Raw genomic sequence first — 72,089 nt, 5'->3', positions numbered from 1 at the left:
GCCCAAGGAAGGAGATAAGGCTTGAAAAGAGAAAATAAAGGATTTAGATTTAATTGGATTTAATCCCTGGCTGCACTTGTGATTATTGGCTGCCTCCAGAAGCCCCCTAAAAAAAAACCTGCTCCCAAAGAAGATTATATTTTAGAGAAGAGCATTACATTATGACACCCGAAAGTGGGGCAGACATGATTCTGATTTCAGTGGAAAAGTCTCCTCAACCCAGAAATTAAGGTGAGTACAACAAGAAAACTTTGTTAAAGGATTAAAATAATATTTGAGCTAAAATGGGACGGATCTTTAGAAACAGCCTTATTTTCCAATTCAAAGAAAATGTGTAGAGAACATTGTCAGAGTTATGAAAAGCTAAGGTTTGATTATAATTTAGGAGCAGATCACTGAACTTCTAGAAACTGTATAGTACACATCTCCTTGGTTCTCTATGGAAAAAGAATTGGATCTAGAGGAGTGGAAATTAGTAGGAGAGCAATTATGTGAGTTCTACAATGACAATGGACCTGACTACATTTCCAAAGACACACTTAATACATATAATTTAATTCAACTGCCTTTAGGAAATTATATAAGTTTAAAAAAGAAAGAGCAGAAGGGGAGGAGCCAAATAAACTAGGTGAAAAGGATGAAGAATCAGATAATAATGGAGTTAAATACAATTTTATGTGTGGTGCTTCATAGAAGGAGAAATTAGGTCATTTCCCATCCCCTGACCTACTTCCCTCAATTAACCCTTCAAGGGTGAAGGGAGAAGGAGGAGGGGAAGAGACAGTAACACATTCAGCACCCCCTATGAAGCAGCCTATGGTAAGATTATAAAAAGCATTGATTAAGGCTAAGAATGAAGGACAGGATATATCTGATTTAAAAATAAATTAATACCCTGTGATTGAAGAGTAGAGAATTCAGAACACATTAATTATCCCATAATAACTTATGAAAAAATTGCTATTGCTACAACAAAAGCTTGGGGTTCACTCCCAGGGAAATATTGGGGGAAGACTTCACAAAAATACAACAAGGTCCCAATGAACCCTTTGTGGATTTTGTGGGATGTTTGCAAACAGCTGTCACAAAAACTATTGGAGAAAATGCAGCCTGATAATTATAAATAATGATAAAACAACTGGCTAAGGAAAATCCCAATGAGGTTTGTATAAGAACTATATATGATGCTATGCCGCAGTGGGCACAAGTGCTTACTATACCCAGACTATGATGAACATGGAAAGATAGGGTCCCTCTTGGCAAGGGACTTCTAGAGAAACTGATCGATGCTTTCAATGTGGAAAAGTTGGACATCTAAGAGTTCAATGTAGATATGGAGATAGAGTGAGAAGACAGGCTGAGAGAACACCCAAAACCCCATGTCCAAAATGCCACAAGGACTTCCACTGAGTCTTAGAATATAGATTGATCCAAGGAAATGAGAGGCAGGGCATACCTCTTAGATATCATACAAAAAACAGGTGGAGCATGCTAGCAGCTGAGGTTACACCCAGAGAGTCTTTAGAAGGTCTGGCTTCTGATGTGATCAATCAGTGGAAAGCAATCACACGGCAGAAGGGGATTACATGATTCTATCAGCCAAAAAGCAGTCAGATGGGAGAAAGGCATTACAACTGAGGAGAATAAAGGCTTTTTAACCCAACAGAAGCACAGTATCCAGTGAGAGCAGCTCCAATATGATGAGCAGTTCCAATGCAATTGCCAGGTGATGAAAGAGATTTAGAAAGTGGTAAATAGAAGGGACTAGATAGGTTAACTGCTTGGAAGAGGATTTGCTTGTATTTCTACAGCTGGAGAAGGAATCATATGGGTGCCAACAAGCATCTGGAGAGAAATAGAAAAAGAGAAAAAGCTCAAAACAAAGGAGAAGACCTAAGAACAAAATCTGCAGGAATCATTGGATTCCCTGGGATGAAAAATTGTTAATAAAGACTGTTGCAGGACTTGAAAACCATCAGGGATCATTGGCTTCCCTAACACAAGATGAGGCTATTCAGGACTTGAGGAATTATTGGATTCCTGGCACATGAACTAATGGACAATAGATTCCTTTTGGACTATTTCTAGAACTTATGGACATGTACAATTCCTCATGTTGATTCATGTTATTTGTTACATCACTTCTAGCCTATGTTATATTGCTATGTGCTAATGTAATTCATGCAATTATGTGCAATACCTCCCATGTTAATAGATTTATGTATACCTGTTTTAAGAGTGACACCCTTCAGAAACCGGCTAATCTGATTTGATTTCCCATTTCCTTTTGTTTTCATCTCCCTTCCTGATACATCAGGGAGGGCGTGATCACCTACTTTTATGGTGTTTTCACCCTTTTTTGAGAAGTCAGGGAAGGCATGATCACCTTTTCTGGGATGTTCTCACTTCCTTGAGAAGTCAGGGAGGTCATGACCACTCTATGTTCTAAATCTAAAGAAAATAGGAGATGTTAGGATTCTTACAAGATGCTGAGTAAGTGGAAATGAGGAGACATGGTTAAATCTAGTTTAGCATTGATTTAATCCTACAACAAATAATGGTTTCCTCGTGATATAATGATTGATGTATACTCATTATGGAGCATATAAGGAGAAGCTGTCAGGGCCAGGAGGAGAAGCCCACTAGAAGCTCTTGGAGGAGGAGACAGATTCATTCCATCTTCTACCTTTGTGCTGGCTGGAAGCTGAAGCTGGGAGAAGCAAAGGGCTAGGGGAAGGAGCTCTAGGAACCAAAGAAAGAGATAGACCTCTAAGAAAACTAACTGGGCCTAAGGAAAGAGACAAGACTTGGAAAAAGAAAATAAAGGATTTTGACTTTAATTTCTGGCTGCACTTATGGTGATTACTGGCTGCCTCCAGAAGTCCCTCAAGAAACCTGCCCCCACAGAACATTATATTTTAGAGAAGAACATTACAAGCCAAGATTAGAAGGGGAGCAGAAAACTGGGGATAAAATTTACATCCAATGATTCTTATAAAGGTCTTATTTCTAAAATATATAGAGCATTGACTCAAATTTATAAGAATACAAATCATTCTCCAGTTGGTAAATGGTTAAAGAATATGATCAGATAATTTTCAGCTGATGAAATTAAAATTATTTCTAATCATATGAAAAAATGTTCTAAATCACTATTGATTTCAGAAATGCAAAATAAGACAACTATAAGGATACCACTATGTATCTCTCAGATTAGTGAAAATGACAGGAAAAGATAATAATGTTGGATTAGCTGTGGGAAAAATGGGACACTAATATATTATTGGTGGAGTTGTGAACTGATCAAACAATTCTGGAGAACAATTTAGAACTATACCCCTATCCTTTAATCCAGCAGTATCACAAATGGATCATAAAAAAGGGAAAAGGACACCCTTTTTTTTTTTTTTTTTTTTTTTTTTTTTTTTGTAGCAGAAAGGTACTTTTAACTGAGTGGATTCCCATCAGTTGGAAAATGGCTGAATAAGTCATAATACATGAATATTATCGAGTATTATTATTCCATAAAAAATGAAGGGGAAACTAATTTCAGAAAGTCTAGGAGAGACTAACATGAATTGATTATAAGTGAAGTGAATAGAAGCAACAGAACATTGTACACAGCAACAAGATTATGTAATGATCACATCTGAGGGAAGTGGCTCTTATCTTCAATTAGATTATCCAAGCCAATTCCAATAGTCTTGTGACGGAAAGAGTCATCTGCATCCAAAAAGAGGATTATAGTGAGTGAATGTGGGTTGCAATATAGTGTTTTCTTCTTTTTTTGTTAATGTGCTTGTTTTTATTTCTCATTTTTTTTTCCTTTTTGATCTGATTTTGTGTGTGTATGTGTGTGTGCAGCATGATAAATATGGAACTGTATATAAGCATTGCCCATTTTTTACATATATTGGATTACTTGCTGTCTAAGGAAGAGGATGGAGGTAAGGGAAGGAGAAAAATTTGGAATATAAGGTTCCTTGCAAAAGCAAGGGTGAATGTTGAGAAATATCTTTGTATACATTTTCAAAATAAAAAACTATTATTTTTAAAAGAATTATTTTAAATGTAAACTAAGAATAATACTGCTATTTTTATATTACTAAGTATAGTGGTAATATATTTGTAATAAAAGCAATAGTATCCATATTTATCACATCATCTTGAATAAAGTGATCTATAATAGATTAATTTTAAATGCCTGTCTTTAGAGGTCAATGATTTTAACATATTTCCAATAATATATTAAAGTCATTTAGAGTCTAAAATATTAAATTCTTCCAATTTTGAGTTTTATTTTTCTATCCTTAAATTGAAAATGATTTTAGTGGAGCCAGAAAAAATCATTTCCAAAATAAAAAGTAAACTTGTTATAATGTCTTTAAGTTTGTCAAGAACTTTATGTTTATTATCTCATTTAAACTTTATAATAGTTTTGTTAAGTAAGTACTGTGGGTAGGAGAATACTAAGTTTAAAAAAGATCAGAGAGATTAAAAGACTCATAGTCATATAGCTAAGTGTCAAAAATAGATTTTTGATGAAAAGTTTTTTTTTAAACTGAATTTGATGTTTTTTTCCAAAACTCTATCCACAATCTTATCATATCCAGCTTATGTATTTTTTATTAACTAACTACTATGTGCTAGCACTCAGTTTATGAAGGAAATAATGATGTTAAGGAGCTTATATTTGTATATTTGTGTATGACAGAAAAAAAGTAGTGTGGGAGGGAAAAAAGGAGAGGGAGAAAGGAGAGATCTCTTCCTCAGATATATGATAAATTTCTTAAAGTAACTATGCAAAAATCTACTAGAACAACCTAAGAAAAATATTGAGTTGCAAATAAATGGAGTAAAATGCATTATTAATAATGTTTCTGTGCAGAAAAAGAAGTATCATGTCCCCAAAACATGAATATGAATATCTTGACTTTTATAGTGATACCAAAAAGACACAAAATTAACCACAAAAAATATTCCCTGTGCGTGCTGGCTAGGATCTCTAAGAAGACTATACTTAAAAATATGGAGTATCAAAGGATTAAATGAAGGAGTTAAATTGGGAAAGGAGATGTTGCTACTAGTGCAAGACTGAATTAATGAAGGTCATATCCATTCACAATCATGGAATCATGAAACATGAAATTACCAAAGTGTAATAACTTTGAAGTCATGCAATATTAAAAACTAAATAATTGTAATATAGTGTTACCACAGTTATACACATACAACTATGCAATGTGTATAAATATGTATTTTCTATTGAATAATTTCCTCTTTTTTGTCTTCCTTTCTATTATCTGTCTTTCTGTACTATATAAAATTATTTTTTTGTTTTGGGTTTTTTTGAGATAACATGGTATAACCAGTAAATATTGGATTCAAGTTTAATTTCTGACAGCTCTGGCTGGGCTTGTGTGAGAATACAAATTAGCTTTATATCCCTGGAAACTCTAAGATTTAAAGTACAGATATATTGATGATCTGTATCAGTGACAAGAGTTCCTACATGGAGAGTTCCCCATATCAATGAAACAGGACTTTAGGACAAAAATAAACAAAAGAAACAATAAATTATAATTCCATTGCCTAGGACTTTGGTCCTATTCTTTGTGTAATTTTCCTGTAGGCATCAAGTTTGGTTTAAAGGAAAAGTTAAAAAAAAAAAAAAAAAAAAAAAATATATATATATATATATATATATATATATATATATATATATACATATATATATGTATATATATATATATATATATATAATATGTATATATATACACATATATATACATACATACACACATAATATATATATATATACACATACACACATGTATACACACACATATACACATATAGACATATATGTATGTGTATATGTTTCCAGTGTGAAATGAAGCTATAATTGTACTTCTCATGGGACAGGTAGAACAGATTGAAAAAGGAAAGTGTTTTATCACCAAAAAAACTACAGTGGCAGAGGTAACAAAAATAGAATACATAATTCTTCCAACATATTCTTTGTACCACTCTAATTTTAAAATGTTAGTACCATTTTCATACAGAAATTTGGAAGTGACATCAATAGCTACATTTCCCCCACACTTTTGCAGCAAAGTCAATCAGAATTCATATCACTGCTTTAAGTAATCCTACCTATCACTCCTTGACTTTCTTTTTTAATCTGGAGAGAACAAGATGTGCTGGATGCCATGGTGACCTGTCTTTTTGATTATTTTTTTTAAAACTGTCCACTTACTATCTCCATTCACTTTCAATGGAAGAGCAATAGAGCCCATCACAGACAGCTGGCTGGGAATTTTAATGTTCTCAGGCACCTTTAATCAGAAAAAAGAAGCAACTGACTGGAAAATAGAACACAGCATCTTCTTCATTTTGAGTTAGCAAAGAGAATTCTCAGGTCTGCTATGATTTTTACATTGAACTTCAGGGAAAAAATGGTGGGGGAGAGAGAATAGAAACAGTCTATAAATATATTTTGTGTTTTCTTTTATTGATCCCCTTACCCTCAATTCTTGCCAGTGGGAGCTAACTAGGACAAGATTTATATAATTGAACTTTGAAATAATCTCACAATCAGATTTACTTAAAAATTAATAATGAATTAGGTCAACTTAAAGCATATCTAGATTGTGGCATTTCAAAAACTTTGCCCAAAACAAATTGAAAACTCCTATCTATTAAAGTTCCAAATGAGACAACAAAACTATCCTTGGAGTACATTTTGACAATATTTTCACTATACACACATGATTTTCCTGAATGATAAAGAAGTTTTAATGCTTAATAATTTAATAAGTGCTCCTCTTTTTATTCCCTTCAAATAGGTCAAAATACCATTAAAATGCTTTGTTTTGATCATTTTTCATAGCCTAGGGTGAGGGGAAAGGATAAGCAACTTTTAGGGTAAGTAGTATTTTTAAATTTTAAAAAAATATAACATAGTAGATTAAGATTTTGATATCCTTCATACTTCTATTACCTTCTTCAAGCATTACAATCATTCTGTATTGAAGAGTGATTAAGAGTTCCTTTGAAGGATTGTATTAACACTAGTTATAGTTATACTAATATAATTCAATAAATATCCAGTCATTTTTATATTTTTCTATTAAATGAGTTTCCAGTTTTTCAATTATTATTATATAAACAAAAATTTTCTTATTGTAATACCTTTTGTTAAGCTCATCCTTTCTATTAGACTCAAGTGTCTTTAGCACAAAATCCAGGATATTATGGTACTATGCATATAGTTTGGAATAAGTTTAGCTCTGGAAGACCTGGTAATCATAAAAGGATTACTAGGCAAAATTGTTTCTATTATAAAATTCACTTGAAACAAGGATGCTTACAAGATATTAACTAAATGGAATTGATGAGACAATGTCAAGTTCAGAGTTCTGTCCCATAACAAATAGTAACATAACTTCAGTTGCTAAATTCTCATTTAATTTGTTCTATCAGTACACACTATCTTTTCTGCTTGTTAATAATTCTTGGAGTGTGTGTGTGTGTGTGTGTGTGTGTGTGTGTGTGTGTGTGTGTGTGTGTTCTTCTATGTGTATGTGTGTCTCTATGTGTGTATAGAAGGAATAAATATCTGTTCCAAAACGATTAGTATTGCATACTGAAATACTGAAAAGCATTCTACTACCCTAAAAATGAGTCACATCATAGACATTGCATAAATTTCCCTGGTGTTCCAAGATGGAAATTTAATGAATTAATCATATTGAGCTTAGAGAACTATTAAGCACCATGCTAAACTAAGTTCAGTATGATTGATTTAATCTTACAACCAATAATGGTTTCCTAGAGATATAATAATTGCTTTATACTCAGTATAGAGCATATAATAAACTGGGAGCTTCAGCCAGGTTCATTTGGAGCTAGGGAAGACAAGCAGACTGGAGGCTGAAGCACAAGCCCTTGGACTCAGACTCATTCATCCCATCTCACAGCACCTTCGTGACAGGCTCTCCTCCTGCATTTCTCCACTGAGACCAAGGCCTGTGTGAAAGGCTCTCCAGAAAGCTGCCCAGCATCAGGCAAGGAGATAATAAAAGGATTTGGACTTTAACACCTGGCTGCACTTATGGTGATTATTGAATTGAAACTAAGGCTATTCTCAAACACCTCCAGAAAACCAAAACAAGAACATTACAACTTTTTTTTTTTTATATTATGTTACTAATTATGTTACTATACTCTTGAGAAGCTTTTTTTCTGAGGCAATTGGGGTTAAATAACTTGCCCAGGGTCACACACCTAGGAAATGTTAAATGTCTGAGGCTAGATTCAAACTCAGGTCCTACTGACTTCAGAGCTGGTACTTTATCCATTGTGCCAGCTAGGTGCCCTGGGAAACTGCTTTTTAAATGTCTTTAGAACACAGAGAAGTTTGAAGACTTAGTCATTTTTTTTCCGGTTCTGTATTATAAGAATAAATCCCAATTCTATTTTCTGGCAAAATGGACCGTGCCTTAGCCAAAGCCACATGGTTATTTGTAATTTTTTTTGCAAGAGGATTCTAATCACCACCAAGGAATTTCCCACTCACTACCATTGAGTTTTAACATGATGTGTCCCAAGAAATCAAAATATTCTTTACTTTTTTATTTTATAATTGTAACTTTTTTGACAGTACATATACATGGGCAATTTTTTACAACACTATCTCTTGAACTCACTTCTATTCTGATTTTTCCCTTCCTTCCCTCTATCCTTTCCCCTAAATGGCAGGCATTCCCATACATATTAAATATGTTATACTATATTATAGATACAATACATGTGTGCAGAACCGAATTTCTTGTTGCACAGGAAGAATTGGAAGGAAATAAAAATATTTTGGATATAAAATGTAACCCCCAAATTTGGGCACATTCATCTAAGGATAAACACCCATTTGCTTAAAATAAAAAGAAAAACAAGCAAACAGAAAGGAAATAGTTTATATTAAGGTTTAGATTTCATTAAATAGCCATGTGCTTGAGATGTCTGGGGCTCACAGTTACAAGGTTTATAAGTAGAAATAGTCCTTATATAATTTGAAACCATAAAAATTAAGTTGTGATTAGCTTTAGCAGCTCTTTGCTCAGAGACACTAGAGAGGGTCAACAAGAAGATGGCAGAGGATCTATTTTGGCTAATGATTGTGACTTTAGAGAAGCAAATGCCCTTCTTTACGAAAGAACAAAATTTAAACCAGAAGAATGCTGACCATACTTTTCCTTGGTTTATACTATCCTGGAAGCATCAAAAATTTACAGATAATTGGAAATACTTCTGAAAATAGAAGCATGAAAAAGCATAAAGTTTGAAAAAAATGCCTTTTGACAACCTGCTGAGGAAAGACCAACTTTAAGATAAGCTTCACAGTCACAAGATACTTAGAAAAATAAGCAAGAGAAAAAAAATCTCAGCCATAAAAAAGTTACTATGGTGACAGACAAAACCAAGACACAAATTCGGAAAATGATAATAAAAAAACAGCTACAAGAAAAACCTCAAAGAAAAGTTCTAATTAGAACCAAATCCAACAAAACTTTCTGGGAAAATTAAAGACAGAGATGAGTGGTAGAAGAAAAATTGGGAAAGGGAAATGAGAGAGCAAGAAAATCATGAAAAGTGTTTTTCATAAGCATAAAAATATACTGAAATAAACAACGCCTTAAAAAAAGAATAGACCAAACAGTAAAAGCGGCACAAAAATCCAGTAAAAAGAAAAGCTTAAAAATAAGAATTGGATACATGGCGGGAAATGTGCAAAAAAAAAATCATTGAGGAAAAGAACTTGTTAAAAAGTAGAATTGATGGGAGAGATGAGGCACATGAAGAACTCCTGGTTTGTCTGTGGTCCCAAGAAGTCACGGACGCATACAAAGTTGCGGGACCTGACGATTCAGGCTGTCCCCCCTGTCTCTTGCTTCTAGACCAATTGATTCCTCTGGATTTTTCAATGATTGGTTCATGCTAGAAATGCACTTTATAAAACTCTTACTTGTTGCAGGAGAAGTATGCTCAGCCTACCTCCTGATCATGTTCCCCAGTGATAGGTAGGAAGCATGATAAAAATCTCTAATTGAAGAGAAAAAAATATCATTTGGAGAAACTTTTTCTCCTCCAATATTTCTTCATTTTAGTTTTGTTTTCATTTTTAAAATGGCCAATATTGAAGAAGCAGATATTGTGGAAACATTTCACTCCTGTCTAGCAATTAACACAAGTGTGGTATCCAGAATCATCACAAAGCAGAGAAAGTTGTGCCGAATTGTTTCTACCCTAAGAAAGTACAAGATAGTAAGTCTACAACACACACACACACACACACACACACACACACACACACACACACACACACACACAGAGTTTTACGTAGATATTTATCTTATCCAATAGGAAAAATGAGGTGAAAGATTAAGAGAAAATAGGGAATGACAAAAGGAAGGGAGGTTTAGTTAAAAGTAAAATGTACTTTTGAGGAAGGGTAGGATAAAAAGGGAGAAGAAGAAATGGAAGAAAATGGGAAGGAGTGAAAAACAGTCATCATAACTTTAAATGTGAATGGAATGAGTTCATCCATAAAATAGAAGCAGAAAGACTGGATTTGAAGAAAAGTAAAATAGTATGTTGTTCATAAAATACAGTATTGAAATAAAAGACACAGAACTTCTGTTGTAGTTCAGTTGAAGAAAAAAAAAGTCATGATCTCAGACAAAAAAAATTCATCTAATTAAAATAGTCAAACTGCATTTTGCTAAGTAAAGTGATGTTAAAAATAGAACAATTTTCTCTAGCTTCTTGAGAAAAATTAATAAAAAATAAGATCATTCCCTAATTTATTAATGGTCAAAGAATAAACTATTTGTTTTCATAAGAAGAAAGCAAAGTTCTCATTACACAAATGCAAATAAAAGAATTATGAAGTATCATTTCACACCTTTCATAAATGGAATATATTGGAGATAAATACGATGGAGTGATTAACCGCTCCAACCATTGTGGAGAACAATTTGAAATGATGTCCAAAAGCTTACAAAACTGTAAGCCTTTGAACTAGAAATATCACTACTGAGGGGTGTGGTTTCAGGAAGAGGAACATAGCAATGTCTACATAAACTAATGCAGAATGAATTGAAGAAGTGGGAAATAACAGTGTTAAAATAATGATCAATTGTGAAAATGTTGGCTACTTTGATAAATAAAATGATTCAAGGGAATGCCTAAGGACTGACAATTTAAAAAAAATTCTACCCACTTCCAAAGAGAGAACTAATGAGCTTTACATACAAATTAAAGTATAATTTTATCATTTAATTTTTTGGCACTGTGGCTAATGTGGAAATATGTTTTTCATAATGTCATGTTTATAATTGAAATCATGTTGCCTGAGTTCTCAGTGAATAAAGGAGAATGGGGGGCAGCTAGGTGGCACAGTGGATAGAACACCAGTCTTTAATTCAGGAGGACAGGAGTTCAAATCTGGTCTCAGACACTTAACACTTCCTAGCTGTGTGACCCTGGGCAAGTCACTTAACCCCAGCCTCAAAAAAAAAAAAAAACTTTAAAAAAAGAATAAAGGGGAATGGGAGTGAGTGAGAGGGAGAAAAATTGGAACATAAAATTTTAAAAGTAAAAAAAGACAAATAACTAATTTGTTTTCTTTTAAAATGCTTTATTATGAATTTGACACAGTACATAGAAAATTTCAATATGCAAACAGATAGTTTTATCTATGAAATCATGGATCTCTATTAGTATAGCTTGTTTTTAATTATATCTATCTATCTATCTATCTATCTATCTATCTATCTATCTATCTATCTATATACATACATATACATATGTATATATATATATCAGATGTAATACAGCAGTACCCCTTCATCCTGCTTGTTTGCTCTTTCATGAAATGTTCTGTTTTGTATATGTTGAAATCTATCACTTAGGCTTTCCCCCAGCATCTTTCACCCTTATCCCTTGGTCACAAATAGTCAAAAAATAAAAAAAATAAAATAAAAAATAAATTAACACATTGTTAGTCTCAAAATGCATCTCATTTTGCACTTATTCCCTTAGAAGTGGTAAGTATGCATCATTAGTCTTCTGGATTGGTGACCCAATACTGCATTAATTAGAGTTCTTCTAAGTCCTTCCAAGTTGCTTTCCTTTAAGATAATGTAGTTGTAGCATAAATTGTTCCTCTGGTCCAGTTTACTTCACCCTTCATCAGTCCACACAGGTCTTCAGGGGCTGTTTTTAATTTTGCCTTTTTATCCTTAGTGGATATGCTTAGTGGAATGCATTGGATGCTTGTCCCATAGAGAGTTGTGGTGAGCACTTAGTTTCTGACTGTCTTTCTTTTCTCCTTGTGAAATGGAGCTGGTACTTGTTACTTCAGGCCTGCTCTTCTCTTACCTTTTCATAAAATAAACTGTGAGACCTTCAGTAATCAGAAGTCCCTGAGGTTCCTGCATGATGACAAGAAGGGAGAAAGGAACTTTTTTGTCCAATTCACTTCTGTTTTTCTTCCCTGATTTTATTCTCTTTTATGGTCATGAGGATAACCTTCAGCTTTGGTATTATAGTTTTAAGCCTCTTTAAATTGAATCTCTTTAGCTGTGGGCAGCAACAGAGTTACTGCCTTGAAATCACCCTGTATTCTGTAACTTCATATGATCCTCTGCCTTTCACAGTCCCTGTAGATTCTATCTTCCCCCTATCAAGTTGTTGTTGTTTTTTATTTTGTTTTGTTTTTCCCTGAGTATGGGGTTAAGTGACTTGCCCAGGGTCACACAGCTAGAAGTGTTAAGTATCTGAGAGCAGATTTGAACTCCTGTCCTCCTGAATTCAAGGCTGGTGCTCTATCCATTGCGCCACCTAGCTGCCCCCTAACAAGTGTTTATTCTTCCCTAGTTATATGCTCTAGCCTGGCCCAAGATCTTATCTGTAATAATGTATGTAAAATGGCTTGCAAACTTTAAATTGCTACATGTCTTCTCTTACTGCTGTTTGCATTAAATAAATAAATAAATAAAAAAACTTTACCATCTTAGTATGCATAAGGAGAGAATAAGTACATCTGTGGGATAGAAACCACCAGGGACAGAAAAAATTGCGAGCTACCCAAGAATTTTCAAGATTCCCTTTTAAATAAATGCATATACTTTTAATGTAATTTTTTATAGTAAGCAAGGATATTGTGACAGGACTATTTTTACCTACATAAAAAGGAGATTTGTATTAGATGACCACTAACATCCCTTTCATCTTGAAGAATCTAAACTTCATCATGTCCAATGATGCATGCAGGTAGAGGTGAAATTTTTAAATCTTGTCTTATGAAACTTCTGAATCTATGTTTCCAGCAATCAATCCACTAGGTTGAAAGGAGAATGAAAACTTTAGGAGTACAGGATTCAAAGCAAGGAGGAACCTTCCTGATAACTTAATACAACTCCTTGATTTTAGAGAGGAAAGCAGTTAACTATCAAAGCCAAACTATCTGCTATTCAGACGGATCCAAGATCATAGAATTGAGTCCCTCCTGTTCTTCCATCTCTAAGGCAGACATGCTACCTACCAGTCTCCCTTTGTTTTCCAGAATTGTCCACTGGAAATTCTTTCTTCTTTTTATTTTTTTCCTCCTTTTTCCCAATTTAATACTTATAGAAAATATGAAAGACTACAGAAACATATTTGAACTTGGAAGAAAAAAAATTCAAGTCTTCATTTTTGTAGGAGAATGATAACTATGAGAGTGGTGAGAGTGAGAAGACTACTGTCTTTTTGTTAGGACTGTGCCTTTTCTCTTAGGGACCATTTGGATTGAATATGTTTTCTGCAAATGAGGGTAACAGCTACAAACAGTTACCATAATTCTAAGGCTCCCTCCAACAGCAAATAATGCTTTAGTTTCTGGTACCAACACCAACACAGACACAATCATGAGGAACACTATGGCCATTGGTAAGTTTATAACATAGAACAAAGACCAAAATAAAATTTCAACACTAGGTCAAGATAAGTATATACAATACTATGAAAAAACAAACAGACCAAAAAATCCAAAACACACTGATGGCTTTCAAAGTTGTGATTGCTACATATGTGTCAAGGGCTTGAGCAACAGTATATAAGATCAAGGATACTACAATCAAAATCAGCCATATTATCTTTATTATACCCTTGTTGGAGATCAAAGAGCTCCATAAAGTCCAGCACTGCTGAAGTTCAGGCTTCTTTTGGGAGCCTTGGCATTAGTGAAAGCTTCCTAGACAAATCTGACTACTCTCCCTACTCTGCTTCCTCCTTCCCAACTCTGAAGCATTCTTTCTGACTTCAGTAAATGGCAATAGCCTCATAATCATCCCTAAGTGTCCCCCACCCCAAATAGCCCACTTACATACTCTAAATAACTAATTTTAAAAGGTATAAAAATGAGCAAAAGAACAATAAATATTTTGGAAAATTTAAAAATAAAGAGATTGAAGAGTGGGAAATGATATGATTATAGACAGGTTCTCCTCCATAGTGATCAGTGAGAGACCTTTATTAGTCAACTATGACTGGAAAGAGCCCCCAAAACTCACACATGGCTCTCTGCATATAAGTAGAGCAACTGTAAATACTTCATAAAATGACCCTTTTAAAGGTGAAATATCCATAAAAATGTTAATAGGGAAAGCATTTACTTCTGTGAAATATTATTTAGAAAAATAGAATCTATTTTTGGTAAACATTATTTTTCTAAGTACAAGTAAACATAGTTTTCAACATTAATTTTCTGAGGTTTTGAGTTCCAATTTTTTTTCCCTCCTTTCCCTTCCCCCTCCTCAAGGCAGCAAGAATTCTGATATAGAATATATTTGTGCAATTGTGGAAATATATCTCCACATTAATCATGATTTGAAAGAAGAAACAAAACAAACAAAAGAGAAAAGTCAGAAAAAAGGTGAAAATAATCTGCTTTGAATGTTGGAGGGGATGTGGGAAAACAGAGACACTGATACATTTTTGGTGGACTGCAAATACATCCAGCTATTCTGGAGAGCAATTTGGAACTATGCTCAAAAAGTTATCAAACTGTACATACCCTTTGATCCAGCAGCGTTGCTACTGGGTTTGTATCCCAAAGAGATCTTTGTGATGGCCAGAAACTAGAAACTACATGGGATGCCCATCAATTGAAGATTGTCTGAATAAATTGTGATATATGAATATTTTGGAATATTATTGTTTTGTAAGAAATGACCAACAGGATGATTTCAGAAAGTCCTGGAGAGACTTACATGAACTGATGCTGAGTGAAATGAGCAGGACCAGGAGATCATTATATACTTCAACAACAATACTGTATGATGATCAATCTGATAGACGTGGCCTTCTCCAATAATGAGATGAACCAAATCAGTTCCAATAGAACAGTAATGAACTAAACCAGCTACACCCAGCAGGAGAACTCTAGGATATGACTATGAACCACTACATAGAATTTCTAATCGCTCTAATTTTGTCCTTCACAGGCTAAATGTACACTATTTCAAAGTCCGATACATTTTGTTCAGCAAAACAACTGTTTGGTCATGTATACATATATTGTATTTAATTTATACTCTAACATATTTAACATGTATTGGTCAACCTGCCATCTGGGGTTGGGGGGGAAGGAGGGGAAAAATTGGAACAAATGGTTTGGCAATTGTCAATGTTGTAAAATTACCCATGCAAATATCTGGTAAATAAAAACTATTTTAAAAAAAGTAAATAATCTGCTTTTTCTGCTTTCAGACTACAAAATTCCTTTTCTGAATGTGGATAGAATTTTCTGTCATGACTTTTGAAATTGTCTATAATATTTTTTGTTGTGAGAAGAGCTAAGTTAATCATAGCTGGTCATTGTACAATATTATTGTTACTGTGTATAATGTTCTCCTATTTCTGCTCACTTTCCTCCATATTGATTTATAAAAACATTTCCATGTTTTTCTTAAGTCCACCTGATCATCAAAAAAAAATTCTTATAATTAGAACTGGAAAGGACTTCAGAGGGAATCTATTCATCTATTTTATTAGCAAGCAATATTTAACCCAAGAGGTTACCCAAGAGATTATTGTCATCTTGCCAAGGTGACAGATAAAATAAATGGCATAGTTAAGATCTGAATCCAACAAATAGTTAAAAATCATGTTTTCATTAACATAAGTTATTTTCAATAGCTTTACATGTGATTTTAATATTGAAATGTCCATGAAGAATGTACTTACTATTACTCATCAAATTTATCCATTATTCTTCTCTCCTCTATCTGTCTCTGTCTCTGTCAGTCTGTCTGTCTGTCTGTCTCACTTTAATTAGATTTAACCCATAATAAAATGTTGAAAGAAGATCCATAACAAAAGAGTTGTTAGGATATAAGTCAACTTGAATTCCAAATCATTCTTGAGAAATTCTAATTTAATGAATGAATTTTTAGAACTTTTTCGAATTCCAGTTGATTTTATTTTTGAAATACTTCTTAGATTCATTTTTTCCCATTACAATTGTCATTACCCTAGTTCAGAATAACTTCTAAATAATTTCCCTTACTAAAACTCTTTCTTCTTTATTAAACTGTTTCCAGAAAATGTTTCCATTGTCTCCAGAATGATTTTTTCAAATTAATTTTTTTTCTTCCTTTAAAGTACATTATTTTTTTTCCCCCAGAGTAATCTTGAAACAGAAAAACACAGTGGAAAAGGTAACTCAGGAACATCATAGACCTGGAGCAACTCTGCTCTACCAGAGAGATATCTCACTCACTTTACCCTTTCATTCTCCCTCCAGATGAATATTGCTCTGAATTGTAGAATGAAGAGTCACCCTGAGAAACACCAGCCAAAAGCATAGGTTATATTGCTTTTCAATGCTATTTAAGTCAGCCTAAGTGTGGGAGGAAGGCTGGTGCACTCATTAGAACTCTTGGTAATAGCTTTTTATTTCCTGTTGCACAAATGATTCTCCCTGCCTCTCTGATTATAGTAGCATTCTGCTCTCTCCTTATTCAAAGTTTTGTGTGTGCCATTACCTATGCTCAGAACAGAGAAACTTTTCATCTCCACCTGTAGATAGATTTTCATATTTCTTGCCATACCCACATTGCCTTTCATTTTGAGCATTTTTTATAACCTTAACATTAAATTCAATTAATACAAAATAATGTTACATGACTTCACATCTTTATAAAACCTTCCTGTTACCTATAGCTAGGAATTATGTCTTCCTTCTTATACCTCTCAAATCAGCCTGTTTTATCCTATGCAATTAATAATGGACCACCTTATATTTACTTCTGCATCTTATTCAATCTTCTTGAAGATAGGGTCTATAATTTTTTCTCTTTGTATACCCTTGCCCACCATGGTAATTAATGTGGGCTTAGATGACTGGACCTGAAAATAATTTGTTTAATCAAATTGAAAAGTAACCATAAAAGACAGTGGTTTCACTTTTATTTCTTTGTGTTTTATTGAAAATAATTTAAAATAATTATATTTACATAAAAAACTATAAAATATTGTAACAAAATATTAATTGATAGTATTTTATTTTATTAATTTCATAATTTAATTAGATGATGGTGACGATGAAAACAGGTGATGATGAAAATAGCAATGTTGATATGACTGATGGATTGAATTATTGGTAGGCAAATAAATTCTCAAATTGTAGTGTTTATGATTAAGTTTGTACATGTAATTCTTTTGCTTAACACAAATAATGATTAATAGTTGTCTTTTAATAGTTGGAGCAGAAAATCCACTTAATAAAATGAATATGGAATATCAAAGGAAATAAAGGGAAAACATTAAAGGAAGAAGGTGAGGCAATTCTTAAAGTATATTATAAGGCAATAATTATCAAAATTATCTGGTATCAGATAATAAATTGAAAGACAGATCAGTGGAATAGAGTAGACATACAATTTACAGTAGCCTAAATCTTGACAAGTATGAAGAAAAAAAATTGAAAAAAATAATAATTATTGTGTAAAAACTGTTGAGCAGTATGGAAGAAGCAGAGAATAACCCAATATCTTATAGTATTACCAAGATAAAGTCAAAATGGATATATTATCTAGATGCAAAAAGAGATATTACAAGAAAATTAGAATATATCACATAACTTATCACACTTATGGATATGTAAACAATTTATTTAGTTCTTCCAAAGCCCTATGATCTAAAGAGAGATGTCTTTATTACTCTCTTGGCTTGTACTCTGGTCAATGAGAAATCATGAGCACTCTTTTGTATTCTGGAACTATGACTAGGGACCTCAGTTGCCTGATGCTATGAAATCCAGTATTCTAGTACTCTTCCTTGCCGTGGGACTGCAACCAGAAATTGTGATCCAGATTCCTGTCTGAAGAATACAACATAGTTCTGCATCAAATAACAGTAATGTGTCCCCTCTAATCTCCTTTTGATCAATTTTTCAGCCTCCATATTTTCCATGGACTAAGAGCTCCAGAAATGGCTCCTACCAATTCAGCTTAAGGCCTGTCCAGTCTTGTATGGATGGTTGAGAAGCATCTACCCTGGACTGTACTCCACTCTTATTCCAGTGACACATATCTTTCCTGTTCATCTTCTAAGCTGTTTTCTGCTGGAAAATTATAAAACCATGTCCTTTTATTATGGTCTTATATTGTTAAAGATGTGTTTTGAATTGCATATTCTCTATCTGAATAGAAGAAAATGTATGAGAAGACAATTAATTTATGCCATGATCATACTCTAAATGCTCATGGCAATAGCAGAATATATGTGGGTTGAGATTCAGCACTCATACGTTCAAACTGACCTTTTCAAAAATAATTTTGCTATATTCACTGTTCAATGAGCCAAATCTGTCATATTAGTCTTATTTTTCTTGGCTTTGATTTCAACTTTCTCTTTATTAAATAAGTGAATATATTTATGCAGGTTTCATACTCAAAAGTAAATATGTCAAACACAGTTCTGTTGTAGGTATGTGGTCCACAACAGTTCCACCAGAACCAGATTAAAATATAATTGAGAAAATATTTAACATAAAATAAAAGAAGCACAATTAAATAATTATCGTGTTTTAAAACTAATTCATTTTGCAAGCCGAGATCCTTATTCATTGGTTAACTGCCACCAGTACTATTTGAGTTTCATACTAGTGATTAAGTATATACGATAATGTTGGACATTGTTTTGTGCCTCTAGAAGAAAATGGGCACAGTTTATAAAACTATGCTTAAACAAGTTTATAATTGAGTCAGGGAAACCCATACACACATATGTACATATTACACATGTACATCTTATACACATGCATGGTTTTTGTATATGTATGTATATGTGTATATGTATTTTGGCTAGAAAAATAATAAATGCCATTTACCTTTCCTGGAAAAATAAAATTGTTCAAAAAGATGATCTCCATACATTTTTTTAGTGAATTGCCTAAAGCACTAAAATTTAAGTTATTTGCCTATGATTAGAATATGTATATGGGAAAAAGGAAAGTTTTAAATCTTTCTAACTCCAATTCCAGCAATCTATACACTATACCAGGTACAAATTACAAAAGAATATAAGTGTTATTAAAAGTTGGATTACATTTGACGAAGTCAAGAATGGTTTTATTGAAAAAAATATTTTGAAGATGAAACACTGTACAAAGCAAAAAGTAGAAGACATAACTGGAAACTAAGCATGGACAAAATGTTTAGAGAAGGTAGCTTCATTTATATGCATTTCTTTATTAAGTTGTTTGTTTTTCATCCTGGAATTTAAATGTTTATAATAAAATATTGAGAGAAAAATCTGAAAAGGTAAATTATGGAAAGATTATTGACAGATCCTAACATTAGGTAACAAATTGTGGATTAAACTATTAATAAATATAAATCATTGTAGGATTTAAGTTTGGCAGCACATCAGAGAATGTGCCTGGACTAGAATTAATAAGAATTATCTTCCTGAGTTCAAATCTGGACTAATGAAATTATTTCTTATATGGCCTGGACATGACAATTAAAAGTGTCTGGTTCAATTTCTTTATCTATAAAATGATCTGAGGGAAAAAATGCAAACCTTTCCAATATCTCTGAACAAAAAAGATTTATTAAGAGTTATACACAATTAAAAAATAATTGAACCACAAATATGATCAGTCATGTTTCCATTGAAATTAATTGGAGATAACTTGAGATCAGTGACATGAATTCAAATAATCTTCCCATATTTGTGTTTCCAAAACATTGTTCTGTTTTTTTTTTCCTATTTCAATTTTAATTTCAGGGGAAAATGCATATAAAAAAAATGAATGTACTTAAATATGCTTAAATATTTGGCAAAAAATTTCTCCTTCTTAAGTTGTGAAGCAGCTTAACTTTAAAAGTCATCAAGAGGCCCCAAAGTCCCATTCACTCAATTTTATATTAACTATTTGAAAAAATAGGGGATGAAGGAGTCCTAACAAACTCCTTTTATGACACAGACATGGTACTGATACATAAACCAGGTAGATTGAAAACTGAGAAAGAAAACTATAGACCAATTTCCTTAATGAATATCGATGGTAAAATCTTAAATAAGATATTAGCAAAAAGACTTCAGAAAATCATCCCCAGCATAATACACTATGATCAAGTAGGATTTATACCAGGAATGCAGGCCTGGTTTAATATTAGGAAAATTATTAGGATAATTGACCATATTAATAATCAAATTAATGAAAACCATATGATCATCTCAATAGATACAGAAAAAGCATTTGACAAAATCTAACATCCATTCCTACTAATAACGTTTGAGAGCATAGGAATAAATGGACTATTCCTTAGAATAATCAGGAGCATATATTTAAGACCGTCAGTAAGCATAATATGTAATGGAAATTAACAGCAACCTTTCCCAGTAAGATCAGGAGTGAAACAAGGTTACCCACTATAACCATTACTATTCAATATTGTATTAGAAAGTGTAGCCTCAGCAATAAGAGTTAAGAAATAGATTAAAGGAATAAGAGTAGGTAATGAGGAAATCAAATTGTCACTCTTTGAAGATGATATGATGGTATACTTAGAAAGCCCCAGAGATTCTAATAAAAAGTTATTAGAAATAATTCTCAACTTTATCAAAATTGCTGGGTACAAAATAAATCCACATAAATCCTCAGCATTTTTATACATCAGGAACAAAATGCAACAGCAAGAGATACAAAGAGAAATTCCATTACAAACAAATATTGACAGTATAAAATATTTGGGAATCCATCTACCAACAAAAAGTCAGAAATTATATGAGCAAAATTACAAAACATTTGCCACAAAAATAAAGTCAGATTTAAATAATTGGAAAGACATCCAGCGCTCATGGATAGGCCGAGCGAATATAATAAAGATGACAATACTCCCCAAACTAATCTATTTATTTAGTGCTATACCAATAAGACTCCCAAGAAACTATTTTAGTGACCTAGAAAAAATAACAACAAAATTCATATGGAAAAATAAAAGGCCAAGAATTTCAAGGGAATTAATGAAAAAAAAAGTCAGATGAAAGTGGTCTAGGTATACCTGATCTAAAATTATATTATATACCAGCTGTCACCAAAACCATTTGGTATTGGTTCAGAAATAGACTGGTCGATCAGTGGTACAGATTTAGGTACAAAGGAAAAAAAAGGGTACAACTATAGCAATCTAGTGTTTGATAAACCTAAAGATACCAACATTAGCGATAAAAATTCATTATTTGAAAATAACTGTTAAGAAAACAGGAAATTTGTATGCCAGAAATTAGATATGGACCCACACTTAACAACATATACCAAGATAAGACCAAAATGGATCCATGATTTAGACATAAAGAATGAGATCATAAATAGAAGAACAGAGGATAGTCTACCTCTCAGACCTGTAAAGAAGGAAGGAATTTATAACTAGAGAAGAACTAGAGATAATTATTGATCACAAAATAGAAGATTTTGATCACATCAAACTAAAAAGTTTCTATACAAACAATACTAATTCAAACAAGATTAGAAGGGAAGTAACAAATTGGGAAAATATTTTTAAAAGCAAAGGTTCTGACAAAGGTCTCATTTCCAAAATATATAGAGAACTGACCCTAATTTATAAGAAACCAAACCATTCTCCAATTGATAAATGGTCAAAGGATATGAACAGACAATTCTCAGAGGAAGAAATTGAAACTATATCCACTCACATGAAAGAGTGTTCCAAATCACTACTGATCAGAGAAATGCAAATTAAGACCACTCTGAGATACCACTACACACCTGTCAGATTGGCTAAGATGACAGGAACAAATAATGATGAATGTTGGAGGGGATGTGGGGAAACTGGGACACTAATACATTGCTGGTGGAGTTGCGAAAAAATCCAGCCATTCTGGAGAGCAATCTGGAATTATGCCCAAAAAGTTATCAAACTGTGCATACCCTTTGACCCAGCAGTGCTACTACTGGGCTTATATCCCAAAGAAATACTAAAGAGCAGAAAGAGACATATATGTGCCAAAATGTTTGTGGCAGCTATTTTTGTTGTAGCTAGAAACTGGAAGATGAATGGATGTCCATCAGTTGGAGAATGGTTGGGTAAATTATGGTATATGAAGGTTATGGAATATTATTGCTCTGTAAGAAATGACCAGCAGGAGGAATACATAGAGTCTTGGAGAGACTAACATCAACTGATGCTGAGTGAAATGAGCAGAACCAGAAGATCACTGTACACTTCAACAACAATACTGTATGAGGATGTATTCTGATGGAAGTGGAAATCTTCTACATAAAGAAGAGCCAACTCACTTCCAGTTGATCAATGATGGACAGAGGTAGCTACACCCAGAGAAGAAACACTGGGAAGTGAATGTAAATTGTTAGCACTAATATCTGTTTGCCCAGATTACATGTACCTTCGGAATCTAATGCTTATTGTGCAACAAGAAAATGGTATTTACACACATGTATTGTATCTAGGTTATATTGTAATACATGTAAAATGTATGGGATTGCCTGTCATCGGGGGGAGGGAGCCGAGGGAGGGGGGGATAATTTGGAAAAATGAATACAAGGGATAATATTATAAAAATATATAATAAAATTATTTTAAAAAATAAAATAAAAATAGAATGAAATTATAAATAAATTAGATGAACATAGGATAGTTTACCTCTCAGACTTGTGGAAGAGGAAGGAATTTGTGTCCAAAGGAGAATTAGAGACCATTATTGATCACAAAATAGAAAATTTTGATTACACCAAATTAATAAATTTCTGCACAAACAAAACTAATTCAAACAAGATTATAAGGAAAATAACAAATTGGGAAAACATTTTTACAGGTAAAGGTTCTGATAAAGGTCTCATCTCCAAATTATACAGAGAATTGACTTTGATTTATAAGAAATCAAGCCATTCTCCAATTGATAAATGGTCAAAGGATATGAACAGACAATTTTCAGATAATGAAATTAAAACTATTTCCACTCACATGAAAGAGTGTTCCAAATCACTACTGTTCAGAGAAATGCAAATTAAGACAACTCTGAGATATCATTACACACCTGTCAGATTGGCTAAGATGACAGGAACAAATAACGATGAATGTTGGAGGGGCTGTGGGAAAACTGGGACACATGCATTGTTGGTCGAGTTGTGAAATAATCCAACCATTCTGGAGAGTAATCTGGAACTATGCCCAAAAAGTTATCAAACTGTGCATACGCTTTGACCCAGCAGTGCTACTACTGTGCTTATATCCCAAGAAAATTCTAAAGAAGGGAAAGGGACCTGTTGCCAAAATGTTTGTGGCAGCCCTTTGTGTAGTGGCTAGAAACTGGAAAATGAATGGATGTCCATCAATTGGAGAATGGTTGGGTAAATTATGGTATATGAATGTTATGGAATATTATTGTTCTGTAAGAAATGACCAACAGGAGGAATACAGAGAGGCTTGGAGAGACTTACATTGACTGATGCTGAGTGAAATGAGCAGAACTAGGGGATCATTATACACTTCAACAATGATACTGTGTGAGGATGTATTCTGATGGAAGTGGATATCTTCAACATAGAGAAGAGCTAATCCAATTCCAATTGATCATTCAGCTACATCCAGAAAAAGAATACTGGGAAATGAGTGTAAACTGTGAGCATTTTTTGTTTGTTTGTTTGTTTGTTTTTCTTCACAGATTATTTCTTGATACAATTCTTCCTTTGCAACAACAACAACAAAATTCAGTTCTGCACATATATATTTTACCTAGGATATACTATAAGATATTTAATATGTATGGGAATGCCTGCCATCTAGGGGAAGGGGTGGAGGGAAGGAGGAAAAAAATTCGGAACAGAAGGGAGTACAAGGGATAATATCGTAAAAAAAAAAAAAAAAAAAAAATTGCCTATGCATATGTACTGTCAAAAAAAGTTATAGTTATAAAAATTAATTTAAAAAAAGAATGTAAACTGTTTTAAGAACAGAGATTCTTTTTTGTCTTTCTTTGTATTCTTAGTACCTTTCAAAGTGCCTGGCACATAATAAGTGCTTAATAAATACTTGGAGACTGACTCACAGATTCACTACACTTAAGAATGAATAGCTCATAATCCTATAACTGCTAATCTGGGACATTTTCTTCTGATCTTATCTCTGTATTATTTCTACTATCATTACTACCACCAAAACAAGAGGGTAATTGTGGGGGAATCTCATAAATAACATTGAGAAACCTGAATGAAATATCCTGAACTAGAATAATTATTCAGAAATCAAAGCCAAAGGCTTTGGATATGTGAAACAAAACAGCTCTTCATTGCCATCTACTTCCAAAGAACTTCTGGATAGAACTACAAAATATTTTAACTTGTGACTGTTCTGGGACTGAGTTGTCCACGTGGCCAATTCCTAAGTAATTAAAATTAGTTTCTATGTATAGTACATTGAACAAGTATACAGGCTATTGTCAATGCTTATCAAGTTTAAAAATACATAAGGGAATAAGCTGGACCTAGAATTGGGTTGTTTGTAAAGTTGTTGGACCTTAGAGATTGTTGAAATTACAACAGCCAGACTGTTCCTTGAATAGCAAGCAACTAATTGAACACATTTACTGTACAAATAAATATTGAACATGGTGAATACTTCTGGTCAAAAGGACAGTGCAATCTTGTAATATTACAAGACACAGCATGGTTTAACTGAGAATTTGATTCTTATCATAATTGAAACTTGTTTCCTATAAAACTTCTTCCCACTTTTATTGAGTTTCATTTTTGCAAAAACAGGATAAAAAAGATAAATTTATTCATAGATATTAAAAATGACAATAGCAAAATTAGTAGACAAATTTATGAAACAAGTACAATTATTGAATTTACACAAATTGAGTTTAAGACTTATAATGTGGTTTTACTTTTGCATTTTGAATCTCTACTTGATTTATATCTAACTTGTTGGTCACTCCTATATACCCCTTTTCTTCTTTATATACTTTGTAAAATCAAATAATTAATTAATGAGGATTCTCAGAAGACAAAGGAGTGTGACAAACATTGGCATGCATTTCACCTTGAAATAAACATTTTAATATTATTATCCTTTCCCCAAACCCAGATTAGTAGCATACTTCCAATACTCTCCTTTCTTTTCCAAAGTCATCACTATCATTTGGAAAGAGAAATTAAACCCAGTTTCTTTAACTGCTCATTCAAAGGTTTAAAGTCATTAAAGAAATCTTCTAGCATTTGTTAGCTTGTTTGGGACTGAATGATTTGTTTCTAGGAGGAGCAATAGAATTGGGTCAAAGTTGATGAGCTAGGTGATTGTTGACAGGTCTGCAGGCAGATTTCTTTTGTATTTTGTATTTCCAAATTACATGTAAAAATAATGCTTTTTTTTTTTTTTAATTTTGAGTTCTCTTTTCCCCTCATACCTTTTACTCCTCCTTAAAAAGGTAAATAATTTGTATTTAATTATACAAGTGACATCATGCAAAGAATATTTCTATGTTAACTAAGTTTTCCTGAATTAATTCTTCCATCTCTAATGATTATTGCAACAATTCCTTAGTTGTCCATTTTCCAAGATGATTGTTAGTTCTTTGTAACTCCTATATCCTTCCTCTATATCATGCTCTACAATTGAGGGATTTTTGTTTTTGTTTTTGTTTTTGTTTTCCTATGCTGGTTTTCCATTACTTAAGATAGCAAATCTTTCCCTCTTAAGATCTCCATAATAAACTACTGAATGTGAACAATTAATGTATTAACATTTTCCAAATAATATAAAAGAGATAGCCTCTATGGCTCACAGATGGAATATGAAGAACTTAGTCTATTTTCTCAGACATCTACTTAATTATGTTTTTTTGTGCTAACTCCAGAATAGAGATGGTATCAATATTCAGCACTATTAAATTTAATGGTTGCTTCTGTGGCCAATTGCCAAATATCTCTGCACTTGAATACTTTGTTAATCTGGTTGTCAGAAATTTAATCAATAATTCAGCAAGCATTTATTAAATCATCATTATGGAGCAAGCACTGTGATAGGTGAGGAGATAAAAAAAATGGCAAAAAAGATCTCTGACCCCAAGTAACATTTTCTAAATAAGGAAGAAAATGTATAAATAAAAAGTTACCTGCAATATGCATATAATGGGAAATGCACCCATTTATCAGCTGTGTTACATTGTGCATTTCTCTGGGATAAGAACTGGACCAAATGTCTGTTGATATCCTTTTAACTCTCATTATCTGTGATTCTGTATCTGTTTGAAAATAACTTAAGGGAAACATCTTCAGCCTCTGTAGGTCCATGGAAAAAAAATGTAGATTTTGAGTTGCTTGAAGGTAGATATGCTAAGAGGCAGAATTAAGGAGGAAGAGTATTCTAGGTTTAGGGAACAGGGTCAGCATGTTTTAGTACACAGACAAATACTGTGCTTTACTAAGCACAACTTCTCATTTCCCCAGTGCCTTTTCCACCTCTCTTTTTTTTTCTTTCCTATAAATTGTTTGTGCTCTAATTCAATTCAGATTGGCATGTTATTATTTTGTTATACTATTTGCCCAAAATGAGGTTGTTTATGGATATCTGCACGGAAACAGATGATGTATTTAGAAGCCACATTTGTCTTTTCATCCTGGAAATTTCAAAGTCAGTTATGAACTGATTCTCATTAGTGGGTATAATAAATACAGGTAAATCTAGGTGAAAATTATTCCTAGAACAGTTTCTAAGACCCCAGTATCCACAGCAAGATGAGAAACAGGGCTGAAGAATCACTGACAAGTCAAAAAAAAAAGACATTTGAAAATGATAACCATGATAATAAGTCACTTTTTGGAGCATATTCCCATTAATTAGTATAATTACTTTAAAAATCATACTTCATAAGGACATTTTAAGTTTTCATTGTAATTATGCTCATACAAATTGAAAACAAGAACTTTGGTATCTAATATTGTCTGAGGAAAAATCCTGCTGTTCTACACTTGACCTTTTCAAAATTTCATGATTTTGTAATTTTAAACAAGGTGATTTAAGCAGGAATATTTTTCTCACATTAGCACAATATGAAAGGAAAAGGCCATATGTACACTATAATCTGAGATCTAAGTTACAATCTTGTTTTTTTTTTTTTAATCTAATGCAATCCCCAATAATTTAAATGAATTTTGACTTAAATCCCTTTGATTTAGCAGCTCTGTAATTTGGCTAAATATTCCTGTGCATTTTCATTTTGGATTCTTTATAGGAAGTAGTTAGTATAGTCTTTTCATTTCTAGTTTACTCTCTGGTTACAGGATGTAAAGAGAGTTTTTAAATCATAGTTTCAGGTAGTTCAAAATTTTTTTTAAAAATCATCTCTCCTGATATTATTGTTCAGTAAGAAATGACCAGCAAGATGATTTCAGAAAGGCCTGGAGAAACTTACATGAACTGATTCTGAATGAGAAGATCCTTATAAACTTCAACAACAATATTATATGATGATCAAATCTGATAGATATGGCCATTTTCAACAATGAGATGATCCAAATCACTTCCAATTGTAAAGTAATGAAGAGAACCAACTATACCCAGCAAAAGAATTATGGGAAATGAGTGTGGACCACAACATAGTATTTCCATTCTATCTGTTATTGGCTACTTGCATTTTTATTTTCCTTCTCTGGTTATTTTTACATTCTAAGTCCGTTTTTCTTGTGCAGCAAGATAACTATATAAATATGTATACATATATTGTATTTAACATATACTTTACCATATTTAACATATATTGAATTGCCTACCATCTAGGGAAGGGGGTGGGAGGATGGAGGGGAAGGTTTCATAAGTGTTAATGATGAAAAATTACCTATGTATATGTATTATAAATAAAAAGCTTTAAAATAAAAAAAATGCTCTCCTGAATCTATTTTCTAGATCATTTGGTTTTCTAGGCTATTTTTCTATTATTTTGGTTTTGTTTTATTGTTTCTTGATTTCTAATATACTGAAAATTATCTTTACATGTGTTATGAAAATAAAAAGTTATTATGAAATAAAACAAATGTAAACTTTTTTTTATTAAATGTAGTTTAGTAAAACTAAAACAACAAACTATTCTATCTGAAAAAAACTAAGGAGAGTTCAGACAACTTTCTGTCTTTTCTCTGTCATCTTTACTCCCCTTCTTTCATATTATTTATATTCATTCTTGATGTTGAGACCTTTTACAAGACTTTAGTAGAAATAGCTTTCTCTTCTTTGCTTTTAGTTGTTAATGCTGAAGAAGAAGAGGCTGTAGATCCTTAAGCAATTTCTAGAGTACATTTTCATGAGTTAGTTCTTTAGGTGATGGTCTTGGAAACTGGACTGGAAGCATCCTTAGAGATTAAAGGAAGAAAAGGGATTTTTGTAGTTATTTTTATCTCATGGTTCTACACATTTTCTATAATATTTTCCCAAGAAATTATAGTGCAGGTAAAACTTGTTCATTATATTCCACCTTGTAGACAATTTTTAATATAGGCTGCTTCTTCAGTCAATATTGGCTTTCCAGCACTTTCAGTGGCAATATCTTGGCAGTTGAAAGACCAATTGATTAGCCTTCTCTTAACACACAGACACTTAAAATATGATTGTGGAAGACTTGTGTAATGTAGAGAGAATCATATGAAAGCCCAGCTATTCCAGTGACTTATGTGCATACATGTCAACCACAGCAGTTTGTTAACCAGTATATTGGTAGTGATAAAAATAGGAAGTTCACCCTCTACCAAATTTTTATGAGTAATGATGGTTATTGGAATTAGGTTGGATGTAGGACCTTTAGTCCATGGAGTATTACCATTCCCAGAGCTATTGGGCTTACAGTCTTAGAATGTATCCCTGATTGTCTGATGGGTAGTGTTGATTGAATTTTAGTGGTATTTTGACTCCTCTATCTCTCCCACAGTATGCATTGTTGCTTCAGCTAAAGTCAACAGCACTGCGTATGAAAAAATATTAACTAAGACACAATGACATGTGAAAATAGGACCAGAAAGACAAAAAATTGAGAATAGAGAGTGGTCCTCTTTAGTTTGGACATAAGTATATGCTGGGAATACTATAAAATCTGCGATAGACATATCATAAAATATAACAGAAAGACTTAAATGAGACAATAGATGACAATGAAGCTAGGAGAAGGGGATGGAGTGGGGGCCTTTGTTTAACAGAAAAAGTGGTGTTAATGATGGCTTTTCAACCAGGGGAGTTATAATCTTTAGAACAAACATGTGAGTAAGAATGTTGAGGAAAAAAAATTGATATTTTGGTACCCATTCCCTTTAATGGGAATAAATCACCTATTTTTTCTGTCACTGAAGGCATCTCATTAGTGAATTTTGCTTATTCATTTCAATTTCTCAGAAGATTCTTTTTTTTATTTTTAATCAAACAGAGTCATCAGGAAAACAGCACAATTTTTTTCTTGTCTAATAGATACTAATCCCAGATAGAGATAATGACACCAGGTGAGAATTGTAGTGTAAAGACATCTGGTTAGTGAAATTTAATATTGTAGTATAAAGCAAAATTTTCCCCTAATGGAAATAATATTCTGAATTCAGCAAGAAAATTTAAAGAGCTTTATTCTCTAGAACAGAAATAAACTTGTGGAAGTGATGATGAGATACCATAGTATCCCAATTGATTGAATACAAGAATAAGGGAGCTATGATCTGGACAGCAATACATGTCCCAAATTCTCAGCTACTCATTGCCTTCAATAGTAACAGTGTCAGACTCCCAGTATGATTGTTTGGAAAGCCTACTCATGGTAAATGGGTCTTATCAGGACAGCTATAGTAGGCTATAAGGATTCTTCTCAATCTGGGTCAGGAAATAGACCCAGGAAAATCCTTAATCATTGTATTTGAATTAGGTACACTAGATTGAAAAGATGATTCTTTATAAATGAGTTGAGCTTTGGGGGCCAAAATATTCAGGGATGGGCTACTGCTAGATTGAGAGTACATGCAGGAGCACACTAATACTCATAGACACACACATACATACATATATTTTGCTTTGCTTTGTTTCTGCTTCCCCAACCAGGAAATTTAAATTAGAAAATTAAAAAAAAATTAGTTTCAAAAATGAGAATAACAAAGTTGACCAAAAATTATACACAAATGTATACTCTGTCTGGAAATGGAAAAGCCTGAAAAAATATTTTAATCTAGGGGTCCAGAGAACCAGAATTCTGCTACTGATAAACTGTATTACAATGATAATGTCCCTGCTCCTCTTTGGATCCCAGATTCCTAATTTATAAAATGAAGTTATTGGACTTGAGGGTCTTTAAAAGCATGTCCAAGTCAAAATGGAATTATTGCAACATTTCTGAATTATTAAAAAGAAACTGATAATATGTTTTAAATTATGAACACTATCAGAATGAAATGTTAGCTTTCTAAATTTGACTTTTAAGTTATTTGAAGAAAAATACCTGAATTGAGATGCTAACAATTGGTCAATTAATCAAAGTCATTTGCACTCATGTCCTTTCTAGCTTCAAGGAAAAAAGAAAAAAAAAAAAGCTTTAAGAAGTTTCCATAGTCATCAACTATGCTGTTCAGGATTGGTAGCTTAAGTCAGATTTTGAATTATTGTAAACCATATCAAATGCATTTTGTAAAATCGTATTCAGGCAAATAGAACAGCTTGGCTGATGTCAGAGAGTGTTTCCTTATGATACCTGTCAGCAGACTCTCACATCAAAAGTACAATTATGGTCAAAGGGATGCAGTGAAGAAATAAGTTTTATTATAAAGTCAACCCCCTGGCTAAGTGCAATTTGACTAAAGCACTGTATCCTATATTCTCCCTTTGCAATTTAATGCATGGGTGAATAAAATCAATAATTAGAATAAACCAATCTAAACCAGAAAAAATTATTAAAGTATGTATCTGTATATGTGTGTATGAAATATGTGAATGTATACTATATATAGTTATATGTGCATAAGTGTGTGCCATACACATAAAGAGATAAAAACATAAAAAATGACAATGACAAAGACTGACACGACATTAATCTATATCCCTACATAGTTTCTAGGGCTCTAAACTTGGAGTCACAAGACATGAGTTCCAATTAGGACTATGACACTTACTCTCTATGTGACTATAATCAAATGACTTCACCTCTCTAGATTTTATTTTCTTCATTTGTAAAATGAATTATATTGTGTGTGTGTGTGTGTCATGCGCCCACCATGTAAAGAAAGAGACAGAAACAGAGGAATGGAGAAACAGGAGAGAAAGAGAGAGAGAGAGAGAGAGAGAGAGAGAGAGAGAGAGAGAGAGAGAGAGAGAGAGAGAGAAGAGAGACAGAGAGACAGATAGAGACAGAGACAGAGAGAGACAGAGAGAGAGAGAGAGAGACAGAGAGAGAGAGAGAGAGAGAGAGAGAGACAGAGACAGAGAGACAGAGAGACAGAGAGACAGAGAGACAGAGACAGAGACAGAGAGAGACAGAGACAGAGAGACAGAGAGACAGAGAGACAGAGACAGAGACAGAGAGACATACAAAGAATAAGAAACTGTCAGACAACTGAAAGGCTGGGTTAGTGTTTAGTCAAATTCCAGTCTTCATCTGACAGTAGTGTCCTTAAACAATATGACATGGCTCTAACTTTATAAGCTTATTGAATACTCTTGTCTTCCACATTCTGTGGAATTTTGTACTTTTCAATATACTTCAAATGACTTGTGCTTTCACACAATGTCCCCTATTCCTCTCACCTTACTTCAACTTCTTCCTTTACAAAACCATTTTTTGAAAGACTCCTTTAGAAAGTTTCCCATGATTTTTCCATTCATTTTTATTCTACATATAAGGTTACACAAAATATATTTGCACATTATCTATATGACAAAAGAAAAGAAATTAACTAACAAAATAAAAAAAAGAACTTTAAAAAGTATGCTTCAAACTACACTTAAGATCCATAAATTCTCTCTTAGCTATGAATAACATTGTTCATCTTAAGTCCTTTGTCATTGTCTTAGGTCATTGTCTTCATAAGAGTAACTAAGTTTTTTTTTTTGTTTTGTTTTTTGTTTTTTGTTTTTTGTTTTTCAAAATTGATCATCCTTGCAATTCTATTGTCACTTTGTATAACCATCTCTTGGTTCTGCTCTCTTCACTTTTCATGAGTTTGTGAAGGGCTTCCTAGGTTTTGATTTTCTTTTTTCTAAAACTATCCTTTCAGTCATTTCTTTAGCCCTATAATATTTCACCAAAATTCTATGCCACAACAAGTTTGGGCATTCATCCATTGATAGGCATCCTCTCAGTCTCCATTTGATTGCTAAGAAAAAATTGCTGTAATTGTTTTGTACAAATAAGCTCTCTCTCCTTTCTTTTCTCTCTTTGGGATACAACCCTACTAGTAGTTATGCCAAATCAAAGGTTATGCACAGTTTTAAAGCCCTTTAGGCAATTTTAAAAATGATTCTCCAGTTTACTAACCCACCAACTGTGTGCATTAATATCCCATTGTTTTTTTCTTTATCACCTCCAACATTTGTTATTTTTCTTTTCTATCATAGTAGCCTATCTGATAGTGTAAACTAGTGTTTTAATTTGCATTTATCTAATCTATAGTGTTTAGAGAATCTTTATGTGATTATTCATAGCTTTGATTTCTTTTGAAAACTGTTGTTTTCTTTTATCAAGAAGAGAATAGCTTCTTTTTAAAAATTTGCTTCAGTTCGCTATACATTTAAAAAAAGGTCTTTATGGGTGTACTTTGCTACAGAAAATGAGCTAGATAGAGTAATATTTTCATCATTTTTGGATAATTTTGTATTTTTTTTGTTTGTTTAACTTTTTTATTTTCAAATATATATGGAGTTTTTGACATTAACCCTTGCAAAATATTCATTCCAAATTATTTTCTCCCTCTCTTCTCCCATCCCCACTCTTAGCATGTTATCCAATATATGTTAAACATGTGCAATTCTTCTATACATACTTTGACAATTATTATGTTGCACAAAATAAAACAGATCAAAAAAGGAACAAAAAGAAGAAAGAAGAAAAAAAAAGCTAGCAAAAAATAAACAAAAAAAAGGTGAAAATACAATATTGTGATTCACATTCAGTCCCCATGGTTCTGGATGCAGGAATTGGCCTGAATCATCTCAATGTTCAAAAGTGTCAAATCCATCAGAAATTATCAATGCATAATGTTGCTGTGTACAATGTTCTCTTGGTTCTACTCACTTCACTTAGAACTAATTCATGTAGGCCTTTCTGAAATCATCCTGATTATCATTTCTTATAGAAAAATAATGTTGAATATCAATTCATATGCCATTGAGAAAATCATAAGATTTTGTTAGTTTGCTTATTGATATAATCCATTATGCTAATGATTTTTCTAATATTGAACCAGCCCTGAATTCCTGGTATAAATTCTACTTGATAATACTGGGGATGACTTTCTGTAATCTTATTGTTAATATCTTTTTTTAATATTTTACATCAAGATTCCTTAAAGAAATTGGTTTATAATTTTCTTTCGCTCCTTTGACTCTATCTATACTGTTTTTAGGAGGTTCCATGTACCACCAAGAAGAAATTCTTTAATGTCTCCATTCAATTTTCTCCAAATGTTTATCATATTTAAATTTTGTAAAATTATATTTACCTTTTAAACTTGTTTCTTATTTGTTTTTGATTTATTTAATTCTTATAGAGCAAGGTTGATATCCCCACACTATAGTTTAGTTATCTATTTCTTCTTGCAGCTTCTTAACTTCTCCTCAAGGAATCTGGATGCTATACTACATGATGCAAATACATTTAGTACTTGTATTTCTTTATTATCTATGGTACCCTTAAGCATAATATAGTTCCCATCCTTACTTCTTTTAATTATCTCTATTTTTTGCTTTTGCTTGATCTGAAATCAGGATGCCCTTGTCAGACTATTTGTTGTTTACAAGAAACACATTTAAAGCAGAATGATACATGCAAAGTAAAGATTAAAGGCTGGAGCAGAATCTGTTATGCTTTAGTTGAAATAGAAAAAGGAAGGGTAAGAATTGTGATTGTACAAACTATCATTCTTTGCAGATGACATGATGGTATACTTAGAGAACCCCAAAGACTCTGCTAAAAAGCTATTAGAAATAATTGAGAATTTTAGCAAAATTGCAGGATACAAAATAAATCCACATAAATCCTCATCATGTTTATACATCAGCAAGAAAATGCAACAGCAAGAGACACAAAGAGAAATTCCATTACAAACAAATGTTGAGAGTATAAAGTATTTGGGAATCCATCAACCAAAGAAAAGTCAGGAATTATATGAGCAAAATTATGAAACGCTTGCCACAAAAATAAAGTCAGATTTAAATAATTGGAAAGACATTCAGTGCTCTTGGATAGGCCGAGCAAATATAATAAAGATGACAATACTCACCAAACTAATCTATTTATTTAGTGCTATACCAATCAGACTCCCAAGAAACTATTTTAGTGATCTAGAAAAAAATAACAACAATGTTTATATGGAAAAATAAAAGGTCCAGAATTGCAAGGGAACTAATGAAAAAAAAGTCAGATGAAGGTGGTCTAAGTGTACCTGATCTAAAGCTATATTATATAGCAGCAGTCACCAAAACCATTTGTTATTGGCTAAGAAATAGACTGGTCAATAAGTGGAACAGATTAGATACAAAGGACAAAAAAGGGTACATCTATATCAATCTAGTCTTTGACAAACCCAAAGATACCAACATTAGGGATAAAAATTCATTATTTGAAAAAAACTGTTGGGAAAACTGGAAATTAGTATGGCAGAAAATAGATATGGATCCACACTTAACACCATATACCAAGATAAGATCAAAATGGGTCCAGACTTAGGCATAAAGAATGAGATAATAAATACATTAGAGGAACAGAGAATAGTCTACCTCTCTGACCTGTGGAGGAGACAGGAATTTATGAGCAGAGGAGAACTAGAGATCATTATTGATCACAAAATAGAAGATTTTGATTACATCAAACTAAAAAGTTTCTGTACAAACAATACTAATGCAAACAAGATTAGAAAGGAAGTAACAAATTGGGAAAATATTTTTAAAGTTAAAGGTTCCGATAAAGGTCTCATTTCCAAAATATATAGAGAATTGACCATAATTTATAAGAAACCAAACCATTCTCCAATTGATAAATGGTCAAAGGATATGAACAGACAATTCTCAGAGGAAGAAATTGAAACTATATCCACTCACATGAAAGAGTGTTCCAAATCACTACTGATCAGAGAAATGCAAATTAAGATACCACTACATACCTGTCAGATTGGCTAAGATGACAGGAACAAATAATGATGAATGTTGGAGGGTATGTGGGAAAACTGGGACACTAATACGTTGCTGGTGGAGTTGTGCAAGAATCCATCCATTCTGGAGAGGAATTTGGAACTTTGCCCAAAAAGTTATCAAACTGTGCATACCCTTTGATCCAGCATTGCTACTATTGGGCTTATATCCCAAAGAAATACTGAAGAGGGGAAAGGGACCTGTATGTGCCAAAATGTTTGTGGCAGCTCTTTTTGTAGTGGCAAGAAACTGGAAGATGAATGGATGTCCATCAATTGGAGAATGGTTGGGTAAATTATGGTATATGAAGGTTATGGAATAATATTGCTCTGTAAGAAACAACCAGCAGGAGAAATACAGAGAGGCTTGGAGAGACTTAACATCAACTGATGCTGAGTGAAATGAATAGAAACAGAAGATTGCTGTACACTTCAATGTTGTATAAACATGTATTCTGATGGAAGTGGATACTTCAACATAAAGAAGATCCAACTCACTTCCAGTTGATCAATGATGGACAGAAATAACTATACCCAGGGAAAGAACACTGGGAAGTGAATGTAAATTGTTAGTACTACTGTCTATCGACCCAGGTTACTGATACCTTTGGAATCTAATACTTAATGTGCAACAAGAAAATGGTATTTACACACATATATTGTATCTAGGCTATATTGTAACACATGTAAAATGTATGGGATTACCTGTCATTGGGGGGAGGGAATAGAGGGAGGGAGGTGATAATTTGGAAAAATGAATAGAAGGGATAATATTATAAAAAAAAAGAAAAAAAGAATTGTGATTGTAGCTCTGCAGTATTTGAATTGTTTCTTTCTGCATTCTTGCAGTGTTTTCTCCTTGATCTGATAATTCTAAAATTTATCTACAATAGTCCTTGGAGTTTTTGTTTTCAGGGATCTTTCAGGAGGTGATCAGTATTTTTACCTCTGCTTCTAGGATATCAGGGCAGTTTTCCTTGATGATTTATTGAATGATGTTATCTAGGCTCATTTTTTTTTCATGATGCTTTTCAGTTAATGCAAAAATTTTTGAATTTTCTCTCCTGTATATATTTTTCAGGTAAGTAATTTTCCAATGAAGTATTTTACATTCTTCTTGAAATCTCTTTGAGTCATTCACTTCCATTTGTTCAATTCCATTTTTTTTATTTTTTATTTTATTAATTGTATAATTATACATTTTTGACAGTATAGAAACATGAGTAATTTTTATACCATTATCCCTTGTATTCATTTTTTCCAGATTTTCCCCTTGCTCCCTCTACTCACTCCCCTAGATGAAAGGTAATCTCCTACATTTTACATGTGTTACAGTATACTTTAGATATAATATATGTGTGTAAATCCAATTTTCTAGTTGCACATTAAGTATTGGATTCCCGAAGGTATAAGTAACCTGGGTAGATAGACAGTAATGCTAATATTTTACATTAAATTCCCAGTATTCCTTCTCTGGTTATAGTTGTTTCTGTCCATCATTGATCACCTGGAAGTGAGTTGGATCTTTTTTATGTTGAAGATATCCACTTCCATCAGAATATATCTTCATACAGTATTGTTGTTGAAGTGTATAGTGATCTTCTGGTTCTGCTCATTTCACTCAGCATCAGTTGATGTTAGTCTCTCCAAGACTCTCTGTATTCCTCCTGCTGGTCATTTCTTACAGAGCAATAATATTTCATAGCCTTCATATACCATAATTAATCCATCCATTCTCCAATTGATGGATATCCATTCATCTTCCAGTTTCTAGCCACAACGAAAAGAACTACTACAAACATTTTGGCACACACAGGTCCCTTTCCCATCTTTAGTATTTCTTAGGGACATAAGACCAGTAGTAGCACTGCTGGATCAAAGGGTATGCACAGTTTGATAACTTTTTGGGCATAGTCCCAGATTGCTCTCCAAAATGGCCGGATTCTTGCACAACTCCACCAACAATGTATTAGTGTCCCAGGTTTTCCACATCCCTTCCAACATTCATCATTATTTGTTCCTGTCATCTTAGCCAATCTGACAGGTGTGTAGTGGTATCTCAGAGTTGTCTTAATTTGCATTTCTCTGATCAGTAGTGATTAGGAACACTCATATGAGTGGATATAGTTTCAATTTCATTATCTGAGAATTGTCTGTTAATATCTTTGACCATTTATCAATTGGAGAATGATTTGATTTCTTATAAATTAGGATCAATTCTCTATATAATTTGGAAATGAGACCTTTATCAGAACCTTTAACTATAAAAAATATTTTCCCAATTTGTTACTTCCCTTCTAATCTTATTTGAATTAGTATTGTATGTACAGAAAATTTTTAATTTGATGTAATCAAAATCTTCTATTTTGTGATCAATAATGATCTCTAGTTCTTCTCTAGTCATAAAATCCTGTCTCCTCCACAGGTCAGAGAGGTAGACTATTCTCTGTTCCTCTAATCTATTTATGATCTCATTCTTTATGCCTAAATCATGGACCCATTTTAATCTTATCTTAGTATATGGTGTTAAGTGTGGATCCATATCTAATTCCTGGCATACTAATTTCCAGTTTTCCCAACAGTTTTTTTTTTCAAATAATGCATTTTTATCCCTAATGTTGGTATCTTTGGGTTTATCAAACACTAAATTGCTATAGTTGTACCCTTTTTTGTCCTTTGTACCAAATCTGTTCCACTGATCAACCGGTCTATTTCTGAGCCAATACCAAATGATTTTGGTGACTGCTGCTATATAATATAGTTTTAGATCAGGCATACCAAGTCCACCTTCATCTGCCTTTTTTTTTTTCATTAATTCCCTTGAAATACTTGACCTTTTATTTTTCCATATGAACGTTGTTGTTATTTTTTCTAGATCACTAAAATAGTTTCTTGGGAATCTGATTGGTATAGCACTAAATAAATAGATTAGTTTGGGGAGTATTGTCATCTTTATTATATTCGCTCGACCTATCCATGAGAACTGGATGTCTTTTCAATTATTTAAATCTAACTTTATTTTTGTGACAAGTGTTTTGTAATTTTGCTCATATAATTCCTGACTTTTCTTTGGTAGATGGATTCCCAAATACTTTATACTTTCCACATTTGTTTGGAATGGAATTTCTCTTTGTGTCTCTTGCTGTTGCATTTTGTTGGTGATGTATAAAAATGCTGAGGATATATGTGGATTTATTTTATATCCAGCAATTTTGCTAAAGTTGTGAATTATTTCTAATAAGTTTTTATTAGAATCTCTGGGGTTTTCTAAGTATAGCATCATATCATCTGCAAAGAGTGATGGTTTGATTTCCTCATTACCTACTCTTATTACTTTAATCTCTTTCTCGACTCTTATTGCCGAGGCTAACATTTCTAATACAATATTGAATAGGAATGGTGATAGTGGGTAACCTTGTTTCACTCCTGATCTTACTGGGAAAGGTTCCACTTTATCTCCATTGCATATGATGCTTACTGATGGTCGTAAATATAAGCTCCTGATTATTCTAAGGAATAGTTCATTCATTCCTATACTCTCAAGCGTTTTTAGTAGGAATGGACGTTGGATTTTGTCAAATGCTTTTTTTGCAGCTATTGAGATGATCATATTTTTTTTATTAATTTGATTATTAATATGGTCAATTATCCTAATAATTTTCCTAATATTAAACCAGCCCTGCATTCCTGGAATAAATCCTACTTGATCATAGTGTATTATCCTGGGATGATTTTCTGAAGTCTTTTTGCTAATACCTTATTTAAGACTTTGGCATCAATATTCATTAAGGAAATTGGTCTACAGTTTTCTTTCTCAGTTTTCAAACTACCTGGTTTAGGTATCAGTACCATGTTTGTGTCATAAAAAGAACTTGGCAGGACTCCTTCATCCCCTATTTTTTTCAAATAGTTTATATAACATTGGGGCTAGTTGTTCTTTAAATGTTTGGTAGAATTCACATGTGAATCCATCTGGTCCTGGGGATTTTTTCCTAGGGAGTTGATTAATAGCTTGTTCTATTTCTTTTTCTGAAATGGGACTATTTAAGCAAATTATCTCTTCCTCTGTTAATGTAGTAAGCCTATATTTTTGGAGGAAGGCATCCATTTCACTTAAGTTATCAAATTTCTTGGCATAAAGTTGGGCAAAGTAACTCCTTATTAATTTCTCTAATTTCCTCTTCATTGGTGGAAAGATTCCCCTTTTCTTTTGTAAGACTTAACAATTTGATTTTCCTCTTTTCTTTTTCTGATCAGACTTACCAAATGTTTATTTTATTGACTTTTTCATAAAACCAACTATTGGCTTTATTTATTAATTCAATAGTTTTTGTTTTTGTTTTTTTACTTTCAATATTATTGTTTTCTCCTTTTAATTTTAGTATTTCAAGTTTGATTTTTGGTTGGGGGTTTTTAATTTGGTCTTTTTTCTAGCTTTTAAAGTTGCAGGCCCAATTCATTAATCTTCGTTTTCTCTATTTTGTTCAAATAAGCCTCTAAAGATATAAAATTTCTCCTTATTATTGCTTTAGCTGCATCCCACAGATTTTGGTATGATGTCTCATCATTGGCATTATCTTGGGTGAAATTATTAATTGTTTCTATAATTTGCTCTTTCACCCAGTCATTCTTTAAGATGAGATTATTCAATTTCCAATTACTTTTTGGTGTATTTACCCCTAACTTCTTATTGAATATAGTTTTTATTGCATTGTGATCTGAGAATAAGGCATTTATTATTTCTGCCTTCCTACATTTAATTCTGAGATCTTTATGTCCTAATATATGGTCTATTTTTGTATAGGTTCCATGAACTACTGAGAAGAAAGTATATTCCTTTCTATCGCCATTCAGTTTTCTCCAAAGGTCTATCATACCTAGTTTTTCTAATGTTCTACTTATTTTTTTAGTTTCTTTCTTATTTGTTTTGCGGTTTGATTTGTCTAAATCTGAGAGTGCAAGGTTGAGATATCACACTATTATAGTTTTACTATCTATTTCTTCTTGCAATTCTCTTTAACTTTTCCTTTAGAAAGTTATATGCTAATTCCACTTGGTGCATATATGTTTAGTATTGATATGGCTTCATTGTTTATGCTATCTTTTAGCAGGATATAGTTTCCTTCCTTATCTCTTTTAATTAGATCAATTTCTGCTTTTGCTTGATCTGAGATAAGGATGGCTACCCCTGCTTTTTTGGCTTTACCTGAAGCATAATAGATTCTGCTCCAGCCTTTTACCTTTACTCTGTATGTATCTCCCTGCTGTAAGTGTGTTTCCTGTAAACAACATATTATGGGGTTCTGACTTTTGATCCAGCCTGCTATTTGTCTCCGTTTGATGGGGGAGTTCATCCCATTCACATTTACAGTTAAAATTCTAATTCTCTATTTCCTGCCATCATATTATCCCTAGATTATATTTTTTTTCCCCTTTACCCCCCTAAACCCCTTCCCCAATATTTAATTTATAGATCCCACTTGTGATGGACGTTCAGCCCTCCATTTTTATTATCCCTCCTCCCTCCTTCCAAGTCCCTTCCCTTATTCCCCTTTTCCTTTTCCCTTTTCCTCCCCCACCCCTTTTAATGAGGTGAGCGAAAATTCTCTGAAAAACAAATATGTCAAATATTTACTCTTTGAGTCTCTTCTGATGAGAGTAAGATTCACACAATGATTCTCCCCTTCTCTAAATTCCCTCACATATGGTATATTTTCTATGCCTCTTCCTGGGATGTAGTTTCCCTGTTTTTATCACTCCTTCCCATTTTTCTGATACTACCCCCTTCCCTTTACTACTCCCCCTTTTTTTAATATCAGTAAAATCAAATTATCCATGCGGACTTTCTATATATCCACAACAGAGATACAGTTCTCAAGAGTTCTTTCTACCTTTTTCTGTTTCTCTTCAGTCTTGTGGATGTAGATCAATTTTTTTGTTTAAGTCTGGTTTTTTTCTTAGAAACAGGGGCGGAGCCAAGATGGCGGAGAAAAAACACACAACTCTGTGAACGTCCCCACTCCCTCACAATCAATTAGATAAATTAAGCCTCAAAATAAGCCCTGGACTGATAGATACCACAAGGACTGGAAGCACGATTTACCAGCTGAAGAGAATCTGGAGTTTCAACAGAAAAGGTCAGTTCCCAGGGGAGGAAGAATAGAGGCCAGCACAGACGGCTGGGTGCTAGCATATAGCGCCGATCGCGCTGGGGAGGGCTCTGGGATCAGAGAAGCCACTGAGATAAAGGAATCTGGCACAGGCTGTTAGCTCTTCTCTGCTAATTATTTAGCAGTTCAGAAGAGAAAGCTAAAATACCTTAAAAATTCAGATAGATTAGATTTTCCCCGGATCCTGCGGATGACTCAGCAGGTCTCATTTTCAAAATATATAGAGAACTGACCCTAATTTATAAGAAACCAAACCATTCTACAATTGATAAATGGTCAAAGGATATGAACAGACAATTCTCAGATGAAGAAATTGAAACTATATCCACTCACATGAAAGAGTGTTCCAAATCACTACTGATCAGAGAAATGCAAATTAAGATACCACTACATACCTGTCAGATTGGCTAAGATGACAGGAACAAATAATGATGAATGTTGGAGGGTATGTGGGGAAACTGGGACACTAATACATTGCTGGTGGAGTTGCGAAAGAATCCAGCCATTCTGGAGAGCAATCTGGAATTATGCCCAAAAAGTTGTCAAACTGTCCATACCCTTTGACCCAGCAGCGCTACTACTGGGCTTATATCCCAAAGAAATACTAAAGAGCTGAAAGAGACCTGTATGTGCCAAAATGTTTGTGGCAGCTCTTTTTGTTGTAGCTAGAAACTGGAAGATGAATGGATGTCCATCAGTTGGAGAATGGTTGGGTAAATTATGGTATATGAAGGTTATGGAATATTATTGCTCTGTAAGAAATGACCAGCAGGAGGAATACAGAGAGGCCTGGAGAGATTTAAATCAACTGATGCTGAGTGAAATGAGCAGAACCAGAAGATCACTGTACACTTCAACAACAATACTGTATGAGGATGTATTCTGATGGAAGTGGAAATCTTCAACATAAAGAAGAGCCAACTCACTTCCAGTTGATCAATGATGGACAGAGGTAGCTACACCCAGAGAAGAAACACTGGGAAGTGAATGTAAATTGTTAGCACTAATATCTGTCTGCCCAGGTTGCATGTACCTTCGGAATCTAATGTTTATTGTGCAACAAGAAAATGATATTCACACACATGTATTGTATCTAGACTATATTGTAACATATGTAAAATGTATGGGATTGCCTGTCATCGGGGGGAGGGAATAGAGGGAGGGGGGGATAATTTGGAAAAATGAATACAAGGGATAATATTATAAAAAAAAAAAAAAGAAACAAATGGAATTCCTCTGTTTCATTAAATGATAATCTTCTTCCATGGAAGAATTCTATTTTTTTAATGATTTTTTTCAGTTAGTTTTTTTACCTTGTTTTTCATTTGGCCAATTGAACTTTTAATTGAGTTGCTTTCTTCATAGGATTTTCTTTCAATTTCACCAATTCTATTTTTTAGGAAGTTGCTCTCTTTTTCTATTTCACCAGTACTGTTTTTCAAGATTTGTATTATTTTTCCCTTTCATTATTTTAGTTGTTTTCTTCAGATAATTTCCATGTTTCCTTTTCCAAACTCTCCTGCAAAACTCACTTGTATTCTGTAGTTGTGTTGGAATTCTCACAGCTAGTCTACTGATGCACTAGTTTCTGAATCAAGACACAGTAGCTCTTGTATTTTGACTAAGAGCCTCTCAGTAGATTCCCCCATTGCCTCTCTGCCTTGGGTCCCTGTATTGAATCTGAGATAGGCTGCTTCCCCCTACCCTACCCCCACCTGATTGAGACAAATCTTTCTTGAAAGTCCTCTAAAATATATTTTGCTGAAAATTTGCTACATTCCAAATATTTATGGGTTCTGTTATTCCATTCAGAGGCTTGATCTGTTGTTGATCTGAGGGCAGCCAGGAAGACCTCAGATAAAAATCTGTCTACTCTCTGCCATCTTGGTTCCATCCCTTTCATCATTACTTTTTAAGTGAGAACAGTATCTATAAGAAAAACTAAATGATGTTTTCGTGGTTATATAATTAATAAATGTGGAAGGACTCAATTTCCAAACCTACATTCTTTCTGCTATAGTACACTATCTCTGAGAAAAAGAAAACATGAAGAATCAGATCATAATTGGAAGTGAAAGATTTCCTTTCCTAGTTTAATTTCGATGGCAGCCAAGTCATCTTCTGGAGATGGTCATTCAACAACAAATGATACTTCACCTTTGCATCACCCAAGCTGTTTTCATTATATTTGAAAGGAAGGAATAGTTTTTAAATGAGTGTATGATTTCTGAATTTTAAAAAGGAATTTATTGCTTCTGTTGGCCATTTACCCTTTGCCATAGTTTATCATTGTTTGCTGGGTAGTTCTAATGAAAATCAGGATTTAATTAAAAATAAATAGGAAGTCTGAGGGGCAAATCAGTACTCTATAAAATAAATCTATTTCAGTGAGTTTCAGATGCATATTCCCAAGCTTTATTTGAAAGCCTAGGCAAGCAGTCATATATGATGACAACAGATTCTTGGGACTTTATCTTAACATTCTTTATTAAAGTTCAATAGCTAAATTGATACTTAATCAAGGGAGTTTAGCTGATAGGGAGAGATCCATTGCTCAGTACTTTGATATTAAACCTGAGTTCATTGATGCCCTTCTGGGCAAATTTTGTTTAAAGAAACTGGTCTTCACAATACAGAAAGCTTGGTAAGTCTTCATAGAGCTGAGGTGTTTGAAATGTGCTGTTATTATCATTTGACCAGCAATTACTTAGAGAATATGAAATGCAAACAACTCAATTAAAAAAAAAAAATCTCTTTGTTAAACTATTAGTATTCTATCCTGAGTTTACTATTTGCATTAAAACTGTTTTGTATACAAATAATGATTAGTTTAAAAATGTGTTCAACATGACAACTTGGAAAAAGTGTTCTTATAGCAGCAATACACTCAATAAAATAAAGGGAAAATATCACAAATAACACAATCCCCAAAGCTATTTCTTTGATTTTATGATTTCCTCATCCTTATTATGATTCTATATTTATTTTCAAATCATAGGAATAAATCAACAATGATATTTGACTAGTTGGAGGAATTTTTTTTTAATAATAGCATTGGGGCAGCTAGGTAGCACAGTGGAGATAGAGCACCAGCCCTGAAGTCAGGAGGACCTGAGTTCAAATTAGGCCTCAGACACTTAGCACTTCCTAGCTGTGTGACCCTGGGCAAGTCACTTAACCACAATTGCTTCTGCAAAAATAATAATAATAATAATAATAATAATAACAACAATAACATTTTATTTTCAAAGTAGGTGCAAAGATATCCTTACAATGTTTAATGTTTATCTTTGCAAAACTTTGTTACAAATTTTCTCCCTCCTTTCCCTGCATCCTCTGCTCTAAAGAGAAAATAATATGTTAAACAGCTGAAATTTTTCTATATACATTTACACAATTATCATGGTGTATAAGAAAAATCAAATCAAAAAAGGAAAAAAAAAAGAAAAAAAAAGCAAATAACATAAAGCTGAAAATCCTATCCTATGCTATGATTCACATTCAGTCCCCATAATTCTCTTTCTTGATGCAAATGACTTTCTATAATAACTCTATTGGAATTAGCCTGCATCACCTCATTGCTGAAAAGAGCCGAGTTAGAGGGAAATTCTAATTTAAAATAAATTATTTTATTTTTTCTCTGTTAATTGCTATATAAAAATGTATACATATATCATTTTTATAATTATTCTCAGTCATGTGGTTACTAAGGTTCTCATTGTCATCCACAGGGGAAAAAATCAATGCCAAATGGCATTACTTGATATTTCTACTTAACATGTTTTATTAAATTAATTAAGGAAATGACTTGCAGGGAAGATAAGTATATGTATATATATATATATATATATATATATTTTTTTTTGCTTGCTAATCTGTTTCCATGTTTTATTTCATTAGTAAAAGATAGGCTCTTTAATGACAAAAAATGGTTTGTTTCAGGGTTTTTTTGTCTCTATGTTCCCATTGTCTAGCATTGTGCCATCCACATAATAGGTGAAACAAATGCTTGTTGGATTTGGAAGTACCTGTACACAATCTTAATGTGGGAAAAGTTAATAATATGAATATCCCCTGGTGGAAATGTTTTCAAACACTGGAAGAAGAAGAGAATATTTGCTTGCTCAAACACTGTGAATATTTTAAAGATTTTATCTTTGCAAATGCTGCAGATTCAATTTAAATTAAAAAAAAAAACATATCTTTTTGTAGTGAGTTAATGGAGAAAGTGTGGCCAGCATGATACTATAATTTTTAAAATTAAGATTAAGTTTTATCTATAACTTTACAAAGGTATGTGTTAAAAAAGAATCATTTCTAACTATAGCTCATTTCTACAGTTTATTTAATGGTACCACAGCTTCTATTTATGATATTATAGAAGATAAGTATTAGATAAGTAAAATTGAGTAATAATAAATATTCTGAGTGCTTTATGTTAATCCATGAAGTATTGGAAATTTGTGGCAATCAATATATTACCTAATTCATCTAAGGATTATTTCAAGACAGATATGGAAAATAACTATGTAGGACAAGAGGGTATGATTGAATACTAATCTGCACAGGAGGCAAGAATATTCCATTTGGTGAAACTACATATTGAAAGAAGGATATTTGAATAAAATGAAATTAGTAATTGTAATCATCTGTGAGAATACATTCCACTACATATACAAATGAACTTAAATACAGAACAAGTCAAATATTGGATAGGTATGTTAGAAATTCTTCTATTCGCAGTATTCTTTTTCAAGTAAGGCCCAAATGAGCCAGAGAAAGAAAATATTCAAAAATCATTTAGCTGAAAAAAAAAATACTATTAAGTTAAAAATGTTAATTAGTTAAGAGGAAAATTATTGTTTTAAAATGGAATATGCAATCAATCAAAAGATTTTTGGTAATTGAGGAAAAAGTTATGAATGAATTTTTAAAATTAAGAAAGAAAAAGCAGAATCCATAAAGATATACATCATGATAACTTGGGGTTGTTGTTGTTGTTGTTGTTGTTGTTGTTCGGTCATTACAGTTATGTCCAACACTTCATGACCCCAGGTGGGATTTTTTGGACAAAGATACTAGAGTAGTTTTTCATTTCCTTCCCCAGGTAATTTTACATATTAAGAAACTGAGTCAAACAGAATTAAATGACTTGACAGGGATTATACAGATAAAAAATATTTGAGGTCAGCTTTTCATTCATGTCTTTCTAATTCCAATCCCAGTGTTCTATCTACTAAACCACCTAGTTGCTCCTTATTCAATGATTATTGCAAAATAAGTAATAAAAATGCCATTAGTAAAGATAGATCATATTAATCATATTAGAAGCAAAGCTCAAATGCCATGGACAAAAGTGAATAAACAATTATGAAAATGTAACCGACCAAGCCACTAATGTTGAAACATTTATTCTTTTTTTGAAAAACTTGCACACTATCAAAAATCATGTGTAATTTCAGTCACAATTACTTTGAGGAAGCAATTTTGTTTACTAATTTGCATAATTTACTTTGTAGGGAAAATTATTTTCTAGTTTTGGTGTAGCTGATTGTGTTTTGTCATTAAGGGACAATCAAGTAGTGAGGTGATGAGTATGCTGCACCTAGAATGAGGAAGAGCTGAATTAAATCCAACCTTCAAACACCACTTATTATTTATGTATCGTTGCATAAGTAATTTAAGCTTTTTCTATTTTAGTTTCTTCATCTAAAAATGCATAGTAGACTTGCTTCTCAAGCGTTTTATGAAAATGAGATAAAGTTTATCTATGAACCTATCATCTATCTTTCCAGGCTTTGTGTCTATATGAATTGTGTTTATATGTGTGTGTGTGTGTTTGCATATTTATACTGCACCCTAAACTTATTTCCTTTCTGTCATTAAGTGCATTACATGTTTCATTAGTCCTAAGAAATTATGCATAGTGGTTATATTTGACATACATTTTTGAGAGCTGGTTTTCTTTAATTGTTCTTATTGTATAAATTAACTGGTTCTGTGTATTCCACTGTTCATTGATTTATAGTCTCCAACATTATTTACTTTTATAATACTTTTATAGGGCATACATTTTTATTCAGATTATTTTTTCTCTTTGCACTATTTTATGTCTTAATTCTTAATGTGTCACTATGATATCTATTTTTCCCCAAAGTATTTTTCTATTACATTCATATGCTACAACTTATTCAACTATTCCCAGGTGTGTGTATGTTTGTGTGTGTATGTGATCGTGTGTCTGTGCATGTGTATTTTATTATCTTAAAAATATTTAATATAAAATCAATGCAGCAAAGATTAGAAGAGAAGCAGAAAATTGGAAAGCATTTATTACAGCTAATGTTTCTGATAAATACCTCATTTATAATATATATAATTAAGCCACATTTTTAGGAACACAACTCATTCCCCAACTTATAAATGGTAAAAGGATATGAACTGGGACACTAATGTATTGTTGGTAGAATTGTGAAATGATCTAACCATTCTGGGGATAGGGAACAATTTAGAACTATGCCCAAAGGGCAATCAAATTTCACATACCCTTTAATCCAGCAATACAACTACTGCATCTATATCACAAAGAAATAATAAAAATATGAAGAAAAACAACATATTACAAAAAAAATTGTAGCATCTCTTTTGGCGATTATAAGGGGTTAGACATTGAGATGCCAATTCATTGTTGAATGACTGAATAATTTGCTGTACATGAATATAATGGAATACAACTCTTCCATCAGAAATGATGAGCAGACAAAAGATTTTTATGAACTGATGATGAGTATTGTATACAGTAAGAGCAAGATTGTGTGATGATGATCAACTATAAGATCTTCTTAGTAATATGGGGATTTTTTTTGCAGGTAAAAACATTTTTTCTATTTCTGTGGGAATAGACCTAGCAGTGCTTGAGTTAGATCAAAGGGGCCCAGAATTAGATTTTTTATTTATTTTTTGTTCCTTTTATTTTGGCATAAATTCTACATTCATTCTTGGGTCCACCAATACTGGTGCAATGTGTCTGTTTCCTTACCATCTCTCTAACATTTTTACTTTTTTTCTTTCTTTCTCTTAATCTGATAGTTATGAGGTAGAATCTCATATTTCATTTGCATAAACAAAATTATCTTCAAAGCCCTATTATTTGAGGTCACTATTAAACGTATCTCCAAAAATATATAAGAGCTGTGGGTTCTTATTACCTGTAAAGAAAATAATGAACCATATTTTTTAGGATAGACAATTGGTCATTTTTTGTTTCTGTTTTAGGGAGTTTTTGACTGCAGGTGGTAAATTTAGCATTTTATTAAGTATTGCCTATATCTCTGATCCATATTGGTATTAAAATTGCTTTGTATGTTTGAATGTACATTCATGTACAGTATTCTATAGGAAATATTATCCTTCAATAAGTCAGTGAGAGTTTCCTAGTATCAAAATAAATATAGCTTTCTATCCCTTATTTATAAGTACTTTTTAATAGCACTTTTCAGATCTTAGCTCTGAATGGTACTTCCACTTAGTAACAAATAACTAATATTTACTAAACTTTTATTATATATCTTGATGAAATGGAGTGTGAATAACATTAGATTGGACCAAAACCATACATAGCAAATCATATTCCTTTTGATTGAGATTTTCACACATATTTTGTATGGCACAGTATAAGTGTTGGACATTGAAGTTGGATTTTTTTTCCTCCTTTGCCTATTCCTATTTAATCCTGTAGATATAGTTTTAATATATATAAACTTTACTTTGGATCATCCTCTTACTTGGTTCCCTTCTCTTATTTTTTGGTCTTCCCTTGAATTTTTATTTTAAATTTATTCATTTAATATTTTTACCCAGTTAATTCAAAACAAATTTTTAAACATTTGTTTTTAAATTTTTGAGTTCTAGGTTCTCTCCCTTATCCCACCTACGATTAAGAAACCATATGTGAAGTTATGCAAAACATTTTCATAAAAGTCAAGTTGTGAAAAAAACAAAATCTCAAACTGTAATGAAAATTAAAAACCCTCAGAAATTAAGTTGAAAATGAGAAATAGCTATAGAAAGGGAGAATGCTATATTTAGACACAATCAGTTCATTCTCTGGGTATGGTTAGAATTTTTCATCATAAGTCCTTCAGAATAGTCATAGATGATTTTCCTATTACAGATAGCAAAGTCATTCACAGCTAGTCATCCCAGAACATTGATATTATTTTATATACAATACATTTCACTTTGCTTGAGTTCTTAGAGGACTTTCCTTGTTATTTTCTTTTCCTTGAAAATATACTGCTCATCATTTCCCATGGAATAATATTCCTCCATAAAAGCACATCATTGCCCAATTAATGGGTATCCCTTCAATTTCCAATTTTTTATTTACCTTGAGAGATGCTAGGAATATTTTTTGTACATATTGGTCATTTTCTTTTTTTTTTCCCCAAATCTCTTTTAATATTCATTTCAAATAGTATTATTGTTAGTTCGAAGGATATGCATGCAACTATAGCCCTTTGGGCACAGGTCATATCTTTTGATCATTTATCAATTCTAATATAGCTTTTTTTTTTTTTTGTAAATTTGACTCAGTTCCCTCTATGTTTCAGAAATGGGAACTTATCAAAGAAACTTGCTTCGAATTTTGTTTTACAAGTTTTACAATTACTATTGCTGTTTCTTTCCCACATTTACTCTTTCCCTCCTGTCATCCTATTCCTCCTCAAAAGTATTTTGGTACTGATCATACCCTCCCACAAAATGCCTTCTCTTGTAGCACCCTTCCCCTCTCCCCCTATTCCATCCCCCCTCCTACCTCCAATTTTCCTGAAATGTAATATAGTTTTATATACCCTTATTGAATATACATGTTATTTTCTTCTTGAACCAATTCTGAGAAAAGTAAGTTTTATTCACTCACCCTCTCCTTTCCCTATTCCCCTCCACTGCATGTTATGGAATATTATGATTCTATGAGAATGTTCAGTAGAATGATTTCAGAAATGCCTGAAGAGATTTACATGGATAGACACTAACTGAAGAGAGTAGAACCAAGAGAACACTGTACAAAGCAATAGCAAGATTATGTGATGATCAACCCTGAGGGATATGACTCTTTTCAACAGAGATGATTCAGGCCATTTCCAAAAAAAACTTGTGATGGAGTGAGTCATCTGCATCTAGATAAAGGTCTATGGCACTAAATGCCTCTTGCCACTTACAATATAAAACCTTTTTCTTGTCTTTTTTTATAGTAGTTTGTACCATTCACTTTCATCCTTTTACTTTCTCCCAGTATATTCCTCTCTCACCCCTTAATTTCATAATTTTTCAAAAAGATATTATTCCTTCATATTCAACTCATACCTGTGCCCTTTGTGTGCATATATATATATATATATATATATATATATATATATATATATATATATATATTCCTTCTAATTGTCATAATAATGAGAAAGTTCTAATCAATTACAAGTATCATCCTCCCATGTAGCAATGTAAATAGATAAACTTTTTAATATCACTTTCCTTTACTTCCTTATGTTTCTCCAGAGTTCTCTATTGGAAAATAAAATTTTCCATTCAGATCTAATATTGTTATCACAAATGTTTGAATATCATCTATTTCATTGAATAATCACCTTTTCCTCTGAAAAAATTATACTGATTTTTTCTGGGTAAGTGATTCTTGGTTGTAATCATAGCCCCATTGTGCTTCACAATATCATATTCCAAACCTTCTGATTCTTTAATGTAGAAGCTGCTAAATCTTTTGTTATCCTGAATGTGGCTCCATTTTACTTGAATTATTATTTACTAAATGGTTGCAATAATTTCTCCCTGGCCAGGGAGTCTCAGAATTTAGCTATAATATTCCTGGGAGTTCTCATTTGGAGATTTTTTTAGGAGGTGATTAGTGGATTCTTTCAAATTCTATTTTACCCCCTAGTTCTAGAATATCAGGACATTTTTCCTTGATAACTTCTTAAAAATGATGTCCAGCTTCTTTTTTTTGTTCATGACTTTCAGGTAGACCAATAAATATATATTTTAATTCTCTCTCCTTAGATCTATTTTCCAGAACAATTGTTTTGCTAACAAAATATTTCACTTTTTATTTTTTTTTAATTTTGTTTCATTCTTGAAGTCTCATTGAGTCATTCACTTTCATTTGTTTAATTCTCAGTTTTAGTGAATTATTTCTATTATTTTTTTAATGTCCTTTTGCATGTGGCCAATTGAACTTTTAATTGAGGTATTGTCTCCATTGGATTTTTTTTTTTTCATTTCACAAATTCTGTTTTTCAAGAAATTGGTTTCTTTTTCAAATCTATTTTGTAAGGAGTTATAGGCTTTTTTTCATTTCACTAAATCTATTTTAAGGAATTATCTTCAAATAACTTTTGTTTCCTTTTCCCAACTCTCTTGCAAACTTGTCATTTTCTTTCCCCATTTTTCTTCTATTTTTTAAGATCATTTTAAAAATTTTCCAAGAGAGCTTTGTGAGATAGGACCCAACTCATATCACATGTTGGACCTTCATTTGGAAATTAGTTACCTTAATGGGGTTTGAGGTCTGTTCTCTTTCTCCATAAAAGCTATCTATGCTCAGAGTTATTTTTGCTTTTCTGCTCATTTTTTTAAAGGTTAATGTCTGCTCATAAGGCAAAGGAGAGATTGTCCCAAGCTTTCTTTACAGACTACAGCAGCTTTAGGCTGGTGACTTCTTTCTTGTACTGTGTGGGCGTGGCCAGGTCCCCTGTTATGCTAGGGTTCAGAGGCTCATTATTTGCTTTTTGAATTTGCATTGGATGTCTCACAGCTAATCTGTTGATTCACTAGTTTATAACAGAACAGAGTAGCCAAAACTTCTGTATTTTGGCTAAGATTATAGATTCTCTTTGCACTGTACCTGTGCTTGCCACCTCCCCACCCCTCTCACCATGCTCAATTGAAACAGGTCTTTTCTGAAATTCTTCCAAAATATCTTCTGCTGGAAATTTTTCTCTAAATATTTGTGGATTTTGTCACTCCAAAACCTGTTCAGAGGCTTGATCTGGTGGTTATTTGAATGACACCAGAAGGATCTCAGATAAAATGTATCTACTCTCTGCTATCTTGCCTCCACCTTCCAATTTTACTTTTAAGGCAATCTTCCTATTAATATTTTTTTTTGCATTTCTTTTTGTACCACTCTCAATTCTTTTTCTGACATTTTCTTCTATCTCTCTTATTTGATTATTAAAATCCCTTTTGAGTTCTTCCATGGCCTAAACTTAATTTCTATTGTTCTTGGGGCTTTGGATGTAGAACCTTTCACTTTGTTACTATCTTCTGAGTGTGTATTTTGATCTTCCTTGTCACCATAATAACTTGAAATCGTCAGAATTTTTTTTGTCTACTCATTTTTTAGGGTATTACTCAAGTTTTAACAATCTTTGTTAATGTAGAGTTCCGTTTCTAGAATGGAAGGTGCATTGTCAGAATATTCAGGGATTTTGTGCATCTCTTTTCTTCCCTGGAGCTGTTAGAAGGATCCTTACTCAATAGTAAATGTACAATCTAGTGTGCTGGTCTGGGATGGAACTCCTGACCCAGGCTTCACTGAAGCAGCTTGGGCTGAGATTGCATATTGGACTTCCAGTATCACAGATCCTCTCCATTGACCTTCTGAGTCTTCCTTGATTTTCCTGTTCCAAGGGACCCAGAAACCTGCAGCACTGCTGCTGATACAGAGGTCCTGCAGGGATGCTGGGGTCTAGGCCAGCTGGGATATGTTAATGTAGTCCACATTGAGATAAAGTGCTAGGTTTCAATAGTGGTTCCCCAGACATTTTCTGCTGACCTTCCAAGTCCACATTGATGCTACCAGTATTACTGCCCATGCAGAGGTCTGACTGAGGCCAGATCTGGGTCAGAGTCTGGGCTGGGTTTGAGGTTGTGCTGAAATGGTCTGCACCCAGACTACATGCTGGACTCTCACTCTGGTGTCATAGAACTTTTATGCTGCGTTTTTAAGTTGGCATTAGCTGGAAATTTTTCTACTCTGTCTTTTGAGGTGTTCTGTTATTCTAGAATTTGTTTATAACCTTGTTTAAATTAATTTGGAGCAATATGGGGAAGAGGTTGGGCAATTTCTTCCTTTTACGCTGCCAAATTGACTCTGTCTTCCCCTCTTGAACTCTTAAAACTTCTGAATTTTTATTTTATCTTGTGGCCTATTCTAATGACTATAGAATTCTTTATAGGATGGGCCATGGATATGCATCTCTAAAAACAGTCCTAGTCCCTTATTCTTAAGACTGTCATTGTCTCTTAGCATTTAACTCTTGGTCAAGGGACTATGTGGGAAGAAATGTGAATACGTAATCTACTTGGGAATGTCTCATAATAGAATATTTCAAATTTCTTTGTTATAATCACTATCAAAGATATATTGTGTTTCCAAAAGGTTTTTAAGATAAAGAAATAATTTGACTTAAAACAATCTTTTAAGAAAAGACTTCACAGAGATTTATATCTGCATCACTAGAATCTTTAAACATATTTATGACCAATATTCCCCTATATTTTTTTGAATGTTAGCCAGATAAATTATGCATTTATTGAAAGGCAACTTGCACTCCATACTTCCATTGTGATTTTCACAAATACTTCCTTGTGTAGACTACTAGCTTCTTTTAAGCACATTGATTCTCTAAGTGCTTGCTTTTTGCCTATTTCCCACAGATTTTGCTCCTTGTTATGTACTCAGCTACTTATTATTCACTCTTTTTGTCTAATTCAATGTCCACATTGATTTAAGATGTCCTGCTATAGTAGTACAAAGCTCACTTTTAGAAAGCACCTATTTTGAGACTGTTTTAAATTCAGACAACTCTTCATCCAGTCTCAGAAAACATATAATTCATCTAAGACACATGGCTTAGGGGAATAAAAATCTTTTTACATATCAATAGGAATGTTAAATTCAACTACAGCACTTTTTCCTTGTTCTGGAAAGATTTGTTAGTTGAAGAAACGACTTTGTCCCAATTATCACAGAGATTATGACACACGCCTGCTCTTTGTGTAGAATACATATTGCCCATATTAGGACATGAAGGTTTAAAAGTATGTGTGTCACTAAAGAATACTATAAGCAATAAAATGTATTTATATTGTGTGAGAGGAAGAAATTGGACTGTCTTAAAATTTTAAAATTCCATGATACTATAAAAAAAATCTCAATTTATTTCTTGACACAAAATAAAAGATGTTAAGTGAAAGATTGCAATGAGTTTTAAACATAAAACAAAGAATTTTCTTTTATAAGAAAATATTTTTAATTCTTAACGTAATAGAGAATCACTAAAGTTTGCTGAGATGGAATATGAAGATTGACCTAGTTGGCCCTGTGTTTTTGAAAATTATTTTGACTGTTAAATAAAAGATAAACTGGAATAAGAAGAAAAGCTTTCAGGAGACAAGTAAAGAGGGTCTTCATAAGAGTGTTAGCTGTGTGATATTATAAGTGATATTGAAAAGATATAAATAAAAAGATTTGACAACAGGCTAAATATGTAAAGTAAATGCGAGAGATGAGTAAAGAATGACACTCAAGCTGAAAGTCAGGGTGACTGAGAGACTGCCAACAGCTATAGACAAGTTAGAAAGCAAGAGAATTTTAGGGAAACATTACATGTCATTTATTGGATATGCTGACTTCAAGATTTGTAAAAGATATTTAGCTTAGAATATCTAATAGTTATTTTTTGGTTTTGTATTCAAGGTCAAGAGAAAGACTATAGCTGGATAAAAAGCCTGAAGATCATATTCACAGAGATAATTGAATTTGTGGCATCTGAAAAGACTATGAAATAAGAGAGGATAAAGTGAAAATAAAAGATAGCACAGGTCAGAGCCTAGGGAAACACTTATATTTAGTGAGAATGATCTAGAGAAAGATCAACAAAGGAGACTAAGGATGAGTGTTCAAATAGGTGGAAGGAGAATTAGAAGAAAATGTAGAAAGAGTAAAAAAAGCATAGAAATGGTATTCTGGAGAAGTTGATGAAAAATATTAACGCCTGTAGAATGAGAATTAAGAAAAAACATTAGATATAAAAATTAGAAAGCATTGTCATATTTGGAGTAAATGATTTTAGTTGAATGATTAAATTAGGGATTACTTTGTTTTAAAAAAAAAATTGCTATATGTGAAGCACAATGCTAAGGGAAGGAACATAAACACAAGTAGAAAGAAAGATAAATTCTGCCTTAAGGAGTTTATATTTTAACAGAAGAAAAGAAAACATAAAAGTGAGCTGGAAAGTAGGGAGTTGGTACAAGGATTACAGTGCAAGTAGCTAACTCACTATTGATTAGAGAAGAGAAAATTAAAACAACTCTGAGGTAGTACTTCATACCTCTTAGATTAGATAATAGAGCATAAAGAGAGATGGCAAATGGTAGAAGGGACATGGGGAAAAAAAGAGACATTAATGCATTGTTGGTGGAGTTGTGAACTGATTTAACCATTACATAGAGCAATTTGGTACTATCTCCAAAGAATATAAAACCAAGCATATTACTATTAGATATATATCCCAAAGGAGATTACAAAAAAAGAAAAGAATTTATATCAAGAAAAGAAATTTTGTGCAAGAATATGTATCAAGACCTTTGGGGGATAGAGAATTGGACATAGAAGAAATGGCTATTAATTGGGGAATAGTTGAACAAATTGTGCTATGGGAAATGATGAGCAGAATTATCATAAAGAAATATGGAAAAAAGTGAAATGTACAATGTAGTGGTATGTTATAATATGATCATCTATGAATGACTTAGCTAATCTTAATGATCCAAGACAACTCTGAAGGACTTATGATGAATAATGCTCTTCAGCCCCAGAGAAAGAACTAGTGGTATCTGAATGCAGACTGTATCACACTTTGCAAACGTTGTTTTATTTGAGATTTTTTTTGGTCTACTTTTTACAACATTACTGCTATGAAAATATTTCGTCTGACTACACATGTATAACATATCCAAATGCTTGTTTTCTCAATGAAGATAGGGGTTAGAAAGGAAGAAAGGGGGAGAATCTGATACTCATAAGATCTAAAAATTAATATTTAAAATTGTTTTTACATGTAACTTGGGAAAATAAAATCTTAAATTAAAATTAATAAAGTGCAAGAAGCTGGAGGACTTAAAAGCAGAACTATCTTAGTGATAGCGATAGCTGACATGGGTATTTTCTCAAGTGGAATTTTTTTTAATTTAAATAAAGTCTACTGTTATAGGGAGATCAACAGCAACAAAGATACAACCATCATGAGTAGGCCTCTTGGGCAGAGGTAAAAAACTAATTAGAAAAATCTGGACCCTGGAAAGGCATGATCCTTTACAAGGGGATTCTTGTTCATCAGTTTGTATACTGAAGGAATGGTTTTAATAAGGTTATCTGAACTCTTGGTTTTTTACTCACCAAAATCTTTTTTATCCTCTCTCTTTTTTTCTTTTTAATTCCAAATATGTGCAAAGATAATTTTTAACATTTGCCTATGCAAAACCTTATGTTCCAAATTTGTCTTTCTCTCACCCTCCCTCTCTCCTCTTCAAGACAGCAAGCAAATTGATTTAAGTTAAACATGTCAGCACAATTTTAATACACAGGTAAAGTGTACACATTTCTACCTATCAATAGAGATTATTTGGTTGATATTTCATGTATATTGTACTGAAATTAATTAAACACAATGTACAAAGAATAATAATACAAAATCCATACTGAAGGGGGATAGGCAACATATTCTCCCTGGGATGTAATTTTCCTCATTTATGAAATGAGAGATTTGACTATATGAATGCTTCCTGATGTTTCTACCCCCAAGTTTATGGTTCTATATTGTGTGCCCCAAAATGTTATAGAGACAGTATCATCAAAGACATATTTTTCTGAAAAATGAGATCCAGTAATCATCTAACAAAAGTGTAAGGTATAAAATATGCAATTGGTTAGAGACAGATATGTACCTGATGTTGAAAGAATAAAAAATAAAGAAAAAAGAAGAAAAAATAAAGCATACACACCCAACTTATGTTTTGAGAAGAAAAACCTGAGATTGAATTCTGCTTTAGGTACTCACAATTTTTCTGATTCTGTCAAAATCACAAATTCATGCTAATATGTTTCCTTATTTGTAAAATAAAGACATTATAATAACTTCCTTAGAGGGTTATTGTGAGAACCAAAACATATATATGTTAAAATAATAATTAGCAATTTAAACTCACAAAAATTTTATAAGTAACATTATTGAGAATTTGAAAAAAAAAGAGTTGGGAATCACAGTAGTATGTGATGGGGGAGGCTGTTTTGTGATATGAAACTTATACAGTAAAGAAATCATAGAGCCTTGGAAAAATTGAAGAGAAAGTATGCAACTTGCAAAGATTTCTGAAGGATATATATATATATATGTATATATATATATATATATATATATATATATATATATATATATATATATATATATATATATATATATATATATATATACATATATATATATATGAGTATGTTAAAATAGTATAACTTTGGAAACAAGATTTGCGATGCATTGTCAACATTTGATCACTATCAAATGAGATAATATGTCATAATGGTCTGAATATAGGCCAAGTCACATCTTTAAGAAAAAACAGCTTGCATAAGACCTTAGTATAAGATATAAATTGGTGCTATTCTGGATGTATATATTCTAAGTATTTTTAAACATGTTTCTTTTGGAATGTATGATACACATTTGAACCAATAATGTATTATAATATTTGATAAATTCTTTACAAATTGTAAAGTACTTCATCACTATAAAGATTATGATGCTGTTCTTGCTATTAACATCACTAGTTTCATCATTATTTTTCAGATAAGAATTGCTTGTTTTCCCGTCATTAGTCTACTCAAACTTATGAAAGTGAGTTTCCTGTATTCAGTTTTTCTCCATCCAAATCGTCCTTTACTTGTCTATTAGTTTATTCTAAAATACTTCTTTCATGTCATCTTTTCTTAAATAATCCTCAATAATTGAATAATCTGTAGAATCAATGCCAGAATCCTCAGTATTACAATTCAAGGCCTGCCATAATAATATTGTTTAGCTAAACACACTTCCTCCAACTTCTTTGCTTTCTACTTCATGCAAAATAGTGTTCCTCAGTACCCTACGTGTATTTATTAGCATCAAAGTATATAAAACATTCATATGTTTCATTCTGTTGCTAATCCCAATTGCCAGTAGCCTCTGTCCAAGCACAATTAAAAAGGTCTCCTCTTCCATTATACCTACCCTTCTAGAGTGTATACATGCAGGCTAACACCCAGGTTTTGTATAAAAGTTTCTCTGAATTTACCATGCTATAAAGTTATGTGCTTTTATGTCAAAAACTCAGCAACTGATTTTATTGTATATTATTTTGATCTATTTCTTATCTCCCTAATAAAAAAGACTAAAAACTTCCCAAGGGCAGAGATGATATTTTATATATCTTATTTTTCTCTACAGAACATGCAGGTGCACACATATGCTTCCAGAATGATGTTCTTTCTCTCCTTTTTTTTTTTTTAATTTTGTTCTTTTCTGTGTTTAGCAAAAGTCTGTTGCTCTTTTCTTTTTTCTTTTTATTTCTCCTTTGTTTCTTCCTTCTCTAACTCCCTTCCTTCCTTCCTTCCTTTCTTCCCTTCTTTCTTTTCTTCTTTCCCTTCCTTCTCCTCTCCTTTAGCTTCATTTTTCTTTCCTTTCTTCATTCCTTTCTTCTTTCTACTTTCTTTCCTTTCTTTCCCTTTTTGTCTTTTTCCCCTTCTGTCTTCCCTTCTCTTTTTGTTTTCTATTTTTCTTCCCTTTATCTTAATTTCTTTCTGTGCTTCTACCCTTTGTTGTTCTTTGTTTCCTTCTTTCTTTCTTTCTTTTTACTACCTTCCTTCTTTGTCTCCTTTCTCTGTCATTTACTCTCCTCTCTCTAATCTTTTATTTATTCTCCTGTTTCATTTCCTCTGCTATTTTCTCTTTCTTCCTCTTTTCCTTCTTTCTTTTCTCCCTCCTTTCTTACAACTTCCTTCCTTTCTTCCTTTCTATTTTTACTTACTTTTACCATAATCTCCCTTCCATCCCATCTCTTCATTATGAAAAAAAAAAATGTTTGTGTACTCTTTGCCAATCTAATGGGTATATGGTGAGGTTTCACTATTATTTTGATTTGCTAGTCACTTGGATCATTTTTAAATCATATTGCTATTAATGATTTGTCTTTTTTTTTTTTTTTTTTTTTTTGAGAACTACTGCTCATATCCTTGGCCATTTATCTATTATCTATTGAGGAATGGCTCTTTTGTTTATACAATTAAATTAGTTTCACATATATCTTTTAAATGATATCTTGATCAGAGAAATTGCCCCACATTTTTCCACAGGTAATTTTTCCTTCTAAATTAATTACATTCATTTTGTTTCTATAAATGCTTTTAAATTAAATGTAACCAATTATCTGTGATTTTTATTTTACTTTTTTTACTCATGAACTCTTTCCTCTAAATCATTGACAATGATTAAAATAGATCTTCTTTCTAGATAATAATTATAATTATACTAACATTTATGTTGATCTTAGTGGGTGCTAGATATTATGCTGAGCCTTTTATAATTATTATAGCATTTGGTACAATAATTCTCAAAAGTATGTATTACTTTTATTATTATTAACTCCATTTTACAGATGAAATAACTAAGTTAGTAAATAGAAGTTAAACTATTTACCCAGAATACATAGCAGTAAATATCTGAGGCCAAATCAGAATTCATCTTCTTCATTACAGGTACATTATTTTATGTGAAACTTAGCTGCATTTACTTACTAGTCTAATGGGCCATTGGTAATTACATTACAGTTATTAATCATCCCAGATAACACCAAGATATGTAATGTTAGTAGGTAGTCTACCCATCTTTTCACAGATAGGTCAAGCACTATTTTGCTTTATTTGTTATAATAATTCAATATGAAGAATGACAAGCAAAGATTATTACTCTTTTTGCAAGCCTTCTGTAGGAGATCAAAAAAGGAAATCTCTCTAACTTTTTACATAAGCCAGTTGACTAGAACATCTCTAAGCTCTTCAAATCTAGAATTCTTAGATTCTAACTCAGCATTAATATAATGTGGTGTTCTTTAAATTAATGCATCAAGAAGAGTCATAAAAACAAAAGACTCATACTTCATACTATATCTGAGGATTATATTATACACTGTGTCAGCGATGTAAGCCAGCTGGTCGAATGTATTATGGGGAGATATTATTAAAATACTTAAAATATGTATTTTTTCCAGAAGACTCAAACTATACAAGAAGAATAAGGTATAGTCAGCATTCTTTTAGTAACTTGCCAAGCTCAGCATGTGCTTACTAGATTTTAATGGATTCATTTGGAAAAGAGCAGTGCAAAGTTTCAAATGCAGTTTAACACATACTTGATTTTTAATTTTAGTTTCCCATAGGGTAGTAAAACTATAAGTTATTTCATTTTATATTTTACTTATTTCAATAGTATTTTATTTTCCTAAGTGCATGTAAAGATAATTTTTAACACTATCCATTTCTGTAAGAATTTGAATTCCAAATTTTTTTCTTCCTCTCTTCTCGGCCCTCTCCCCAAAACAGCAAGAAATCTGATATATGTTATACATATACAATCATTTTAAATATTTTTTTTTACTTTTGACATCATATTTTTCCTCTCATGCTTATATCTGATAGTATTAATCAATCAGTAAGTATTAAACACTATTTATTACACTAAATACTAAGCTGCAAGATGAGAATAAAAGTGAAGTGAAAGAAACCATTCTTGTACTCAAGCCTCTTACATTCTAACAAGGGAAAAATACACACATATTTATATATATGTAATTGTATATAAATATATATGTATATATATTCATGTATCTATAACTTAATCACGCATGAATATATGTACGTAAAAATATATGTATATGTAGATATAGATAGATACGGATATTTCTCTCTCTCCCTCTCTCTTCATATATATATATATGTACATATACATATGAATATATATGTATATATGTACATATATACATATATATATATTTATATATGTATATATATGTATGTGTGTGTATACATTATTAGTCTCAGAAAAAATATAAAGAGAATAAAACAAAATAGTTAAATAATAGGTAATGGTACAATGCTATCAATTGGAAGGGAAAAGGAAAATTAGAGCTTAATTTTAAGGTAAAGCTTAACATGAGTCTTAAAGTAGGAGAGGGATTATTTTTGGTGGAGGTAGGAAGGAGTATACTCCAAACATGGAGAGCAAAGGCAGCTAGGTGGCTAAATGGATAGCATCTAGAATCAGCAAGTCCTAAGTTCAAAACTAAACCCAAACATTTATTGGTTGTGAGTATTTTATTCACTTCTGTGTTCTTTCTTTTATTTTGTGTAAAAATAAAATAATAATATTAACCACTTGAGGTTGATGAGGATAAAATTAAATAATATTTTAAACGATTTGTAAACCTTAAAGAACCATATAAATTCTTGGTTTATTGTTATTATCATTAATTATCATTTACAAAGGTATGGATAAAGAGATAGATTTTCCTAAGGAAGAATGAAAGGCTGAAAGGCTGTTGCCTGAATCTCAGGCTATAGGAGGGAAAAGATTTTTCAATGAGAATAGAAATTGAGTCTACATCATGAAAAGCTTTAAAAGCTAAATCAAGGAGTACATTTTGCCCCATAGCCAAACTCCTTGTTGATGTGGTATAGTTTGTTTTAGTCTTTATATCTACAACAGATTACCACAAAATTGGTGTTTAGAAAAAAAAAATCAGTTGAAAATAATTGTCAATATTCTACAAGAATACTTTCATATTCAAGAAGCTCAATGTCTCAAAAAGCATTGTGTTTGATTTCCAAATAGCTATAATCTTTTCACAATTCTTTCTTATGCCACACCAAAATATAAAGGCATTTAACAGTTGCCTACTTCTTTGACTATGCTGAAATGACATACAGCAAAATGAGTATTTCTTTCCTATGAAAGCTTTTGAGATATTTGAAGGGAAAAAAAATAATATACCTACTCCTATTTTTACCCGAGAGTAAAAGGCCTTCAATTTCTGCAACCATTTCCTATCTGTCATATACACTTCACCATTCTGATCAGGTTTCTCTGGATGATCTTCAATTTTTCAAATTTCTTGTTAAAGTAAAATCACAAGACAGAACTTTAAATGTTCAGTTTTATAGGGTTAGAAGTAGAAAGTATTCCACTTCTCAGGCAGTTGAACCTCTCCTGTAGAATTTTAGATTAAGATAAAAGCCTAGAAAGTTTAAATGACTTTTTTGATTATTACAAGCAGTGACAAAGCCAGTTTTCAAACAAAAGTCATTTGCCTCTAAATGAATGTACTTCTAAAATATATCTCTTAATATACTCTAAATATGATCTGACCATGTCAGAGCATAGTGAGACATTTGAATCCTTTTTTTTTTTTCTAAACTCATGAAGAGATTGCAAGCCATCAAACCTTCTCTCCTCACACAAATCATTTTTTTCATGTGAACTGTTCTGATACTCCGATACTCTATCTTATGCTTGGAAAGTTTCGGTGCTTGTTTATTTTTACATTTAACTGCAATTTATATTGCTTTTCATCAAATTTACTTAGATTTCGCACATTGTTCTAAGCTTTCAATATCTTTTTTTGGATTTTTTTTATTTAGTTTAGTGATTTAGTTATACTTTTCAGTTTTATTTTATCTGTAAATCTGTTATGCCCTTTATGTCACTATTCATTTATTAAAATGTAGAATAAGGGAAGGTCAAGTTCAGACCTCTACTGAATATCACTGAATACCACCTGAATCTTGGTTGTCACAGACTTATGTATTATTACGTATAGAATATAATAATAGTAATATAGAACTTGGAGATGGATAGAATTTTTTAAATCCACTTCATCTGTCCATTTTACTCATGAGTAAGTTTTGATCCAGAGGTGAGGGCCTTTGCACATTATATGTTGAAGTCCCAATTTGTTATGAATTCACTTAATTTTATTATTGTTACACATCTCTATCTCATTCTCAATACTGCTACGACTGCAAATATCATCCTGAAAATCAGATATGTTCTTTTGCATTTCTATTCAGCTTGGAACAAAATAATTCATTTTGTTCATGGGACATTTCAAATTTTTGAATGCTCTTACATAGAAATGTATCATTTCTTCCCCTTAATATTCTTCTAATGCCTTGTTTAATGTTTCATACAGAAGTTTGCAATTTCTATCTTATTGATTATAGTTAGTGACCCTTGTATCTCACTTATGTCTACAAGAATGCTGTGATCCCATCCACTTCTAACATTAAATGATTCTAGGAATAAAATTCTGCCTTTTCTGTCTTTAGCTCCATTTTCCTTTCTACTTCACCAAATCTGACCTTCATGATTATTTTTGTTGTTACAAGTATGGAAAGGATATTTAACAGTGTTAAATAATGTTATGTGGGAAGTAAATATAAATATATTGTAATAAGGTAGGAAGAAGTTTTCATTACCATCTTTTATATGTAACAACACATGACCTTGAATTTTTTATGTAGATGTATTATGAAAACTTTTTTTTTTTTCCTGAGCATCTTTTTCCTGAGTTTTCTTGCTTGCAAAATAAGATGTAACTGGCATAAATTTAGGAAAGTTATGGTACATATAAATAAACTATAGAGGTTGACATTAATTTTTTTAGGGCAGACAACCCTAAAATTATCTAAAGTTTAAAAATTTAATCCCTTATATTTAAAGCCCAAGAAAGATGTATCTAACATCAAAGTCACAGTTAGTTGCCATAATTTCATACCCTTGAGTTGGACAGCTGGCTCCCAAAGATGAAGCATGTAATAAAAGTATTCTCTGAGACCTTAAGGGATGTTAACACAATTTTTTGCTAGGATGGGAGTAGTTTTCAAGCCCAGAGAAATTTTTAAAGACTGATTCATTTTTCTCTTAATTTTAACGTATTCAGAAATGTTTAGTTAAACATGATGCATTCTTGGTCCAATTTACTAAACTGATACCAATTGACAATTATCTCCAATGTCTATATTGCCATCTACTTTGAGCTTTTCTGTTTCTGACTTCTATAATGTTTATCTTTCCTTTAATTTCATCTTCTTCTTATTTAATTCTGTACTGATGTGGATTCAGTTTTTTTTTTTTATTAAAATATTAACATTGCCTAATCGATACCCATTTTCTCTTACCTGTTGTGATCTAATGGATCTTTCCCTAGCTCTCAGCTACAGGTAGCTTATTCTCTCTCCTCAGGGGAAAATTCTTTGTTCTACACATGTACCTCAAAGAAAGTATACAAATTCCCCTTTCTAAAATATTTAAAGGGAATAAAAGTATTTTGCATACATTTGCATACTTATATATTTTGCATATATGTGCATACTTGTGTATTTACTTTCCTCACAAGAGTTCTAATATTGATATTATATGATACATGATGCTGATTTTACAAATACTTGAGGACTAAAAGGATACCACAGTAGAAACTTTTTTGTTTCTAAAAACTCTCATTTTATTATGTTTTCCTTAATGTCTTTAATTAACAATAAGGTATCATAATAATATTTGAGTAGAAAGCTATAGGATGCTGTTTTCCCCTATTTCATGTAGTTCTGTTGAAATAACCTATATTTCTGTAAAGTACTCTTCTTGCTTCTATTTTGAGCTTTAAAATGCTACTTACCTATCCTCACCACATTCAATTTTTCCACTAAATATTTACTCATAGGATATGTATTCCATAGTTTGTTTTTTTAACACTTAAATTTTTTACAAACTGTTTTCCTTATAATTAAGGAAATAGGTAGTGTATCTCTAAGAGTCCAATTTCACAGGTGACGAAACTAAAAGAGAAGTTAAATAATATTTTCTCAAGATTTTAAACTAGGATGTGGCAGAAATAGGACCTTTATCAATATCTACTGATTTTGAATATACTATAATTTCTAGTATTCTGTTGCTAGTCTATTATTTTTTTTAATATAGAAATAAAATGAAAGATTAAAAAATTGCTTTGAAGAAGATAGCATTTTAACAATGAAGCAACTAAGGAAGATCAAGAAAAACAATTCCTGTAAGAAAACAAACAAACAAAAAAAACATAAATCAAAAGAAAAAATATATATTTTTTTATTTTTACATGCTAAAATGATTAAAATGTGTCTTTAATATAGTCAAAAAGCTCATAAGATGTTGTCTATTCTACCAAAAATAGATATGACCCAGTGCTTGAAATTGTATCACTATATACATGGCACTGAGGAATAGTGGCAGAAGGGACAATCTTAAAGTTAGGAATATTTTATTTCAAATTCTATCTCTAATATAAAATTGTTATCTCAGTGACATTTTTTGTTTGTCTTGTTTCAATATATTCACTTATGTATTATTATAAAATTAATTTATTTTTAAATAAACAAAAACATTTCTCTTCTCTTACTCCTATCATTCATAAGAGGTAGAAAAAGAAAGGTTATTATTTGACTACTTGATTTTCTGATCAAATTTATATAACTATAAATTATAGAGATTTTTGTACCAGAAAGGAAGTTACCACAACCAAAAAATGCCTGCAATGATAAAATTATAGAAATAAAACAATAAAAAGAACTTATGACAAAGGTTTATATATATATATATAGTATATATATAATAACAAATATAAAATAAAAATAAAAAATAAATAACATCATCTTCTGATAGAGTTTAAAAAATTCTGTAAGACAAGTAATGCCTTGCTATTGTTTTTTTTTAATAAGTTCAGCATTCAAACTTTTGCAAATTCAAATAAAACAAATGGATTTTTGTAAATGAGTAAAAGTATTTGGAGCCAAATATAGTGATGCTTCTGCCTACAGTCTTGGTTACTGAGGAGGTTGAGGCTGAAACTATTGCTAATAGATCACTTCAGTTTTGGAATCCTGTCCTACTGAGACTTAAAATGATTGATGTCTATACTTAATCTGGCCAGAAGTTTAAGATGAATCCACATTGCCTAAGGAAGGACAAAATATCCCAGTCTGAAACAAAGCAGGTTGAATCATGAAGCATAACCAATCAGCAATAGAATCAGGTTTGGGAGCTGCTACTGAACTTCTGGCACAGGCAAGATATGGAGACAAGACATAGTATAAAAAAGAGGATGTAGGTTCATCTTTTATAAACATATTGAAAGCATATTCATAACAACTTTGATATGTCTATTTTCTTGTTCCCATAGAATTGCTTTTGCAACAGTTTAAATTATTTGCAATATGTGTAGTTTAGCTGTTATGAATATTCAGTAAAATAACATCTTTTAAAAACATTGCTCTTAAAATATTATGGATTTATGTCATGTTCAGTAGTTGTAAACTGATCTCTGTAGTAAGGTAGTCTCTGGACTCAAAAGAACTTATTTGTTGAATTCTCAAGATTATTTGGGTTTTACATATGGAAGCTGGGCTCTTATCTCTTAGTTAATAAAAAAGTAGTAAACTTGTGGAATAAATTATAATTCCAGTCATTTGATCATATCTTTCTAAACATCTACTAAATTCAGAATTTTGCAATCTATACAAACATCTTCTTTTCTTCTACTTTATGATATAATCTTTACTTGTGAATAAGTCTGAATTTTAAGGATATTTTCTGAAATGTTGTATAATAATGCCCTGAACATGAATATTATTTTGTCACCAAAATCATCAACTACAAAATTATTATTATACTTATTATTGCTACACACAAAAAATCCCCCAAAATTTTCCTTTACAAAGTCTGATGGAATTCACTGCTGGGCTATTTGCTTTTTTAATGTTTACTGATAAAGAAGTCTTAATCTGTGACCTGATTAGGCTTTGTTCTTTTTTTTTTTTTTTTTTTTTTTTTTTTGGTCTCTTTTTTTACTAAAATTATAAAGTCCTAATGTAGTGTATTATTAACATTTAATTATAGCTCCATCTGTTTAATGTGGAATTACAAACATCATGTGCTTATTTGTGAGGCTTAAATTGTCTAGGTCAGCAAATATTATGAAGGATTATAAACATCTGGATGCATGATTCTAGGTCTTTGGACTTGGCAATTGATAGGATTGTCTGGTTTCCCTTTTATAAAATTATCAGGCCACAAGAACAAATTTTTCCCCTAAAAAATGACATGTCTTGTATGAAACTGATGGCAATAAGTGTGATAAACTGTGTGCCAAAAATTTCTCAGTATTCATCGGAATTAGGTATAGCAGATGTCACATTAACATTTGGCTGGTAGGAAGACAGATGAGTGATTGCAATAGGGAAACATTAGGCAGGGTTATAATGGGTTTTCAAGCACATGCAGCCCTCAGCTTCAGGAGACTGTTCAGTTCAAAGTAACTGAACCAAAACAATAGTGGACAAATGCATTTGCCCTCAGAGGAAAAGGTCAACTCATTCCTTCCTGGAAGCTCATTTTTATCTATCTCCTAAATCCTAATTGTTTGTATGCAATCATCTATCTAAATGAGTCAAACTACATTCTGACTGAAGATGCAGTGAATTAGTTAAGAATTATGTGTGCTCTTTAAAAGGCAATATGGTGCAGTGGAAAAAGAGCCAGTCATGCTTGGGAACATACCAGTTTATTTGGAGCCAAAAGATCTGATTTTAAGTTCTATCTTAGTCTTTGACCATATTTTTAACCTTAAATAATTAAGTTATTTTTTTCTATTAACTTCTTTCTCTTCATCTATAAAATGAGAATGATGATGTTTTAAAATACTTACCTATCTCACACTCAAAAGAGAAAATTCAAGTAAAATGTATCATAATAATTTTATAATATGTAAACAAAGTTGACAATTCCACAAAAAAAAAAATATATATATATATAAAATATATATATAATATATAAAACCTAGACTATTAATTCAAAGAATTAATTTCCAAATAGATTTTTCCACTATTAGAATATGTTCAGGGGCAGCTAGCTGGCGCAGTGGATAGAGCACCAGCCTTGAATTCAGGAGGACCTGAGTTCAAATCTAGTCTCAGACACTTAACACTTCCTAGCTGTGTGACCCTGGGCAAGTCACTTAACCCCAGCCTCAAGGGGAAAAAAAAAAAAAAAAAAAAAAAAAGAATATGTTCAACAAGATTGAAGATAATGCAAAAGTGCATACCACTTATTCAGCATTAACAAACATAAAATATAGACTATATGTAAAAGGGGTATCAGGAACTTTATCAACCATTAATATGAATAATTAGATTTATATCATGATTATTGATATTTGCTTCATTATTTCTCAGGCTGCACTTTGGATTCTTCTACAATGGTCCATTTTTAAGCAGCCCTCCATCTCTGGAATTCACACATTCCATGAACTGGCTGTTCTTGTAACCCGCTGGGTGTTTTTGGATAAGCCATTTCCCTCTAATCTCATTTTCCTCATATCAAAAAGAAGGATTTTAACTGGATCATGTCTAAGGTCCTTTTTAACAATTCCATTCTTTCAATAGTGTTTTCTACATGCCAGATTGAGTCAGAATCTAAAATCCATGAATAGTTGAAAATAAAGAAAACAATAAGCATTCAAAAGCATCCAATATCCACTCATCATTGTATTAAATACTGACTTAAACAAAGAGAAAAACAGAAGGCTTTCCCTGCTCTCAAGATGTCCACACTTTAACTGTGGGAGACAAGAAATGGGGAAAGTTCTATTTCAAGGCAGATGCCACTTCAGGTACATTATATAAGTGAGTCAGATGATGGTGTTGAGAACTCTATGGTGAAGAGGCAACTTAAAGTCAAGAGCACATAGGTCAGAGAAAGTTCATATTTGAGAGATGAAACACATATTGCTTCCCTAATTCTGGGCACATTTATGTTCATCTTCCCTTAGTGGTTTTACAAGTGGGGTTACCTTGTGAAGTTCTAGTGAAAAAGAGAATGCTACTGAGGAAAAGCAAGGAGAGGTACAGGACATAAATGTTATTAGAGGCGTATCTGAACATATATCCATTTTCACTTTGGGTTAATTTATTTGAAGCTTTAATGGCACAAAAGAAAAATTCTAAGTTCAATTATGGCCCAAGTGGTTTTCAAACAATGGAGACAATAAAAGTTGAAAGAATGAGCTGTGTGATACCAAAGGAAGTTGAACTTTTAAAAAATATTAATAATTTTTATTTTTAAAAATACATAGAAAGATAGTTTTAATGCTTTCAAAACTTTGTGTCCATTTTTTCCTTCCTCATTAACCTTCTTCCTTCTCTAGACAGTAATACAAAATAGGTTAAATATATGAAATTCTTCTAAACATATATCCACATTTGTCATACTGCATGAGAAAAATCAGATCAAAAGGGAAAAGTAAAAAAGAGAAAAATAACAAATAAGCAACAAAAAATAAAACAATATGTTTTTATCCACATTCAATCTATAAAGGTCCTTTTTCTAGATGCAGATGGCTCTTTGCATCACGAGTCTATTAGAATGGCCTTGAAACACCTCCACATCATTGATGAGATCCATTTCCATAAGTATTGATGACCACATAATCTTGTTATTGCTATATACAATGTTTTACTGGTTCTACTCAATTCACTTAGCAGCATTTAATGTAAGTCTTTCTGAACTTTTCTGAAATCAGCCTAGTCATCACTATATATAGAACAATAATATTTCATTACATTCATATACTATAACTTCACCCATTACCCAACTGAGGGCCATCTACTCAGTTTCCAATTTATTGCCACTAAAAAAAAAGGCCTATGACAAACGTTTTTGCATGTGTGGATTCTTTTAATTTTTTTATGAGCTCTTTGACATATAAACCCAGTAATGGTGCTGCTGAACCAAAGGATATGCAGTTTGATCATCCTTTGAGCATGTTTCAAATTGCTCTCCAGAATAGTTTAATTAGTTCACAACTTCACCAATGATGTATCAGTGTCCTAGGTTTACTACACCTCCTCCAACATTTATCAATATGTCATCTTAGTTAATCTCAGAACTATGAAGTAGTAACTCAGAGTTGTTTTAATCTGTGTTGCTTTAATGAATAGTAATGTAGAACAATTTTTCATATGATTGAAAATGATTTTAAATTCTTCATCTAAAATTTTTCTCTTCATATTTTTTAACCATTTATCCCATTCAAGTACTAACCAGAACTGACCTTGCTTAGCTTCCAAGATCTGTTTTTTGATCATTTATCAATTGGTAAATGGTTGGTATTTTAAAGAATTTGAGACAATTCTCTAGATATTTGAAATATGAAACCTTTCTCAGAAACAATGCATGTAAAATTTCCTGGTAAATTCTTTGTTTCTTTTCTAATCTTGGCTGCACTGGTTTTGTTTGTACAATTTTTTTTTTAAATTTAATATAATGGGTAGGGGCGGAGCCAAGATGGCGGAGAAGAAACACACGACTCAGTGAACGTCCTCACTCCCTCACAACCAATTAGATAAATTAAGTCTCAAAATTAGCTCAGGACTGATAGATACCACAAGGACTGGAAGCACGACTTACCAGCTGAAGAGAATCTGGAGTTTCAACAGGAAAGGTCAGTTCTCAGGGGAGGAATAAGAAAGACCAGCACAGACGGTGGGGTAGGGGCACACTGCGCCCATTGTGCTGGGAAGGGCTCTGGGATCAGAGAAGCCACTGAGGTAAAGGAATCTGTCACAGGCTGTTAGCTCTTCTCTGCTAATTATTTAGCAGTTCAGAAGAGAAAGCCAAAATATTTTAAAACTCAAATTAGATTTTCCCCCATCCGGGGGGTGACTCAGTAGACTGGGCACCAGGGGGTGTGGCCTCAGCTACCTCCTGAGAATT

This window comes from Sminthopsis crassicaudata, chromosome 1 (genome assembly GCF_048593235.1).
Source record: "Sminthopsis crassicaudata isolate SCR6 chromosome 1, ASM4859323v1, whole genome shotgun sequence".
Lineage (NCBI taxonomy): Eukaryota > Metazoa > Chordata > Mammalia > Dasyuromorphia > Dasyuridae > Sminthopsis > Sminthopsis crassicaudata.
This window is presented reverse-complemented; position numbering follows the sequence as displayed.